The 61,419-nt window shown below is 49.7% G+C and overlaps 2 protein-coding genes across 2 annotated transcripts; one reads left to right on the forward strand and one right to left on the reverse strand.

The window, feature by feature from the left end:
* Positions 1–10,300: 10,300 nt before the first annotated feature.
* On the forward strand, positions 10,301–12,249 carry GP9 (glycoprotein IX platelet). Its single transcript, XM_004738622.3, has 3 exons — positions 10,301–10,639; positions 11,369–11,496; positions 11,597–12,249. The coding sequence occupies exon 3, from the start codon at positions 11,608–11,610 to the stop codon at positions 12,139–12,141; it is 534 nt and encodes a 177-aa protein (XP_004738679.1). The 5' UTR covers positions 10,301–10,639; positions 11,369–11,496; positions 11,597–11,607; the 3' UTR covers positions 12,142–12,249.
* Positions 12,250–23,486: 11,237 nt separating this feature from the next.
* Positions 23,487–58,127, reverse strand: RAB43 (RAB43, member RAS oncogene family). Its single transcript, XM_004738623.3, has 3 exons — positions 57,767–58,127; positions 29,668–29,851; positions 23,487–27,476 (listed from the first exon to the last, which is right to left on the reverse strand). The coding sequence occupies exons 1-3, from the start codon at positions 57,968–57,970 to the stop codon at positions 27,226–27,228; spliced, it is 639 nt and encodes a 212-aa protein (XP_004738680.1). The 5' UTR covers positions 57,971–58,127; the 3' UTR covers positions 23,487–27,225.
* Between the last annotated feature and the right edge of the window lie 3,292 nt (positions 58,128–61,419).

A 61,419-nucleotide genomic window follows, 5' to 3' on the forward strand; every position in this document is an offset into this window, starting at 1 on the left:
ATAGGAGAAAACTTGAGGATTTTACGGCCTTTTAAAATACACCAAAGGCATAATCCCTCCAAGAAGTAACTGATACCCTGGAATTTGTTAAAATTAAAATGTCCTGCTCTGAGAAAGATGATGTCAAGGGAGTGAAAAGAGAAGCCACAGACTGGGGGAAAATATTTGCAAAGGCACATCCGATAAAGGACTGTTATCCAGAAGAGACAAAGAGCTCTTAGAACTCGCTAATAAGAGAGTTAACAACCCGATTTCTTTTTCCAGTGGGCAAAGACCCTGAACAGACAAGTCACCCCAAAGATACAGAGATGGCAACCACATGAGTGAAAAGCCGTTCCCCAACAGACGTCACTGAGGAATCACAGATTAACATAAGGCGATGCTGCTCCACACCTCACAGAATGGCCCAGCTTGGAAAGGCAGACAGCATCAAATGCCGGTGAGGACGTGGAGCAACAGGAACTCTTGTTCTTTGCTGACGGGAATTCCATACGGGGTACGGCCACTTGGGAAGACAGTGTGGCATCTTCTTAAAAACTAAACATGCTCTCACCACATGATCCAGCAGTCATGCGCCTTGGTTTTTACACCAAAGAAGTTGAAATGTACATTCATACAAACGCTTGCACGTGGATGTGTAGAGCAGCGTTATTCACAGTTGTCAAAGCTTGGAAGCAGTCACAGTGTCCTTCGGTGGGGGAAATGGATACAGAAACTGGGGCAGGTCCAGACAAGGAAATACTAGTCAGCACTAAAAAGAAATGAGCTATTAAGCGCCCCCAAAACATGAGGGAAGTGTCAAATGTGTATTACTAAATGAAAGAAACCAGTCTGAAAAGACTATATGCTGTACGAGTCCAGCTAGATCATGTTCTGGAAAACGCAAAACTATGGAGTAAAAATATCTGAGGTTGCCAGAGGTGGGTTGGCAGGGGAGGGATGACGGGGTGGAGCACAGAGGAATCTAGGGAAGAGAAACTATTTTGTATGAGACCCCAGTAGGTGTATTTGTCAAAATCCATAGAACATGCACCCCGACAGTGGACCTTATTGTAAACTGTGGACTTTGGAAGATGATGGTGTGTCCATGTAGGTTTATTAGTTATCATAAATGGACCACCCAGGTTTGGGATGGTGATAGTGGGTATATGCTTACAAGCAGGGGCAGGGAATATAGGGGAACTCTACACTTTCTGCTCAATTTTGCTGTTAAAAAATTAACTCCATTGGTGGGGGAAGGAGAATGGGCACAGAAGGTCTCTCAGCTGTGTTTGCAGTTAGCCCTGGTGTCAGGGGCCTCCTGGCCCCTCACCTTTGCTGATTTGCCCCTCGGCGCCCGGTGAAGCCACTCTCACATTCTCACCCCACAAAATCTGCGGGATAATAGATAAATATGTGTTTTTGCGCCAAGCTGTCCTTTGGGTTGATGATTTGTTACAGAGCAGGAGCTAAGATAGATTTCCTAATTTAAAAAAAAAAAAAAAAGGCTTTATCAGAACACAGGATAATCTGGGTGTTTGGCTCTATTAGTCATCACTGTCATCAGAGGCCTGACAATAATCACTAGCAGGTTGCAAAGACGACAAGGGTTCCCCAGGCCCAGACCTGGCTGACCCAACATTAAAATGCTCACTGGCCCCAGGGGGCAGCAGGAGAGGGTCTGGGGGACCAGTGGGGCAGGGGAGTAGGCAATCAAAAGTCAGGAAGTTGACAGGGAGTGTAGCCTGCGTCAGGCAGGCTCCAAGGCCCCGGGGCATGCTCCATGGAACAAATTCAAAGTTAAGACAATCATGAATTTCAAGGCAGCAGCCACAGAGCATTACACCCCAATCACAGGGCCTTTCTGAGTTCAGCTACACTGGTCACTGGTTGTGTGCCCTGAAGCTGGCGCCAGGTAAGCGGAGAAGCAAGGAGAGCAAGCCTTCTAGAGAGACTTCTTTGGGATTGTTCAAATGGTCTGAAATTCGTTAAGGTTGCTTTTCTGGGGGAAAAATGTTTTTGTAGGAATTTAACACCCTCTCTCACCTTCTGGCAACAAAATTGTTCTGTTGACCTGAAATTGCCCCCACAGGTCCAACTATCCTGTAATTCCATACTCTTGCCACTAGGTGGCGAGAGCACTCATTGAATAGAGGAATAAACAGGTTTCAAAATCACCCCTAGTGCCAGGTCTTGCTAGTCCAGGATTGAACTCATTTGAACACTCCTCCCTGAGATATTCGCTGTATCTTTGCACCAAGTGTGCTATTGCCGCCTCGATATTTTTCTTAGACTCAGCCCACTTTTTAAATTTATGGAAATGATTTTAGGAAGGAAAGTCGACATGCTCTCATTTAATTGAGAAAGCCATCCCACCTGCCATACAGAGAAGGTAACATTGCAGTCAGTTCACAGAAAATACAATGACCTGTTGACTTCCAACCAGACGCATTTTCTGAGCCTGAAGGGACAAGCAACACCTCAGTAGTCAGGGGTGCCAAACTAGACTGTTCGACCCATTCAACCGAACCCTCTGACACCACAGACAGATCCAAGGGCATCAGGCCCACGTTTCATGCCCTGGCGGCATCCAGGCAGATCCTTGCCGGTGGCTGGCTGACCCAGCACAGACGGTGCCAGGCCTCAAGGGCCTCATACTCACTCAGCCTTCACGGCTTCCCAGGGAGGCAGGTTCTTTTATGCCTCCATTTTACAGACGAGGAAAATGAGGCAGAGAGAAGGCAGAGACTATTTCCCAAGATCATGGAGTTAGTAAGCCAGTCGTGCTACTCCACAGCCTGGCCCCTAACAGCTTTCTGGACAGAGATGTGTATCCACAGAGAACCAGCCAGCAGAGTTTCTGGTCCAAGGGGCCCCAGCAGCTGCGGCAGGAAGGACCCATTGACCCCTGGTTGTACACAGGCTAAAAATGCTAAGTAACAGTTTCCACTTCTTACTCTCCTCTGCTTCTCATCAGAAGAAAAAAAAAAATGTTTCAGGGGATATGAAGGATCCTCCCCCCACCCCACGTAAAGGGTTTCTGAGCAGCTTCCTTTGTAATACAATGACCAGACCAAGGCCCCCTCCTTTGGGTCAGGGAATGGGAAAGGAGTGGCTCTGTCCCTTGTGTGTCTCGGTATGTATGTCAGACGCATGTGTACCACCCAAAATCCCTTAAGAGACTCAACTGACCTTCGGTCATTCCTCACTCTGTGAACCTCGTGCGTGGGGTCCCTGAGGAGCAGCTGGGCTGGTGGACAGACAAGCAAACAGCAGGGCCACTAACTCAGCTGGGGTAGCAGGTCAGGAAGGGCCTCCGGGAAGAGGTCATGACCTAGGTGAATCTTAAAGGAAGAGAGAGTGACAGGCAGAACTGTGGGAGTGGGGGTGGGGATGGAGGAGTGGAGGGACTCCCAAAAGAGAAAAGTAAAGAGAAGGAAACCAGCATGTGACAAAGATGACCTACCATGAAGCTTCAGGTCAGTAAGAGATAATGGGGGAGCCTGGAGTGGACAGCCAAGAAGAACTCTGCAGAGGAATTGGATTTCATCCCAAAGACACTGAGGAGCCATGAAAAGATGTTGAGCAGACAAGTGTAAAGGTCAAAGCTTTTATCCAGGAGATAAAAGTCCTGGAAAGATATGGTCAGGCTGAAACCAGAGGAGAGATGGTCAGCAAAACTGACAAATGTGTATTATGCTCAGACTATGTGCTAGGCATAAGTGTGGTTACAAACAGCCGCTAACGGAACATAGACCCTGTCCTCTTGAAGTTCCCTTTCACTGAACACAAACATTTAAGAAATGCATAGAAATTTAGGGGCACCTGGCTGGCTCAGTCAAGCTCAGGGGAGCGTGTGACTCTTGATCTTGGGGTATCGAGATTATGACTTTGAGCCCCACGTTAGATATAGAGATTACTTAAATAAAAACCTTTTAAAAATCATTTTTTTAATGCATAAAAATTTAAAAACAAGATAATCCTAGGTCCTGTTAAGTACTGGGAAGAATTAAATGGAATACTATGGTGAATAATGGAGAATTGTCTTAGCTGGGGGGGGGGTACTTTGAGAAGGAGGTCACTGGCCTGAAACATGAATGATGATCAGGAGGAAGCCATGGTGGAGTTTGGGGGAAGGGTGCCATGGGCAGAGGGACCAGCAAGTGCAAAGACCCTGAGGCAGGAAAATACTGGAGTGACTGAGGGACAGAAAGAAGGTCCCTGTGGCTGTAGATTAGCAAGCAAAGAGGAGAGTGCATTACAAGGTCAAGGCATAAAGGGCCTCATGAAACATGGAGGAGGTAGAGTTCATTGTGGTTGCAACGGGAAGCCAAAGCAGTTAAGAGAAGACTAGGGCAGTGGCAGAACAGGGGGTTAGTTCTGAATATATCTGGGGGGCTGAGACAACAGGAATTGCTGATGGGTTGAGTAGCATGTAGGGTCAAATCTTTGGAGGAGTTTTGTGGTGGAGAGAGGCAGGAAAGGTAGTGGTAACTGGAGGAAAATGCAGAACTAAGAAGGGCTTTTTAAAAGGACAATACTATAGGCCATTTTTAACCTAATGGGAATGATCCAGTAAAGGATAAATTCCATGATGCAGGATAGTGGGTAGCTGTGGGAACAACGTCCTTGAGAAAGTGAAAGAGGCCAACCTTAAAAATAAAACCACCGGTTTCCTTTCCAGCAAAAACGGGTTGATTCGGGAACAGCACAGAACTGCAAGCCACACAACCAAACTACTACAAATCCTTAACAAGTCCATATAGCAGGGGAGAGGAAGGCTCCTTTGTAGAGGAAGCAGTGGGGGGCGGGGCGGGGAGCTGGGAGGGGCTGTTAGAAACAAAAAGTCCATTGGAGTAAACTGGGAGCTCAAAGTGTAGTGGCTTTTCATTGGCTGAGTTGGGATGGTCTCTCATTGGCTGGGCTATTGCCGGGCGGGAGGAGAGGCGGGGGAAGAAACATTCCTTCCACGTGCTGGGACAGTGAAGTAGCGTCCAAGTGCAAGGTCCCTCTCTTCCTATCGGGTCTACCATTGACCAGAGAGGTCGGTGACCAGAGAGGTAGGGCACGAGCGCTCTCCCTGGCGCCCTCCCCACTCCGTTCTACACAAGACTTCCTTTCGTTCGTTTTCACAAAGGGGACAGAAGGCAGAGCCTCAGAGCCGTTTGCCCTCATACTGATTTTCTCTTGCTGCTGTAAGAAATCACCGCACACTTAGAGGCTTACAGTAACACTCATTCCTTATCTCACAGTTTTCCAGGGGCAGAAGTGGGCACAAAGTGGAGGTGGGTTCTCTGCTTGAGGTCTCGCCAGGATGAAATGATGGTGCACCAGCCGGGCCAGGCTCCTTCCCAGAGGATCCGGAGCAGAATCCACTCGCTGGCTTATTGCAGCTGTCAGCACCATCCAGCTCCTGCTTTCTAGAAGCTTCCAAGTGGCAATCATGCATCCAGTCCTTCCTGTCCTTGAAAACCGACCTCTATGCTCGGGAGCCGAATAGGACACGAAGACGAAGTTTGGGAATAAAGAGGAATGACGATTTTATTACTTTGCCTGGCGAAGGAGGCTGCAGCCGGCTGAAACCGCAGACCCACCAGGGGCAAAATGCTGAGAGGGGTTTTATCAGAAAGTCCACGATCTGGGAGGTTTTGCTAGAAATCCGGTGCGTTTGCCCGCCACGCTTGTCACGTCTCCCACGCGGTCTGACACTTGGCGGCAGAGGCCGCGCGAGTCTCGTTCCGAAGTGGCCATACTGGACCAAAGGATCCTCCAGAAACACGAGTGAGGGGAAGCAGGAGGGCAAGAATGCGGAAGAGAGACCCTCGTTCCTTTGAAGTCGAGCTCCCTGCAGCATTAGCGTGCCCGTCTTCATTTCACCTGCCTTCCCGTGGGTGCGGAGCGCCCGTTCTCACGGTCCAGACCTCTCCGACTTCCCTCTCTGTGGCGTCTCTCTCACTTCCTCTTCTGCTAGCGGTCGCAGAGAGTTCTCTGCACTCAAGGGCTCACACATCTAGATCAGGTCCTGCTGGGAAACCGCCCTTTTTAAAGGTCAGCTGAGCCACAGAACACAGCACAGCCACAGCAGGGATGTCTCGTCAGATTCACCAGTCCTGAGGACTAGCGTGAAGGATCTTGGGGGACATTCCTAAGGCCTGTCTCATCGCAGCGGGTCGTTTCTGTGCTGTAGCAGGCGGGAAGGCAGAATATGTGAGGACACGCCTCCACTGCAGGCAGATTGGCGGGTTTGCCCTCAGAGGAAGATGGGGGACAGTAACAGAAACCTGAAGACAGGCTTCACTGAGATAAAATTTTCTCTCTCTCTCCCTGGAAAAGTCCCAAGTAGGCATGCGTGAGCTGGATGGCAGTTCCAGAACCATTAAGGACCCAGGCTCCTTCTATCTTTTTGCTCTGCCACCCACAATTCAGGGCTACGCCCCAAGAACCAAGATGGCTTTCCCAGCCCCCACCTCCTCCGGGGGAAGAACAACTCTCACTTAGTCCTCTTTTCCTATTGGCCTACACCTGATCACATGACTACATCTGAAGGCAAAGAAGGCTGGGAAATGTAGTCTTTAGCTTAAAGGCTTCATGTTCAGCTAAAATTCTATTTGTGTGAAAGAAGGGAAGAGTGGACACTGAAGGACAGTGGTCATCCCTGGGTCAGCTTGTGAGGCCATGCCGTTAAAAGTATAAAAGTACAGTGATAAGGCCACTGGCCCGGAGACCTCAATGAGGCTGGAGAAGGACCAGAGTGGGTAGGCTCAAGGACTTGTACTGGAATGGGGAGGTGTAGTCCAGAGGTGGGGCACTTGTATCAAGACTTCGAGGAGGAGCAGTTGCTGATGATGGCCAGTCTGGGGTAGGACTGTGAGGGTGAGCAGCTGTGGTGGACCTGAGGACAGGAGCACAGCTCCGGGAGAGGTCAACGGACTATGAGGCCAGGGTGACTAAGAGTCATCTGCATGAATGCTGGAATTACAGAGAGGGAGACAATGTTCATGGTGGACAGAAAGCCCAGTGCCCAAAGTGAGAGTCACCTAGAAGAGGAGTGACCAGGATGGGGAACAGCAGGCAGGAGCAGGGGGCCCGGCAGACAACATGCATATCAAAAGAGCTGGGGTTTGAGTGAGGAAGAGAAATCCCAGGAAACAGCAAGAAGAGGCAAGAGGACAGGGTCCTGGGGGAGAGCTGGGTTCCCATTCTAGAAATGGAGGAAGATGTCAGAGGAGGAGTGAGGGGGTGAGGGTTACTTGGGAGGAGTGGAAGACAGGGCCAGAGAAGGGGACATGGAGTGAGTGGAGAACCACCCTGAAGGGGACAAAGTCCACAGATATGCAGATATGCAAAGTCCACAGATATCATGGGATATGGTAGTGGGGAGAGGGAGGACATCCCTAATGGTGCCCCAGGTTTCTGGCTGGGTGACTGGGTGGTTGCAGGTGGCCCTCTCTAAGGTGGAAAACACTGAGGGGGGCTGGCTTTTGGGGGAGAGACACCCAGGTTTAGGCCATGGTGGGTACGAGCCTCCTGTAGAACACTCAGAGGGGATATCCAGGTAGGACAGTATGTGCACGTCTGGACTGGCATTGGAGATGGAAGGACAAGCGGGGGCAGCTAGACTGGAAGCCAAGAGAGAATGTGCATGACTGAGATAGGACTTGGTGCCCTCGGGAAGTAGCAACTGTATCTGGGTTCGTTGTCAACCCAAGGGGCTGAGGGAAGAGAACAGGGAGCATGCTGGGGTGTTCAAAACATGCACACACACACATACACATGTGCACACACACCAGATTTTTCCAGAATAAAGGAGGTCATAAGCATGTTTACAGACTGAGAGGATGGAGGGGGACAGGCAGAGTGGGCTTCCAAATAGGGATTGGGGAGGTGACCTAGTAAGGAGCCTGAAGGGGCAGGAGTGGAGAATGCCTCAGTTTCTCCACAGGATAAATGGCATAGGATACTGGGTCAGCCAACTTGGTCAGCCCTGGAAGAAGGAGCGTCCCCACCTCAGGAAGCCCGAAGAGCTGCCCCCTCCCACCCTCAGCCCCCACAAAGGCCTGTCTGACCAAGATAAGGAGAGTGAGGCACACTCTTCATGCCCAGAAATTCCTTAAATAAAAGTTGCCACGTCCATACAATGGAACTATGGCAAACACTGGTGACATATGTGGGTGTATTCGCAGGTGGAAAAAGGAGGTTCCAGGACAGTGTGGGCCCCAAGTGACCCAATTCAGGGTAAGAAAAGAAATACGCACTGGAAAAAAAAATAATAAAAAGCAGTCTTGCTTGATATTGGAATTGAGAGAAAATTTTACTGTTTTCTTCCTGCTCATCTGAACATTCAATTTTTCCACCACAAAAATGAGTTTTCATGTGTGCTGCTTTTTGTTTGGTCATTTTGGGTTTTTTTTTTTTTTTAAGTTGTATATGCTAAAAAATAAGAGGGAAGTCTCAGAGGTCTAAGAGGAAGAGTGTGTGCCCAACTAGGTCAGGAAACACAACCTGGGGGCTAGGGCGCACCCACTCACCGGGACTCCTTCCTCACATGCTGTAAAGGCATGCAGGAAGATGAAGATGGGACAAGCCCAGGGGTCCACAAGTGGGAGAAGGGAAGGTCTGTGGAGGTTGAGGTTCCTGGTCTGTGGCCCAGGTTCTTCGAGTGGTCACCAAGTACCTGCCAGGTGACCCCAGGGACAGCAGTCATGACTCCAGGGGACCGAATGACACCTTCCCTCCCCACCCTGCTCTGGGCCAGGGATCAGAAGGTTGGGGAGGCTGGCCCTTTGGGCATCACAGGAAGGTCAATGCCTAGCGCCTTCTCCAGAGGGCAGAGCTGGGCCGAGTGGAAAGCGAGAATCCAAGCACCGCCCCGCGGGGCCAGCAGGAGAGACCCCAGCCTTCTGGCCACGGGGGAGGACAGAGGCTAGCCTGAGAGGGGCACACAGTAAGAAATAAGGAGGCCCATGTTCTGAAGTTGTCCTGAGCAAGGACAGTTTATCACAGTTTGTTCTACCAGAATGGGGTATTACTTCATACTCTTGTGCATTTCACTCTTGCCGCTCAACAACACAATGGAAATTCCCCCCAAGAACATGATTCATGCGGTTTTATTTCATTTAGTGTGATGTCTGTCAAATATCCCATGGTGTGCATGACTGGTAACTGTTCCTTTCGTTTCCAGCTTTTTGCTGCCATTAACAATGCTGTAATGCACAGCCTTGGGTACTTAAAACCAAGCCCAAGCCAATCCCAGGTGTCCTAGAAGCAGGCCATGGATGGGGCCATGGGACCACGGGGGCAGGGGAGCCTCTCGGGAAGTCAGGCTTCCCCTATGAGTGGTCTGCCAGCATCTGCACAACGAGGGGTCGGGTTAGAAGATCGGGGTCCTCCTGCTGATAGAAACTTTCAGAGTCAAATCACTGGCTTGCTCCAGCAATCAGCCGGTGCAGACTAAGGAAGGACCTGTGAGGTGCAGGCGCTGACCTCGGCGCGTGGCTTGACCATGGACACAGCCCTCAGGGAGCTGCTGTGCTGTCGGGGAGAAGCAGATGACAGATACACCGATGAACGGGAGCACGCCTTGAAGCGAGCTCCAAGTTGCGAGATGCTAAAAAAATAAAACACCCACACTCTGTGTGAACATGAGGCATGCTCCTGTGGGTCTAGAGTAGTGTGCAAACGGGGTGTTGAAAGCGCCCCTGAGGGGCGCCTGGCTGGCTCAGTCTGCTCAGTGTCTGCCCTCGGTTCAGGTCATGATCTCAGGGTCCTGGGATTGAGCCCCACTCCGGGCTCCCTGCTCAGTGGAGAGTCCGCTTCTCCCTCTGCCCTTCCTTGTGCTCCCTCTTTCTCTGTCTGTCTCAATTAAATAAACAAAATCTTTAAAAATAGATAAATAAACTGAAAATCCACTTATCTTTTAAAGAGAATTCTGTATCACTAACGAAAATGGAAAACTGATGTCACTCCCCTGTAGTGACAGAAATAAATAAAATGCAGATTAAAAAACAATCTTAAATTCTAGCTAGAGACCAATGACTGATAGAGACGGAGCCATGGGCCTGTAGCATCCCATGAAAGAGAAAGATCAGGAGGTTATTAGAAGGTGCTAAAGATGCAGTACACCAAAAAATGACTTTCTCCTTGACCTATTCCGAAGAACCAAAGAAAATCCAAGATGACATTGTTCTCCGGCCATAGGATTCTCTGCCCACAGGAGCTGCCCCAGCCACACCCTGCATATGCAAGCAGGACAGGGATGATTGCTCCCATTTTACAGATAAGGAAATAGGAGATTTGGAGGCCTCCAAGGCCTCATCTTCCTGGAAGCCTTCCCCACCTCCTGAGACCTGATGAGGGGCCTCCTTGGTTCTCCCCCAGGCCCAGCGAGGCACCGGTAGTCCACGGCGATGACCTGTGGGACCCCCTTCTGTAAACAGGGGCTGACCTACCATTTAGGGCCCAACTCCCTGGGACCCCGAGGGCCCGCTGCCTCCGGAGACAGCCCCCCAGTGCTGCACGCGGGGGATAAGCCGGGCTATTTTCATCATTTCCTTCCTCCCACTCAAGCAGCGGCCACCAGCGGCTTTGCATAGAGCTGTTACCTCAGCCTCGACCAGGACAATTCAGGGCACAGAAAGGAGTGCTGGCTGCAGGCCTACAAGTAAGTGGCACTCTTATTACCCAGGACCACCTCCCACAGCGCGCCCCCACACGGACGGGACCGTGGGAGAGGAGGCCAGCCACCGGCCCACCTCTGTCCCTTCAGCTTTCCTCTCCAGAAGATGGGGCAGGGGGAGGGCACCGGCTCTGAGACACTGGCTCCTTGGTTGATTCAACTAATTTTCACAACCTGCTGTGGGCTAGGCCCTGAGGGGAGAGCCTGTCTTAGGAAGGCGAAGCAATTGTAGGCAAGTAGGAGACACAGGCAAGAGCCTGGAGCTCAGGAGGCATGAGTTGGACTCGGTTCTGTGACACAGACCGCCAGGTGACCCTGCATGGGTCGCACTCTGTCTCCAAGGCTCGATTTCCCCAACTCTGAGTGTTAGCCTCGATGCATGGCTTTCCAGAGGGAGCCCCTTTGGGGGCTCCTCCTGGTCCCCATCTCAGTGTCTTCATCCTGCTGTTTTCTACATTGAGTATCACCAAAGAGATCACCGGGCCCCAGGCCAGCTGCAGACATCGATGGCGCAGGGTGCTCTGTGAAGTCTGCAGCATCAGCCTGTCCCTGGGCTTGGGCACGGGGGCTGTGAGCAGCCTGGGGGCCAGGATTTGGGACTGAGAAGCATCTGGCAAGCATTTGCATCCCTCCTCACCCCACTGAGGAGGGGCTGGACCTCCTGGCTCCTTTCCAAGAGCCTTCTAACCCTCATTCCCCGCCCCCACCCCACAGCTACACTCACCATCCTGCCTTCTGAGTGTCCTGGGAGGCTCAGCGAGGCCTGGGTTGGGCACACTTCACCTCCTGCCGTCATAACCACCCCATTCCACAGAGGAGAAGGCTGAGGCCTGAGAAGGAAGGTGAGTTTTCCTTTGTCCCAGGTTGGTCCCACTGGCCGTTGGCTGGCAGGGGGTGCGGGCTGCCAGACTCTCCCTCCCCTCATGGCCACTCTGCCCACAGCCAGCCTGCCAATGCCTGCCTGGGGGGCCCTGTTTCTGCTCTGGGCTGCCGCACAGGCTACCAACGACTGCCCCACCGAGTGCACCTGCCGGGCCCTGGAAACCATGGGGCTGTGGGTGGACTGTCAGGGACAGGGGCTCACGGCCCTGCCTGCGCTGCCTGTCCACACCCGTCACCTCCTGCTGGCTAATAACAACCTGAGCTCTGTGCCCCCTGGTGCCTTCGACCACCTGCCCCAGCTGCAGATCCTCGATGTGACGCAGAACCCCTGGCACTGTGACTGCAGCCTCACCTACCTGCGTCTCTGGCTGGAGGACCACACGCCCGAGGCCTTGCTACATATCCGCTGCGCCAGCCCCGAGCTTGCCACTGCCCGCCCGCTGGGCCAGCTCACGGGCTTTGAGCTGGGGAGCTGCGGCTGGCAGCTCCCAGAGTCCTGGACATACCCAGAGCTCTGGTGGGATGTGCTGCTGATTGTCGTGGCCATGCTGGGCCTGGCTCTCCTGGCCGGCCTCCTGTGCACTGTTACAGAGATCTTTGACTGAGGCCAGGTGCCCAGGGTCACCCTGAGCCCCTCCCCAGACCCCACCAGGCCTGGGCATCAGGGCCACCAGTAACTCAAAATAAACTGGGTGCTCGACCATTTTATCCGAGTTCAGAATTTTGGTTATTTTTCCTTTCAGCACCCAAGTCTGGCTCTTTCTGGAAAACTGGGTCCATTTTGTTATAACCAGATACCAACTGGGGCTTCTCTGTCCCCCAATGCGGGGATTGTCCCATCTCCTCCACTCCAGCTACCCTCCATCCCAGTCTGTGGACATCCCGAGCCCTTCCTCCGGGTCCCAGGCTGTCACAGTCCTCACGCTCTCCTCCATCCCGGCACCTACTTCCTGCATGGGCCACTCCGGAGGGGCCACGCAAATGTCACATCAGCGTTTAGCTCCTCTCTTAATTCCACAGAAAGTGTGCTCTCCCCCGACCATGGCAGCGAGCAGAGCAGGAGGCACAGAAGACCTTGTGTGGGGAGGAGGAGAGCCATTCCCTTCTCTGACAGACATACCTTGAAAGGCACACACAGCACTGTTTCCTTTTGGCCATGAAGACACCTGCTCACTTGGTCCCATCCTTCCTCATCTTCTCTGATGAGCTTTCTCTCCTCTTCCTCCCCTCTAGCCCTCTTCCTCAGAAACAAAACAACAAATTCTTCCCTTTCTCATGGAAACTCCGGCGGCTGACACCAGATAGCCGCAAACTGGAGTCCCACTTCCATCCCCAGCAATGGCCACCAAATTCTTCAAACAAGATACTTCTCTCTCTCAGAGGAATTCTGATGCCAGCAGTTAAGCTAACAATCTTTTCTTCACCATGTGAGAGAATATTGCTGGGTCTGTTCTGGCCACCCCAAACCCTGATATAATTACACTGAGGCCCTTCCCTCAAGGAGACCCCTGCAGTGGACCTGTGGCTCGGAAGGACCCGCAGGGAAGGCCAGGTGGGCACAGAGCCGCCCAGGTGGAGCAGGAGGCCCAAATTTGGGGATGGGGAGGGGCATTAGGGAGAGGTGGAGCCTTTGGCAAACCGGTGAGCGGGTGTTCTACCTAAGGCTCCCTGCAGACTGTGGACTTGAGCAGCAAGTCTTCCCAAGCTTCCAGGGAGGTTTGGAAATCTACATCTGTGTGGGACATCTCGGACTCAAGTGTTAGCAACTAAATCCAAAAACTGTTACGGAGATACCAACAGCACAAATAAAACCCAGTAATCGGCTGGGTGGAGTCCACGGGCTGGGAGTCAGTGATTTCGGCAGTGGGAATCAGCTGCCTCTTGAGAACGGGAAAAGCTGGTGTCTCCTCAAGGGGCACTGAGTATGTGTGCGGCCCCGCATGAAGGACGGGCCGTGGGTCCTTCTTCTTGTACCCCGGGAGGAAGGCACTTTTCCCTCACACTGCCAGAGGACACAGGTCCAGGACCTCTGACAGTCACTTCACAGGCATGATCCCTGACAGCTCCTCTTTCACACCTGAAAAGTGCCGCCTTGAAAGCTTCCTGAGACTAAGGACCTTCAGCCCCCCAGTCTCTGGGCGGGGTGCCCCTAAATTCTGCTCATGCTCCTTCCCAAGCCCAACACCTGCAGCCACAGGTCTGGGCACAATAGCGATCATAAGCCTTGATTCTTCCGGCTGAGCAGCTGGTCCCATGAGAACCTTCCAGGATCCCGAGGAGCACAGTATCCCCAGTGCCAAGGATGAGGTCCCCATGGGCAGTGGGAAGGGAGGGACTGTTGGCAGCTGGGCAGGCATCTCCCACGATGGATGGAGGACTCAGACGAGAATCCCTAGGGAGATAGGTGCACTGGGAGATTCAATTTGCCACCTGCATTGTCCCAGTGGTCTTTGGCCCAGGCCAGCAAAGTGGCCACCACAGAGCCATGTGCACAGTCCCCGCCCGCTCCCCAGCCACCAAACCAGCAACCACAGATCCCACCACCACGACCAACCATCCCCCACTGGCCACCGCTGTCCCCTGCAGGACCTCAGTACCCCACTATTCCTGATGCCAGGAACACCAGCCCCAGCACCGCCACTATTGGCGTCCATGTGGCCTGCCCACAGGCCTCGCACTTGGCTCCCCTCATCATCTCCACCACGGCCCCAGAACATTCGCCGTGGAAGGTGACACTGCCTCCCACCACCACCCCTCTGCTTCCGTCACCACTAGCTCCACCGCATTTTCAAAATCAAGCCACACAGGGAGAATTTGCTGAGGCGACTTTGACCAGCTGCTGCCACCAGTCCCTCCTTGCCAGTCACTGACCCCCTCCACTGACTGCACCAGAGGGGCTGTTCACCAGCAAGCCTTCTGCCCTGCTCCAGACTCCCACTCAGTATGGCTCCCTGGGGCCCACTGGGAGCCCAGTGCTGGTCCTCTGCATTCCTCTGGCCAGTGGGCGGGCAGACAGAGTGAAGGGGGAAAGCACGGATGTTCCTGGCCAGGCCTAGAAGCGGTAGCCATGGCTTTTGCAAGCAGTCATTGTCCGGAACCAGGAACCAGCCCCGCCCTAACCGCAGGGAGGCCTGGCACAGTGCTCTTCCTGGGCGCCCAGCCACGGCAGCAGGTGAGCCTCTGGCCACCGCTCGCCCTAACAGGTCTATGCAAAGCTAATGGCGTTGGATCAGAAGGCGGACCCAGTGTCGAGAGGGTGTCTACAAAGGGTGTGCTCTCTTGGTGGTGGTGGGGGGCACACACTGAGTCCTGGCCCCATGCCGCAGCCATGCCCAGCCGCTGACACAGTGCCAGGGCGCACGTGTTTTGCATATACGCTCAGCTGCACCTCCTGTGCGTGCATGCGTGCAGTCTCTCAGGACCTCCACCATCTCCAGCCCCTGCGGATGACACGTCTAACACTATGACAGCTAATTCCTTGGTAAGCAAAGAAGAATGCACTCCATCTCTTGAAAAGGGCCTGAGAGGGCACCTGGGTGGCTCAGCTGGCTGAGTGACTGCCTTCAGCTCAGGTCATGAGCCTGGAATCACGGGATCGAGGCTTGCATCAGGCTCCCTGCTCGACAGGGAATCTGCTTCTCCCTCTGACCTTACCCCTCTCATACTTTCCTGCTTTCATTCTCTCTCTCTTTCAAATAAATAAATAAATAAAATCTTTAAAAAGAAAGAGAGAAAACAAAACAAAACCTGAGCCCGCCTTTGTGTGTGTGCCCAAGATGGCAGAATATAGAAGACTCTTGTCCCTGCTCAGCTCTGCCCCTGCAAGGAAAGAGTTGAGTCCGTGGCCTGGGGAATCTTTGAAGAACAGCATCCAAATCCAAAGACATCCCCAGACCTCTGATTGGCAGCTTTATAAACAGCTCTGGGGCTGGAATCCTCATTTTCAAACACTACAGGTGGTAGGCGGTGATGTCTTACACTTCAGACTTCGCGAAATGTCTCAAGATCTTGGGAAAGTCTTTTTTTAGCTAGATCTCTAATGAAGAGCGTTAAATTCAGAGAGGAAAGCTAAACTGTATTACCTTCTTAATTTCAAAAAAATTAAAATACCTCAAGGTTGTCAGGGCAACCACACAGAAGGATCCAGATGGAGCCCTTGACAGCCCCAGTGATCCTGTTTCTGTTCAGACTCTTACAGGGACAGAGATAAAAATCCTATTTCTTTCTTTTGGGTCTGTGTATGCCTACTAAGTAGAAAAAAATGTGAGGTTTACAAAGACATCATGAAAGGAGAAGTGGGGCACCGAGGTTCAGCCAACCTGCTGGGTTCCTTATCGAAAGCTTCAGGGTGCCGACCTGTGAGTAAAAACATGAACAGGAATACAGGCATTTGATGCTTTCGGTTCTAAAAGGACTCTACGCACCTGCATCGCAACCTGAATAACTAGCTCTTACTTTGAGTTCAGAAAGTGTGGTTACCTTATAAAGTCTTTTAACTAAGTCTTTGTATATTTATGTAGGATCCTTCAACAAACGTGGATTGTTTTATTCTGTAACTGAAGCCACCCATTCATTTTGTCTTTAAAAAGTCGGAGTCGGGCGTGCCTGGGTGGCTCACTTAGTTGGGCGTTTGTCTTCGGCTCAGGTGGTGATCCTGGAGTCTCGGGATCGAGTCCCACATCAGGCTCCCTGCTGGGCAGGAAGTCTGCTTCTCCCTCTCACCCAACCCCTCCTCATTCTCTCTCTCTCTCAAATAAATAAATAAAATCTTTTTAAAAAAAAAGTTTAAAAAATGTCTGGAGTGGGGACTCGGGGGATGGAGGGAATGGGGAGCTGTTGGACAAGTATGGAGCTTTAGTTTTGCAAGAACTGATTTCAAAGCTCTGGAGATGGATGCTGGTGGTGGTTCCCCAACCACGTGAAAATACTTAACACTACTGAACTGTACACTCAAAAATGCTGAAGACAGCAAATTTTATGTATATTTGATCATAACATATACATAACATAATAATTTACATAAACTATACATAGACTATACATAGTCTAGAGTGATGGTTTTCAAACATTTTTAGCTGTGAGACCTATTTTCCCATGAACCCTTAAGCAGTACCTGGTATATGAAATAAAGTGGCTCATTCTGGTTGGAGGGGGGTCTAACTGCTGCCCTTCCTCCTTCTCCATCTCTGCCCTTTGTGGGCTACTGACAAGCTTTAAGACTCTTAAAAAGCCCATTTATGAAACACCAACCTAGAACTCTAGTGGGATATTAAAATTCAGTTAAAAAAAAAAAAAACAAGTATGACAGGGGTGCTTGGGTGGCTCAGTGGGTTAAGCCTCTGCCTTCAGCCCAGGTCATGATCTCAGGGTCCTGGGATCAAGCCCCACATCGGGCTCTCTGCTCAGAAGGGAGCCTGCTTCCTCCTTTCTCTCTCTCTGCCTGCCTCTCTGCCTACTTGTGATCTCTGTCTGTCAAATAAATAATATCTTAAAAAAAAAAAAGGTATGACAAAGTGTCACCAAGGACACAAGGTCTGAAACATGAAAAGAGGTACCCATTTGTGAACAGCAAGATTCAGTCCTCCCAGATTAGTCTCTAAATCCATTTCATCCCAGTCAAAATGTTGGCCATAGAACCTGACAAATCAGGGATGACACTGAGACCACCTGAACCTCCTTATCGATCTTCATGAGAGAGGTAAGCAGAAAGCCAGATAAAGCCAGAACTGCTGTTTGGAGAGGCGTTGGTGGTGCATACAGAACCTTCCCGAGACTCTGCTTACCCTGGGCATACTGACCACATGGGCCTTTGTGGGCTACTGACAAGCTTAAGACTCTTAAAAAGCCCATTTATGAAACATGAACCTAGAACTCTAGTGGGGTATTAAAATTCAGTCCCTGCTCCCTGCCCTAAGCCTCATTGAAATTACCAGATGATTGTAAAAAAAGGGATAAACCCACAAGGACCAGGTTAATGGAGGAGACAACTGTAGGAAAGTGATGTCCACAAGCTTCTGTAAGATGGAGAGTAGGCAGAGGAACCTCAGCTGTCTGGGCAGGTGAGAAAAGCGCCCCCCACCCCCGCCTGCAGAGAAAGCCCTAGGAGGGGCAGCCCTGTCATCCCCCAGAACCCTCAGGAGGCTTCATGCTCCCTTTATGCAATTGGCATATGACTTTTATTCAGAAAGGAAACCAAAGAATTTTTTAAGGTCTGCAAGATGACACCACTTTACATGATTTTATTTAAGATAACAAAATTCAAATGTAACAAACTGCGCTAATGAGCCATACGACACTCATGACACGATACTCTTTAAAGCAGCAAGGGTGTGCCAAAGCCATCATGTAGATCCTAAAAATATTTCCGGTATGCCTTGTTTACAAGCTCTTGCACCAAAGCAATCGGAATAGTTCACATCCAGGAAAAACACACAGAACCTTTAAAATAGAATTTATCCTTTTATTAAACAACTTTGTAGAAAATGGTATATTAGGAAGTAAAAGTTTTTTGTAGCACCAACCACTTTGTATTTTAAAAAGGTAATAGTTTGCGCAAAGACGAATTTGCTTTTATTTCTAGGTTGCACAGATTTTAAGATCAGATCATGGGGGAGGCTAGGGGCTGAGAACCAAGCGCTGGGTAAAAATCAGGCTCAGAGCATTTGGAACCGGCAGGTGCCCTCTCCATCTTGCACCTCGACATGACCATCATCTTGTCCCAACCCTGCAGGAGAGAGGAGATGTGCTTTCAGAGACACTGAGAAGAGACTCCGGGCCTGGAACCACAGGCAGGACCACCGATCCATGGGAGGAGACAGAGGATGCTTACTGCAAAAACAGAAAGGCCTGGGAGAAAAGATTTCTAGGCACAGACATCTGAGGATCCCTCCCTAGTGGAAAAGCCAGATTGGTCCCAATTATCTTATAGGAAGAAGTCACCCCATCGTGGGACCCACACATTCAGCCATGCTCCCCAGAAGCTTTCAATACAGGGGGATAGTTAGGGGTGACCAGGCTGAGAAAAGCCTCCAACATGATCAAAACAAATGGCAGGAAGAAAAGAACACTGAGCAAAGAACAGGAGAATATTTGAAAACTTGTTTTGGAAACAGCAAAACACCCAGTGGCTCCTTGAAGTAATGAATGACTCTAGGTCTGGGCAGAAAATGCACGATTTAGGTCAGAAAGCAAAGAAGCACTCAAGACCAATGCGCTATGGCAAAGAACTCGGGAGCCTGCTTGAAAGGAGTCTCGGTGTCCAGAGATGGAATAAATAGAGCACTGAAAAGAGCGATGACTTCAGTGGATTAATCCACTGAATGTGTTCCTTCACTGAAACACACACACACAGGGTGCGTGGGTGGCTCAGTGGGTTAAGCGTCTGCCTTCAGCTCAGGTCATGATCTCAGGTTCCTGGGATCGAGCCCCACATAGGACTCTTTGCTCAGCGGGGAGCCTGCTTCCTCCTCTCTCTCTCTCTGCCTACATCTCTGCCTACTTGTGATCTCTGTCAAATAGATAAATAAAATCTTAAAAAAAAAAAATTGTGGTGCCTGGGTGGCTCAGTCAGTTAAGCGGCTGCCTTCGGCTCGGGTCATGATCCCAGGGACCTGGGACCTGAGCCCTGCATCAGGCTCCCTGCTCAGTGGGAAGTCTGCTTTTCTCTCTCCCTCTGCCTGCCGCTCTGCCCATGTGTGCTCTCTCTCTCTCTCTCTCCATCCCTCTGTCACAGAATCTTTAAAAAAAAAAAAAAGTAAGACCAAGGACCAAGGAAATAGTCTCTCTTTCTCCTTTAAAAAAAAAAAAAAAGAAAAAGAAACACCCCCCCCCACACACACACACATTCAGTATATTTTAATTCACTGAAGCCATATCGGCTCAAATAATTCCAGCTAGTGTACATGGAAGGGACGACTTATGGGAAAGTTGAACAGAAAAAGTTAGATGGTGCCATTTTTTAAAAAGATTTTTTAAAGATTTAAAGATGACCTGAGCCGAAGGCAGAGTCTTTAACCCACTGAGCCACACAGGCGCCCCGATGGTGCCATTTTTGCGATCCCCTGATCAGACTGAGTCAGGCAGCGATGGTTAACAGATGGTAAACCATTAGGTGAAAGGCCAACGAGGAACCTTACGAAAAGGCCCGAGTGGGCACCATCTGACCCCCTTGATCAATCCTCAACACATTGAAAGGGGGACACCCTGCCATTACGTGCTTCCTGGCATGATCAAAAGCTCAAATCGCATCACCCCTATTCTTACCAAGAAGCCAACTGAACCACCCATTTCCAGAAAGTACGGGAGAGAGAAAATCATACTAAAGAATCCCACAGGGGTGTAATCCGCCAAATTCAAAACGTGAGAGGGGATGCTACAGGCAAATGACCCAGTTTCACCAACAAGTGAGTGGCATGAAAAAAATAAAAAAGAAGGGAATGCTACTCTAGTTTTAAAAAGACCTAAAAAGAGATACACACCCAAATCTGATAACTAGCAACAACAACCAAAGACAAAATTAGAAGACTTTTTTTTTTTTTTGAGCAATTGGTGAATTTGCATATGGACAGATCCAGGAGGACTTGGAATTATGATTACTTTTGTTGGGTGGGGTAATGGCCTTAAGGTTCTGCTTGTTTGCTTGTTTTTAGATTCACGGTGACCAGATTGGGTGAAATGCATCCCGTCTGTGACTGGCATCACGGTTTCCGAATGTTACGTTGTTTTCATGACTTTTCTGAAGTACACTGTGTCCTTCTATGACAAGTGTAGTTGGTGTCGATCATAGAAGACTGGAAAATGTGGAAAGGCAGAAGGAAGACCCAAGTTCCCCAGTCCTTCGTTGAGATTGTCCTCCACCTCCAACGCTCAGACATATGGTCTAAAATACTCCCCAGCGAGGGGTGGCTGCCTCCCAGTTTCCCCTTGTATAGAAATAAGGCTGTTGTGGATATTCTTATGCATAGAGGTTTTATTGTTCTTAAGATTCATTCCTGGAGATAAATCGCCGTAAGACTTCTATTATTTTCAGAAACGTCCACTCAGAATCGGGTCCCTTTTGTCAAATGCATACCTGTCAGTCCAGCCACAGTCCCACCCCACGGAATCCAAGGGTCCCTCCCAGGACTTCAGGGGATTGAGGCACAATCCTCTGGAGGATGGAAACACACTTCAGGGAGAATTGGCAAGAACCTTCACGCCTTCTTTTCTAGGAAGAACCTTAAAACTTCTGAGACAGGAAGGCCTGCCCAGGGGCACCAGTGGGCAGGCTGTGTAGACCAGCGTTCCTCCAACTCTAACCTCGCGGATCTTACTAATCCAGATTCTGAATCGGGACCTCTGGCATGGACACTGAGATCCTGCCTTTCTAACCAGCTCCTGGAGGACGCCAGGCTACTGGACGACCACATGTCGAGCAGAAGCCTGGAGCATGCTGGCCCCACTCACCCAGCTTCCAGGACCTAACTCACCAGCCCCCTGTCCGCCCTCTCTCCTGACCTCCTCCGCCAGATCCGCATCTCCTGACATCCCCTCAGCACTGCACCAGACCCTCCAGCTCCCTTGTAAGTACTGTTGACCCTGCACTGATGAGTAAGCAGCTCTGAACTGGGAACTGGGAACTGGGAAGCTCCATGTCTGCAGCTTGTTCCCTGGAACCGAACTGAGGCAATGGTCACAGCAGGATGCCAGGTGCAGAGTCCCCACTGGGGACAGAGGCCTGAAGCACAAGGCCCGGGTGTGGGAGGGGTGGGACACATCCCGGGCTCCCTCTCAGGGCAGAGGCTGGGGAGGCCCCCAAGGTGGCCCTGGTCAGAGCACACCACGGATGCCCAGGAAGCAACAGTCAGAGCCAAGGCTGCCCTCTGGGCTGGGTCTGTTTGTTTCCAGTAGAGATGCGACACAGCAGTCTCCAGGGCTGTGTGTGTCGGGGTGTGGGGTGCTCCATGTACTCTGTAGGGATCCTGGGAGGGTCTGGGAGTCAGCATCAGGACTAGGGGGCTGTCCTTTGGGTCTGGGCCCCAACTCAGACTGTGTGTCAAAGGGAGGCCCTGCTTGGGGAAGCCTGTGACACAGGGGGGAGTTGGGCTTTTTGGGTGGGTCTGGGGGTCTGCCCGTCAGGGGAGCAGCGGGGTCAGGGAACAGCAGAGCCCCCTATGGCTGGGGCTGGCCAAGTGTCAGGGGAGAGGCTAGCCAGGCCATGGCCAGCCAGGACAGGTCCCTTGAGGGAGCCTGAAGGCAGCAGGGAGCTACGCAGATCCAAGCAAGGAGCTGAGCTGAGTAGTGTGTGACCTGCCTTCGGAAGGTGCGTGGAGCTGGTTGTGGAGACAGGAGGCCGGAGGCAGGGCAGGCAGAGGCTGGCTGGGGAGGGAATGGCTGCACGGGAAGGGCAATGGAGGGTGAGGAGAGGGGGGGTAACTGGGGTGGGTGCACCTTGCCTCCTGGCTTCCCTCAAGGCAGGGCTGGCTTGTCCCCCCTCAGCTGAGCCCCTGGGTGAATGTGTGCAGAGAGCAGGGGGGAGGCGGGGTTGCAGCTTTGGGAACCCCCAGGGGAGGGAGGGGCAGAGCCAGGCTCAGCTCTGGGACCTAGGCCCCTGGCCATAGTTTCCCTGTTTTAAAGCCTAGGACTTTGTCCCAGGGTCCGGCAGTGCTACGGTGCAGGCAGAGGCAAGCGAGGGCCCTCATCACAGCCTCTTTGGGGTGTGTGGTGGCCGGGCTCAGACCACTCTCTTGGGGATTTTTCTTCCAAAGGGCACATGTAGGCTTGGGGGCTGCCCAGCATTCAAAGACAGCAGGAAATCCAAACTGTAGGCATTTCTTCTCCCTGGAAAAGGGGACTGGAAATGCCTGGAGTGTGACCCCTCTGGAAGGTCCAGGCTCCAGGCCTCCATCCCTCAGTCAGTGGAGTTACCAGGCTTCTAACCCCTGGAACAGAGCCAGACACCAGAGCCCCTGCTCCAGCCCCACTGTGTCCAGAGCCTGTCCAGCTGGGGTCTTACAGTGGCTTGCCAGGATGCAGGCAGTACAGGAATGAGTGTCCCATATCTGAGGAAACTGAGGCCCAAGGCCCAAGGTCACACAACTAGTCACAGCAGACCTGGGATTTGTCTGGAGGTTGGTCTGACCTCCACGATGTCCATCTGTCATAGAGCAGGGCGTGGCAGACTGAGTAGTAACCAAGTACAGTAGGACCCAGCCACAGTGAGCAGCCGTGCCAGGCAATCTTTATCTGGCCCCCATGTCAGCAGAGGCGCCCTTCTGAGAATGACCGGGAACAGACCCCAGAGTACCTGGGTGGGCTAGGAGTTCATGGGCTTCCTGGTGCCAAGAGTCCCAGTGAGGCACCACTCCCTACTATGTGCCGAAACCATTCTCTGCCCTGGGAACATAACAGTGAGCAGAACCAGTCTGGCCCTCGAGGGGGCTCTGCTGACTAGGAATAAAAGTTCTGACTTGTTCCGGCTTCAATGCCAGGGCAAGGAACTCCCAACCCCTGAGCCGGTTGGCTCATCTGCAAAGAACAAGGATAGTAATACCTTCCCACAGGGTTGTGGATCAGAGATCCCAGGCCTGGTGCCCCTGGTTATCGCTCAATCATACGCCTCAATCTGCCTCCACAGCTCAAACCCAGCTGAAGGCACCTGAGGCCCAGAGAAGTGCAGTAACTTGCCCGAGGTCACACAGTTACATCAACTCAAGCTCCTTCCTGCCCCTTAGGCATTCACTGCCTCTCTGCTAAAGGATCCCATATGGGTCTAGGGCAGAGAAGTCTTAACAGGACAACACAAGGCCTGTAGGCAGTGTGTAGGCCCACCCCACCCCACCCCACCCTCACTCTGGGCCTGGAGACTAGTTAGGGAAGCCCACTGGGCCAGTGGAACCATCTGTGGAGACATGGCCACCTGGGCCAGCTCTAGGCTCAGTGGTGGACAGAACCAGTCTTGGGCACCATCAGCTCTTTGCAGAAATCTGTTTAATGGTTTAGGAATGTGTACATTCTGGCTCTGCCGTTTCCATAAAGGCAACTTTTCCATGTTTCAAAAAAAATAGATTTGCTATAAAGATTTATGTATCATAAATAGGAAATGTGAAAAATCCCCCCCAATGCAAACGGCATCCTTGGGCTTAGCGGAGGCCCTCCCCACGGCCCAACGGTCCAGGCCAGCAGGGTGTGGAGGGTCCGAGGCCCCAGCCCTGGCAGCCCTCCTGGGAAAGAGTAACTGAATTCAATATGAATTAGGAGCTTCCTCCAGCTCCGTGCCTTCTGGGGCCTGATGTCCACGAACCCCTCTTCTGGAAGGACAGGGCCCCACCTCTCCGGTTCGGTAATCATGATCCGTGTCCCTTGTCTTCTTGCTCTTCAGCCTGTGTCGCACTGGCTGCACCCCCACAGAGGGTGCTCTCCCCGGGCCTGCTGGCCGCCAGGACACTTCCACGCCCTCTGTCCCCTGCCTCCTCTTCCACACCCTACCCCCTGCCCAGACCTGTTCCTGCTCTTGGGTAATTTATAAACAGAGGAAGAGTTGAAGCTCGCTGGCCCCAGAAGCCCCAGGCCTGCTGCGGGAGGAAACCGAGGTGGGTTGTATTATTTCTCAACACTTCCCCACTTTCTCCTACCCAAGTACAGGTCCCCATGTGACAAAAGATGGAGACCCAGGAGACGGTGAGGCCTCTGGCCAACAGGGCCCTACAGGCAGGCAGCGCAGCCGGTGTGCAGTCAAGGCCACACCAGCGTCGGGCCCTGAGCACGAACGTTTGTATCTGGGCCTGAAGCTTGTAAATGGTCTATTTGAGCCTGTAGGAAATGGTTCCCGCTGAGGCAGAGGGTGACAAAGAACTCAATCTTTGCCAAGGGATACTGTGAGCAAGGGACCAGCTTGGGGTGGGGCCAGTTCTCAGAGGTGTCCAAGTGGGTCATTTGTGGGACTCTAAATGACACAAATAAAGGCTGGATGAGTGGGTGAGTGGATGGGAAGGGGCAGCCTGGACAGAGGGTGCTCCTGGGGGACAGGGTGCTAGGGAGAAGCCAGGGCAGAGCTGTGGAGGCCATGGACATCCAGAGCCTGGACTGTATCCCGAGGGTCCCTGGTACCCCAAAAGGTGAGGGGACAGCATCAGTATGACCTTTTGCTACTGCCACACTGACCGCAGCAGGAGGGTGCCTCGGGCTGCCCAAGCTAGAAGCCCAGGGGCCCAGGAGGTCCATGAGGTGTGCTGGGGAGGCTGGGGCCTGTCCAGAGCAGGGGCAGGGGGCAGAGTGAAAGTGGGATCCTAGCACTGTGCTAGGGTAGGGAGAGAGAGTGAGGAACCTAAGACAACCCCTGGATTTCTAAGCTAAACCCCTGGAGGCCGTGGTGGCAAGACACCCTGGGACTGAGAAAGGCAGGAAAGGGAAGTATTTTCAGTGTTGCTAGGTGAGCTAAAAGCTGCCAGTGGACAGAAACCTCCTTGGTCCTAGATGAGCCGGCTGCTCTCTTCCCTCCTCAACCAAGCCCCTGCAAGGTTTCGGCCTCTAACCCTGGGGTCTAGAGCAGGAGGATGGTTCATAGTCCAAGCCTCTGTCACCAGCCAGCTACCTGTTGCTGTGCCTCCCAAGGGCATCCCTGTGAAGGAGGTGGAATGGAAGGGCCTCCCGTGTTCCCTAGCAATCCAACCCTGAGGCACAGAGACAGCAAGCAAGTAACAAGGGGCAGGGTCCGTATCTGGGCTCAGCAGGAACTGAGGCTGCAAGTCAATCATGGGGGTAGGCCCAGGCCTGCACTCCAAGGCCCCCTGCACCCTTGCCACCAGCCCCCAAAGCAGCAGGTCTTTGCAAGGTCAGGCTTCCTGAGATTTCTCTTCCAGCCTGCACAAACATCACCCCCCCAGCAGAGGTCATAGGGCGGAAGACCTCTGCCCTTGGCCTGAATGTGCATTAGTCACAGACACATTCTACTTTGCAGGTAGAGCCCAGGCACTGCGGTGAAGGGGCATGGCAGACACCAGTTCTTCCTGCCAGCAGCTGGGCTCCAGGCCCCACTCACCCCATCCCACTGGCAAAGCCACTGAAGAAGGAAGCCAGGTGGCCTTCTTACTCTCAGGTGCCACCCCACCCGGCCACCAGTGAGCTGGTTCCCCTCAGTGCAGGCCCCTGCTCAGTAGCTCCTGGTCCAACCAGACCACATCCTTCCTCTCCAGAACCAGGCTCAGCCAATCCCAGGGCTGCCTCCCTGCCTGAAAGGGAGTCACCAGCCCTGCTTGTCTTGGTCTCAGCCAGGGAAGCCTTCCATGCCCGACCCTACTTCACCAGACTGCTGTGGGTCTGGCTGCTGCAGAAGATCTGGCTTCTGGCTCTGCAGTCAGGCCTGCCTGCGAGAGGGGGTGACGCAGGCCAAAGGATGGGAAATGGAAGGCAAGGGAAGTCAGTTGGAGACCTGTGGCCCACCACTGGAGGCCGGGGCTGGGCCCAGGGCGCTGCCTGGGCTCCACATCCACAATGTGGGCTTGTGATATGCCAAATGGCTCTGATGGCAGTGTCCTTCCTGGGGCTCCATAGAGAGGGGTACCTAAGGGACTAAACCGGGCTGACACGGAGGGCCTGGGTGGTACAGGAAGATCACCTGCCTCCCCCAGCTCAGTCTCTGTGATCCTCTGAACTACCCCCAGAGGCTGGTATGCTTCCCAGAGCCCCAGGAGGAGGACATGGCCAGACCCAGAACTGCCAGGGCCTTGCCTTCTTCGTCCCGGAAACCACAAACTAGACTGGGAGCAGTGGGCGAGCTGTCACTCTACGGCTGCACGGGTGGCAGGAAGGGCTTCTGCACAGGTCAGACTAGGCATCCCGAGCATCCCTCTCAGACCTTAGCCTCAGCCTTTTCCCTTAAATGTCCACATTCCTACCTCTTAACCCCCCAAGTTCTGAGAGTCAGTGCTGAAGAATCAGCTGGTTTTGCAACCTGAGAGGCAAAACTTTGGGCCCCAAGTGAGCAGACAGTCCCTGCTTGGCTGCAGGCCCTGACCCCATGCTCATGCCGATGCAAACAAGAAGCTACATGGAAAATGAGAAAACTTGAGAGGTCTTGCTAAGGCAGCAAGCCAAACCCCAAGCTATCTCTGAGCTTAGAGCTGGCAGTGAAGGAAGGAAGAAGGTTCCTTGCCCAGAAAGAGCTAGGGCTTCCCTGGGGCTCAGGAACCAAGTCTGTCGGCCCGGTTTTTCTCGTGCTCTGAGGCTCACGCACAGAGGCCCTGGAATGACTCCGAAGAACCCAACGCACCAGCTGCATCCCTGGAGGCAGCCACCTGCCACCATAGCCGCAGCAAAATGCAAGGAGTGGAATGGTCAGAACCAGTTGGTGCTGAGCAGGGGAGGCACGTCCTGGCCCCTTCTCCTATGGTGGTCCATCCCGGCAGGCCTGGAGCCAATCTTGGACTGTGAAGGATGCAGAGGGGACAGTCCCTGGCTGGTAGAATGGGCCCCACACCTGATACCCGGTATGATACCCGCTTCTTCCTTCCTCGAAGGTAGCCTTCCCATCAAGTACCCAGGCCACGGAATGGATCATTCCAGGACTTTATCTGGCTGCTCTAGAATCACTGGCGCCATGGAGGGCCAGCTCTGGAGGGGGGCCCGGCAGGCCAGAGAGAGAGAGAGAGAGAGAGAGAGAAAGAAAGAGAGAGGAGGTGGGGAGGGCCCTGCCTGCCTGCCCTGTCCCCCGGTCAGCAGCCACAACCCCAGCTCTCCCCGACGTCCTTGCTGTCCAGCTGGATGTGGTCGGTGCCCTTCTCGCTGAGCAGAGGGCCGCCGTGCCTGACGACCAGCTCCGTGGCCACCCTCACGAAGGCCTCCTCCACGTTGCTCGAGTCCTTGGCGGATGTCTCGATGGCACACAGGATGTCATAGTGCTCTGCCAGGCTCTGCGCCTCGGCCAGCGGGACCTCCCGGAGCTCGCCCAGGTCCGACTTGTTCCCTGCAGGGAAAGGCCGGGAGCAGCTAGGTGAGGCCCACAGGTGCCAGCAAGCCCTGTCCCCTCCCTGGCAGGGCCAAGCTGAGAGACCCTGGTGGCCCTGTCCACCACCAACGAATATCGTTTTGTGTGACCATCTCTTTTTTTTTTTTTTTAAGAAAACAAACAAACAAAAAAGACCTTGTTAAATTTTAAAGCACTTATTTCAACCTTCCATCCCTCATTTTTTTTTCTTCTCTCCTTTTTCTTTTTGCCGGAGGCTCACATACTTTATTGCTTCCTCTTAACAAGTAGGAGCAGGAGAGTTTGGTGCACAGAACGTGGTACTTCAGAGATGCGAGGAACTTCGGCTCCCCTTCCCTAGCTGTGTGACCCTCAGGTAAGTCACTCCATTCCTGAGAGTTGGTTTCCCCATCTCTGATGCCACCTTCAGCGAGGGAGGGGGACTGATGGTACACGGAGCAGGAAAACAGCTGGCACTTGCCAGGCACACCCTATGTGGCCATGTTAACAAGGAGATCAAGCATTGCCAGGTCTGTTCTTTGCTAACATTTTGTTATGCTTATTATCTATTCTCTCCTATTTTCCTTTGGAACTCTCTCATTCACTGTAAGATCGTGGTTTTCAATTATTTTGCTTTTCTGCACACCTCTGGCTTCTCCTACAAGCTATCAGATGTTTCATTATGTTCCCCAAAATCTGGTCAACTGCCCCTTGACCCAATTTCTAGAAGAATTCTTTTACATCTCTAAATGGTTGACTTTTGTAATGTGACTATATGGGGAGTACCAAACAAACAAACAAAAATAGAGAACCATCTAGAAAGATCTAAACTTTTTTTTGTAGCCTGAAATGATGCAGTAACCGATTTCAGTGTGGGGAGCTTATCTGGATCCTGCTTTCAATAAACTGAAAAAAACAGTACACGTGATATTTAGGAGCAATGATAAATCTGAATGCCGATCAGCTACTGGATTGTATTATAAAAATATCAATATTTTTCAGACGTGAAAATGGGATTGTTGTCAGGTACTATTTAAGTGTTTGTATCTTATATCGATTCATGCTGGAATATTTACAGGTGAAATAGTTAACGGTGCTGGGATTCGCCCCAAAGCAAGACAAGGGAGGGGAAGAGATAAGGGTAAAGGAGAAACTGGCCATGGAGTTGCGCAGAGCTGAAGCCAGGGGTTGGGTATTCGGGTTTCACTGCACTATTCTATTTTTTATATTTGTATAAAACACCTCTAGGACAGGATGTTTTACTTTAAGTGTTCTGGATAAAAGGGAAGTGTAAGGCCAGGTAAGGAGAACTCCACTCCGGCCTGGGGAGTCCAGCTCGGCCAAGCGCTCCCCCATCCCAGGCCAGGCAGGCTAAGTAGAACCAAGCACCACCCTTTCCCCAGATGGAGTGATGGTGAGGCCCCATCTGAACAACCTCATCTTGGAAGAAATCAGCCTGACAGCTGGAATGAGAATCCCAGGGACCACACAAATGGTCCAAAGCTTCTTGGGCTCAGGTCTGGGAAGGTGATTTAGGAGGGAAAGGGAAAATGGCAGTAAGAGCAACAGTGGTTCTCAAAGTGGGGTCCCTCGGGCACAAACATGGCACCGCCTGGAAACCTATGAGAAATGCACATTCAAGGGCCTGGCATCCATGTTTACACAAACTGCAAAGTGATCAGGAAGCACAGAGATGGTTGAGAAGCCTTGCTCTGCAGCACAGTGTGACCGAATGATGATTGGCAGAGCTCAGTCACCGAATGATGATTGGCAGAGCTGAGGCTGCCTATTCATGAGCTCACAGGCTGCATGGACTGGGATAAATTACTTCACTTTTCTGAGCCTCAGCTCCAGCCCCTGACAAACAAGGAGTTGCCGGGGTTACAGGAACTAAATCCAAGGACACCAGTGAAGCTTTAACCAGTGTTACCCACCGTGGAGATACATGGTAACTGCAAAGCGAACATTAGCTCCCTGTCTTCCTCCAATTCCGATTTTGAATATAAGCATGAGAATTTGGAAGATCACTGTTCAAGTTCTGGCTTCCTTCCTGCCTGGCTGAGTTCAGCCTCTCTCTGTGCTCCATGTGCTCTTTATTTAAAAAGGAGAAAGAGACAAGGACAGACAGAAAGACAAGATCCGCGGTCCTGAGGAACCCTCCTGCACCTGCCTGTTCCCTGCCCCAGCTCACCAATCAGCAGCTGCACGATGTTCGAGCCTGCATACTTCCTCACATCCTCGATCCAGTGAGGTACTGACAGAAAGGAGCTCCTCTTGGTAATGTCGTAAGCAAGGATGGCCCCATTGGCACTGCGGTAGTAGCTCTGGGTGATGGTGCGGAATCGCTCCTGGCCAGCTGTGTCCCAGATCTGCAGCTAAAGAAACAGGGGGAGTCCCGTGAACCTGGTGGTGTGACCACACACAGGGGATAGGGAGGGCACTTCCTACAGACCCATGCCCAAAGCGCTGGACCCACACCTTGGCAGGAACCATGCAAGAGGGGCTAGAAGGTGGACAGAGAGAGAAGGGACTTCTGAGCCCTTAGGAAACAACCCAGTGGCCCAACTTTTGGGGGACACAAGGATGCAGAGGGAAGGTGGGGAGCCCTCATCTCTGCTCTCTAGAGTCCCCAGGGAGAGGTAGTAAGGGGACATTCTGCACTGTAGTAGGAAGTACATATAACCCAGGGTCCTCTGTGTGCCTTTCTCCCCTATACACCGGGCTCACTACTGGGAACAATGAACCTGAGGAGCTCCATGGAACATGGTTCCTTCCAGGTGGGCTATGATGCTGGCTGAGTGTGCACATCCTGTGCCTTCCCCTCTCTGAGCCTGTAAATGCACCACTATACCCAGCCGTGTGGAAAGTTCCTCCAACATTAGGGTTCTCTACTCCTGCCTCAGTGATGCCCACGAAGATGGCTCACAACCTGGTGGTTGAGGGGGCCGGGACTGTGGCAGTGAGGGCCCAGGGGGAAGCAGTGGATAGTGTCCTCCTACTGGGCCTTGACTACCTGCTGGCCCAGCTTGGCCAAAGGCAAGAAACTTAGGGTCTTTCCTTGCCATGTCTTCACTTAGCAAACATCCATTGGTGCCCATTGCCAAGCCCTCCTGGACACTGGCCATGGAGGAGAGGTGCCCATAGTAGGAACTCCCCTGGTTTCTGCAGAAGCAGCAGCCTGGCATGACAGACGCCAAATAGGGTAGGGGCAGGGGATGCAAGTGGAGCAGACCTGGACCTCCACTGTGCCCGGGCTGGGTGGAGATCATCAGCTCTATGCCCAGAAGAGATGGGCTGTTGGGGGCCATCAGAGTGGGCAGATGCCAGGGCCCTTGGGTGCTCAGGGTTTGTCTTCTCTGCTCCACAAATCACAGGTTCTTGGGGCTCTCTGAAGGTGAACACGAGCCTTTGATCTCCACCGAGCCATGGGTCCATCCATCCTCCTTCACGGGCACAGGCACTGTAGGGGCCTCTTTATCTAGTTCACAAGGTGTGGGAGGCCTCCTCATCTGTCCAGGATAGGGAAAAAACCAGAGGCCTCAGACAGTTCCTGAGGCCAGGGCTGTGGAGGGGACTGCCTCTTCCCTAGGCACCACCGACAGAAGTTTAAGAGTTAACAAACTCTGGGCCACAACATGCCCAGTGGAACCCTCCTGTCCTGAGAGCTCCTATTTACTCCTCAACTATAAAAGGCTCCAAGGAAACCAGGTGTCTGCTAGCTCACGCATGGGGTGAAACCTGGAATCCAGATGACCAAGAAACCCATCTCCACACCCCAGAGGAGAGCACGTAAGAGAGGCCAAACAAACACAGAAGAAAAGTGACTTGGACCAAATAAAAACTACACTGAGGCCAAGTTTTGTTTACCAAAGACAAACACCAGTATTTTTAGAGATAGGAAAAGATCGTAAAACAATAACAGAATACTATTTCTTAAAAACAACAACAACAACAAAACAGTTGAGGGAGTGTTCAGAAAAAGAAACAGAGGGGCATCTGGCTGGCTCAGTTTGAAGAGCATGCAACTCTTGATCTTAGGTTGTGGGTTCAAGTCCCATAGGGATGTAGAAATTACTTAAAGATACAATCTTAAAAAACAACAAAAAAAGAGCTTTTGATAATTCAAAATAGAACATCAATGGAAAATGCAACCTAAGAGTTGGAACATAAAGTTGAAGAAATCCTGCCAAAATAAAGAAATACAAAGAGATGGAACAGAGAGGGGAAAAAAATTGTAGAGCCAGCCTAGGAGGTCCAATATGGGAATAGTAAGCATTTCAAAAGAAAAGAATGGTAAAATCAAGGGGAGGAAATCAAAGAGAAACCTTGAGAAAACTTCCTCTGGGTTGAAAGAGCCCACAAAGCACCCACACAATGGAGGAAAACAAACCTCACAAAACACACCATATGGGAATTCCACAACAGTGGGGAAGGGGAAAAGGTCCTAAAAGCTTCCAGAGAGGAAAAGAATAAGAAAAAAACAGGTTTTAACATTAAAGTTTGATAAAATCCACATGGCATTAGATACTCAATGAAAAAAATGCCTCAAATTAGGAGAGAAAATGATTTCCAACCTAGAATTCTCTACCCAATTAATCATCAGTCAAGTGTAATGGTTTACTAAACAACATTTTCAGATATAGGGGCCTCAAAAAATTTATCTTCCTGCCACACTTTCTCAGGAAGCCACTGACAGTTCCTCTAACTAAAGAAATCAACTGAAAAGAAGAAGATGTGGGATTCCCCAAAACAGAGAATTCAACTCAAAGGAGAGGCATAGGGAACCCCAGGATGGTGGTTGAGGGAGATCCCAAGATAAGAGCCGAGCAGCAAGCCTGGACATCAACCCGTCTGCAGCAGGCCACCGGGCTCCAGGCACAGCTCTCAGCTCTGGCAGAGTAATTACTGGCAGCTGAGCCCTCCCTCCACAAACAACCACTAGACTGAGAAAAATATGGGAGGTTGCTGTTTTCAAAATGTAAACAACAAGCAGCAGGAGACAATAATCCTGAAAGATGCAAAACTTTTAAATTGCGTCTCCCATCACCATGACTCTCTACCCGGGGATGGCTTCCTGACTGCCAGACAGTGGGCTAGAATCCAAGCAAAGCAGCCTGGTCCCACGTGGCCAGGAGGCAAACAGATTCTGGAGCAGCTGATGGGACTGGAATGAGAAGCGAAGCAGGAGTGGGAAAGCCGAAAGTCTGGGTGTGGTGTGGGAGTCTTTGGTGAGTCCTTCCCTGAGGGATCCATGCACACGGTGGGACTACCAGAATTTTACCAGAGAGTGACTCCTGCCAGATTGAGAAAAGACCAGAGATAGAAGCTAAGCAGTGCTAAGGGAATGCTGGTTCTAATCCAGTCATGATGAAGAGGCTTCCCTAGCACCTTGATCAAAGTAACCCAGGTAGTAACCGGAGACATCAGAAAGGCTTTCACCTATGAGTGAAGACCATGACCAGACAAAGGCCTCCAGATACCTGCCCTAACAAAGCCTAAAACCAAGCACCAACACGAGTTTCAGGTTTGGAGGCTGACTTCTGTCAAGACAAAGAGGCTAGAGAAACATCCTTGGACTTCTACCTATCTGCCCTAACAAAACATAAAAGCAAGGCTACACAGGTTCAAGGTGTTTGGACAGCAAACTGAATTGACTATTAGGTCATGAATCAATGGGGGTGCTTGAGTGGCAGATAAATGAAATCATACTACTGCAAGGTGAGCTACACTTGTGAGGTGTCAGAGGTGAAGTGAGAAATGATAAGTGTTAAGAGTCAGTTGTAACATATGAAGTTATACAAAACTGATTCTAAAGAGACTTTGTAAGTTAGTCCTATCAGCTAATAAGAGAAATAGAAGGTCAATAGAGGATACAGTAGCATTCTTAAAATAAATAAATAAATCAATCAACTAAACCAAAAGGAAGGAGGAAAGGAATAAAGGAATAAGAAATAGAAGAGGGAAAGAGAAAAGGAAGAGCAAATGGTAGATTTAAACTCAAACAGATCAGTAATTACATTAAATATAAATGGATTAAACACTCCAAATAAAAGCCACAGCTTGTCAGACTGGAAAAAAGGCAAGACTACATGCCATCTCCCTTAAATATAAGGACACAAATAGGTAGCCCCCCCCCCAAAAAAATATATATATACACACACAAAGTACATGTTAAAAATAAGCATAAGAAAGTATGACTCAAGTTATAGGAATATGAAAATAGGCTTCCGAACAAAGAATTACAAGAGATAAAGAGAATTTTGTAATGTAAGAGGCAATTATCAGAAAAGACATAATGATACCAAATATGTATCTACCTAATTGTAGAGTTTTAAATTTCATGAAGTTAGAACTGACATAACTAAAGGGAGAAACAAATCCATATTCGTAGTTGGAGATTTTATTACCTCTTTCTCAGAAATTGATAGTTGGTAGACCGCCCCCCCCAAAATCAGTGTGGATAAAGAATATCTAAACAACACTATCGCTCAAAATGACATTTCCAAAACATTAAACCCAATACTGCAGAACCGCACATTTTTTTTCAAGTGGATCTAAATATTCAACAAGGTAAACCATACATATGCTGGGCCTCAAAAGTCTCAATAAATTTCAAATGGCTGAATTCTTAGACTATTACTCTAATCACACACCCACACCCCACCCCCAACACACACATGCAAAACTAAAATAGAAATCAATAAAGCTCTGAGAGATTTCTTCAAGAAGACAGAACTGAGAGGTGCCTGAGCCATGGGGGTTTTGAACCAATCAGGCTTACTAACTGACTTTCAGACAGTAAGTGTCTGACTTCGGCTTAGGTCATGATCTCCCGTCCTGGGATCGGGCTGTGTCAGGCTCCCTGCTCAGTGGAGAGTCTACTTCTCTTTCTACCTCTCCCTCTGCCCCTTCCCCCACTCATGGTGTCTCTCTCTCTCAAATAAATAAATAAAATCTTTTAAAAAACCAAAAACAAAAACAGAAGACGGATCTGAGAAAAGGCCATACATTGAGAGGCAAGGTATACAATACACTGGACAGATAAGGAGGAAAGGTGTATCAATTAGGATCCCCCCTAACTGGGGAGATGAATTAATGGTAAATACATAGACACCTAAGCAAAACAAACATGATTACTACTTCCAGGAAAAACTGGTGACCATGAAAAATAATGGCAGTGCACCACATGGCTTAGCAGTGAACAGCACTTACTAATCATAAGGTATTCATTCACCCATTTTGGTAAGAACTTACTAGAAACCTACTATGCATTCCAGATACTGGAGTGGAGATACCAGGGCTGACAAAACAGAGGCAAATTCCTATCCTCAAGCTTATAGTCTGGTGCAGGAGACAAATGCTAAGTAAGATCAGAAGTAATAAGGATCTATAGTTATTAAAAAAACATACATATTTATACCTACATATATAATATAAATTAAAATACTTATTACAAAATAAATAACAAAAATAATAAGTATGCTAGATAGTGAAAAGAGTGGAACAAATGAGCAGGGGAAGAAATTATAAAGCACAGTGAAGAATGAAGATTTAGCCAGGACAGCCACAGAAGGCCTCATTGAGATAATCATTGGTAATGATCTGGAAAGGGGTGCCTGGTTGGCTCAGTCGGTGGTGTGTGAGTCTTGACCTTGGGGTCATAGGTTCAAGCCCCAGGCTGGGTGTAGAAATTACTTAAAAATAAAATCTTAAAAAAAAAAAATAAATATACAGGGGCGCCTGGCTGGCACTGTCAGGAGAGTGTGCAACATTCGATCTCCGGGTGGTAAGATGGAGCCCTGTGCTGGGTGTAGAGATTACTAAAAAATAAACTTTAAAGAAATTCTCTTTTAAAAAAATAGGGGTGCTTGGGTGGCTCAGTTATTAGGTGTCTGTCTTCGGCTCAGGTCATGATCCCAGAGTCCTGGGATTGAGCCCCTCATTGGGCTCCCTGCTCAGTGGGAAGCCTGCTTCTCCCTCTCCCACTTCCCCTCCTTGTGTTCCCTCTCCCTCTCTTGCTGTGTCTCTCTCTGTCAAATAAATAAATTAAATCTTCAAATAAATAAATATAAATAAATATGTAGAGGAAGTTAGCTAACTATGCAGATGTCTGGGAGACAAGCATTCCAGGAATAGAGTAGAACAAGTGCAAAGGCCCTGAGGCAGAGACAAAGCAAGCAAGAAGATTGGTGTGTTTGGAGCAGAGTACAAAGGGAAAGAATAATAAGGGATGACAGAGAAATATCAAGAGGCCCAGATCACACAGCACCTTCTAGACCACAGTAAGAACTCTGGACTTTACTCTGAGTCAAAGTGGGAAGCCATGGGGGTTTTGAACCAATCAGGCTTACTTTTTAACAGAATCTCTCTGGTTGCTGTACTGAGAAGAGATCAAAAGAGTTCAAAGACGGGGCGCCTGGGTGGCTCAGTGGGTTAAGCCGCTGCCTTTGGCTCAGGTCATGATCTCAGCGTCCTGGGATCGAGTCCCGCATCGGGCTCTCTGCTCAGCAGGGAGCCTGTTTCCCTTCCTCTCTCTCTACCTGCCTCTCCGTCTACTTGTGATTTCTCTCTGTCAAATAAATAAATAAAATCTTTAAAAAAAAAAAAAAGAGTTCAAAGACAGAAATAAACCAATTAGGAGGCAATGGCCATAATCTGGGTAAAAGACAGTGGCTGGACCAGGGTGACAGGTAACAGTGGAGGAAGGGAGAAGTGAGCAAATTCAGAATACATTCTGGGAAGAGAGCTGAAAGGAATGTAATCATGATCTAATCACTGTTGCCACACAGCTCTACTGGGAGGATGCAAAGTGTGTACGTGTGTGGTGGGGGCTGGGGCAGCACTGAGAGTTAGTTAACCATCACCTTCCAAAGTCAGAAGTCAACAAACTACGCCTTCAACTTGGGGGAAAGGGGGGTGGGTCACAATATAAGCAAAAGAAATGGAAAAATCCCATCAGCTGAAAAAGAACCCGAGGTGATTACCTGCCCTCCTACCGCTCCCCCACCAGGCTGCAGGTGGGGGTACCAGGAGACAGACATTTTTGTAACAAGCCTTGTTGAACCTAATGACTCTTTAAATCACACATACGTGTAACTCTGATAAAAATAAAAACTAAATTAAAAACCAACAAAATAGCTCCAGATTAAGGTATCTAGGTCAAGCAATTGGTGAAATCTGGGCAGCAATGGAGGAGATATTTCTGGAAAGTAGGTCCTTCCCATGACTGGTCATATTCTCATCCTACTCTCCCACATTAGAGAAAGGGAAGGAAAAGAACAGTGTCAGTGCTCCAGGGTCCAACAGGCCTGAGAGCATAAGCCAGCTCCCATCACTTTCCAGCATGGTGTCTCTGAGCTACAACTTAATTGAGTTTCTCATTGGTTTCAAAAAAAAAAAAAAAAAAAGTACAGTAAGGGCCAAATGATAGATTCAGGGTGCATGGTACCTGACAGAGAAGGTGCTAGACAAATACATCCATTTAGGGGCACCTGGGTGGCTCAGTCCGTGTCTGTCTTGAGCTCAGGTCATGATCCTGGGGTCCTGGGATCAACCCCTGCATCAGGCTCCCTACTCAGCGGGGAGCCTGCTTCTCCCTCTTGCTCTGCCTGGCGCTCCCCCTGCTTGTGCTCTTTCTTTCTATCAAATAGTTTTTTTTAAAAAATCCATTTAACAATATTTACTGTGCTATTACAATTTTTGCCTAGTGTTTTAAATATAAGCAAAGGAGCTTTAATGCAAGGTAGAATATATAAAATGCCCAAAGAAAAATATATTGGCTGTGTGCATGGGCCAATTGACTTATTTGTCTGCTATGTACTGCGTTTCTGCCATGGGTCCCTCCTTGTTCCAGGAGCTGGGGAGACTGCAAACAAAACAGAGTTCACATCCCAGCGAAAGAAGACAGCAAGAAGAAAGCAAATAGGATCGTTGCAGAGAAGGATAATGAGCACTCTGCAGAAAAAAAAGATAATAGGGAGAGACTGCCCGGGACAGGGGCCACCTGGGTGGTCCCAGAAGGTGACACTCGAGCTGAGGCCTAAGGATGAGAAGCCAGGCACAGGGACAGTGTTCAGGCAGAGGGAACAGTGTCACAGTGTCCAGAAGGACAAAGCTTGCCGTGTTGGAGATACAGAAAGAGCAGTGTGGCCAGACAGCAGTGAAGCAGGCACATGTTAGGAGATGCAGTCAGGGGCAGCTGAAGCCAGAATATGCAGGAACTTACAGGCCGACGTTGAGGGTGGATTTTATTTTTATGGCAATGGGAAGCCACTGGAGACTGTCCGAAGTGGGAAAATATGTATTAGAGGTCTCTTTTATCCCACCTCACATATCTTAGCAGCCCACCCTGAACTCCAGCCCACTGCAGGTAACAACCAGCCCACACAGTATAACGGCCTCAGTAACTTCGCTGCCTACCTTGGAGCCTCCCCAATTTCAAACCAGGAGACCTGCTGGAAACCACCAAGCATTTGTCCATTTGTGACCCAGAAGTAAGAAGACCTTACCCATTTATGGATCAACCCTTGGCCAACGGGGAACAAGGCATGCCTGGCTGGAACAAGGCATGCCTGGCCAAATCAAGCCCTACTTGCCCATGGGAGGGACCAACTTGAGGATGCAGCCTTGTAGCATTTCCTTCCTCCTCTGTTTACTCTCTCTGGTACCCAGAACAAAGGAGCTGCACATAAGCCCGTGTCTCAGGCTCTTGTTTTCCAGAGGGAACACAGGCTGAGAAAAGAGGTGCTCTGACTGATGCTCATCAAGTGTCACCTGGGGTGCTGGGCAGAGCGGGGGTCCTACTCTGTTCAGTAAAAGAAGCTCAGTCTCCAGGCCCAGATGCCCTGTTCCAGTACAGGTGGGAGAAGCCAAGCCAGGTGAGGGCCTACTTTCCCAGCAGCCAAGCAAAGCTTCCCGTTAGGCAGGGTCCCAAGGGGGTCTGGGTGAAAAGTTTAATGAGTGCGATCAGCCGCCTTAGCTACTCAAGAGACAGGTGAGGACGGCCGCAGGCTCTTTTTCCCAGAAGCCGAAGCAGAAGCCACCTCATGGATGCTGTGGGGTCCTGAGGCAGCAGGCTGGGTCCCCATCGGAGCCTGCAGGCAGAGACCACCAGCCCAGTGCACATAGCAGAAGGGCAGACTCCCACCATGCCGTGACTGGCCAAGGCATCAGAGCCTCATGCTAAGCCCACGCCCATCTGTCTATATGTCTGTCTGCCTACTTCCCTGCTCCCCTTCTGTCCTCAGCAGGGGCCTGGGTGAGCAGCAATCATGGGCACCAAGTACTTTGCTGCTCCTTCCCCTCCACACCGGCTGTCACTGAGCCTCACACCACAACCGCCACTGCAGCCAGCCACAACCCTGCCCCAGGCTTCCGCCCACGCTGCGGTCCACTCTCCACATAGCAGCCTAGGTGAAGCCCCGAAAAACAGTGTTTTAAGTAGGATCTTGTTGCTCCTCAGAGCTCCACCCCGGAAAGGCCTAAATTTAGGACCTGCACAACCTGGACTTTATCTGCCTTCACATAACTTCTCTTCAGCTGTACTTGCTCCTGGCCAGTCCCCTGAGCCCTCAGGGGTCTCTCTATAAAGACCCCCACCCTTGACATTCCCCTTCCTGAAGTGTTCTACTCCCAGATCAGCACATGATGGCTGCCTCCCTTCACTCCACCTGCTTTCAAGCACCAAGGGCACACACGGGTCTTTTGTGATCCTCCTTTCTTAAAAGAGCAGCCCATCCTGTCCCCTCATCCTGACTTACTTTTCTCCTGGGGCAGCCCTCACACACATGCACTTTTTTAAATGTTGCCAGCCCTTGGCCGCCTGGGTGGCTCAGTCGTTAAGCATCTGCCTTCCACTCAGGTTGTGATCCCAGGGTCCTGGGATTGAGCCCCATGTCGGGCTCCCTGCTCAGCGGCAAGCCTTCTTCTCTGTCTCCCACTCCCCCTGCTTGTGTTCTCTCTCTGGCTCTTTTTCTCTCTGCCAAATAAATAAAGAAAGAAATATTGCCTGCTCTCTTTCATAGGAGTTTCACGATGGCAGGGCCTGACTAGCTGGCTTTCCACATATGCCCAGTACCCAGCATAGTGCCTGGCATGTTGAAACTGCTCGATTAATGCAGGCTAAACAGGTGAGTACCCTTCTTGCCCTTAGAGCCTGTCCCCCTGCTCTGCCGGGTTTCCATCTAGCAGCTCGGGCTGCAGGCCTTGGCTTAGGAAAGCAAACCATCCAGTGTCTGCAGTCTAACAAGACTGAGTATCTGACATCAGCCTGAAACCAATGACAGCATCTGCCAGGTGGAAACCGCCACCTCACCCACCAGAAGTCCTCGGCCAGCATGCTCACTTGACAAATAGGCAGGGACTTTGGACTATGGGCTATACCCCAGTCGGCCCTCCCCAACTCTCCCACTTGCCACCTGGCACGCCACCAGCCTCTCCTACCTTCCCCAAGCCAGGCCTTCTTATCTTACATTGGACGTCAGGGGAAATTTTCAGGGCTTCTGATGTCTGTAGTAAAGTTCAGAAGCATCTGCCGGGTATGGAAGGTAGGAGCATCTCCGGGTATGGAGAAGGGCTCCTAGAACATTTATTTACACTCAGAAGAGGGGAGCTGCAGAGGTCAGTCAGGTAGGTTCAAATGGGTGGGGGCAGGGGTGGCTCCCCTCTTCTGTGGGCATTTCTAAGCTGTAAGGTCCTGGGTTTCGTTTGGGTCCTTCCTCTGCCCTGGTGATGGAAGGGCTTGGGCCCATGGATTGTTGCCTCAGTCTGAGAAGTATGATCTCAGGGTAAGAGATGAGGCCTGTTTTGTCTTCTAAGCCCCACAGTCAATGACTCCTTGTTTACACTGTCCCTCCGAGTCCCTAAACCCGTGATGGCATATTCTTGTCTTTATCTTCCTTTCCTAGGAGAGATTGCATTCATCTTGATCTTTCGTGAACTCCTACCTAACCTTCAAGACCCTAGTTCAAAAGTCACCTGGTCAGGAGAACTTTCCCTGACACACAGGCCCAAGCCTCGCCCAGGGCAGAATTCACTTCTTGCCCTCCTGCTCCCTAGCATCTGTGTTCTTTCCTCTGTAACAGCACACACTGCAGAGTATGCTCAACATTTAACTCAAGTGTCCCAAACTGAGGTGCCTTTGGGGGCCAGGCAAGGAACATAAAATGCAGCAAGACAACAGAAAAGCTTATACGACCTAAAGCAAATCCAATTAAAAACAAAGCTGCAAATGACCATTCTGCAACGACCAAAAAAGAGGTTTTTTTTTTTTTAGTGGGACTGGCCTAAGACTGTCTTCTTGGTTTGTAAGTCTCTCTTGCTCTCAAGAATGGGCTCTTGAGGGGAGAGACCCCATCTTACTCCTTTATGCCACCAGCAACCAGGCACAGACCAGGTACTCAATAAAGGAACCCCTTCTGAAGGCAGAGCCTGGTAGTCAGGCCAGTGAGAGGGAACAAGACGGGGACAAGAGGTATGATGAGGCTAAAGCTGCTTTCCAGGGATTTGTGCCTGCTTGGCCCTAAGGAGTGACTTCCCATGTGCCCCAGTGGGAAATCAAGTCTGCTCGTTAGCTTAAAAGCGCCGCTAGCAGGGTGGTTGCATGGCTCGGTCAATAAAGTGTCTGAGTCTTGATTTCGGCTCAGGTCATGATCTCAGGGTCATGAGATCGAGCCCCCTGTCCACCCACACTCAGTGCAGAGTCTGCTTGGGATTCCGTCCCTCTCCTTCTGCCCCTCCCACTAGTGCTCTCTTTCTCTCTCAGATAGATAAATAAATCTTAATAATAACAAGCATGATTAGTGGTTCAGTTCCCAAAACCTACATCCAGCACCGTCTCCCCTGGTGGAAACAGAAGAGGATTTTACTCAGTCTTTCTCCTGCATGATGAAACAGACAGTGGAAAGTTCCTTGCTTCTTCATAGTAGGAAAAGACCTTGGAAAATTTAGTTCTGAGGACAAAACTCTGAAAACTGGTCAGACTGACCCAAATACGAGTTTCTGAGCTATTTTTCATTATGTCTTGGGATGTGGTGTGAACCAGGAGGTGGAGTCTGCAGGCCACTTCTCTGGCCAGCCACTGTCACTTCTCCTATGTCAGTCCTCTAAGGAAGAGCCTGGCCTGGGACGTGGGGTGACAGACCCAGGGTGCATTCTTAGGAGCAATAGCGAGAAGCTGCCAAACATCTGGTATGTTAGCTGAAGACACACAGGCAGGTGGGCAGAGGCCGAGGGAGGGAGAGCAGGGTAAAAACAGGCTGGGCTAGTGATACAGGGAGGGGCAAATGACACGGTCCTGAACACAGCCAGCTCCTCTGCAGTGGGCAGTAAGGGTTACATGCGTCCTTCTGAGCTCAAAACACCTCCTGCCCCCTCAACACAGCTGCTCAAGGTCCCAGTATCACAGATGTTTCTTTGTCCCTTGTTACAAGGCAGCCCTCCTTGGCAGGTTATCCACAGCTGGAAGGGAACAAGCAATCGGGAATCTCGGGTTCCCGTTCTACTCCTTCAGCACAGGCATCAAGGACAGTCCCAGTAGCTTCCTGGGGTCTGGCATTTCCTCACCGGGAACTTGGGAACAGTGGTGGCTGGTCCCACTCCACAGGGCTGGCGGGAGCATGGGGTACAGGAGGGGTTCTAACGTCCTTCGAGAACCTCTGGGTGCTACCTGTGTTAGTGTTCCCCTCTGCCAGCCAGTTACTTTCTGCATGAGGGGTCTCAGGGAAGCAGCAGCAGCAGAACTTTGTCGGACTCTAAAACCCCATGCCCTCTACTATGTACACAATTTCCTCTAGAAACCTTAAACTCTTTTGTTTTGTTTTGTTCTGTTTCTTCTGTGAAACCTCAGTGATGATTCATACCTCCTGCAGGAATCCGTCAAACCCCTTCCCGAACAGTCTTGGTGGAGAAAAGACAAGACGTGGGAAATGGACCAAAGCCTCTCACCAAGGAGTCTTGCCTTGGTGGCTCGCAAAGGGCCACTGGCTCCCCAGGGATGCCCCTTCTCCCTCTCACAGGGAAGCTGAGACCATCAGGCACAACCCAAGCCCCTTCCTCTGTGGCCCCCTTCCCTGCTGCCACTAAACTGCACTCAAAGGCCCTCTTCAGCACTACAGGGAAACAGAGAGCGATCAGACTGAAGCAGGGAGCCAGAAGCCCCTTCACCCCTGATGCAGTGGTCAGGCAGGCCTTTGAGGCTGGGAAGAGCCTGTAAAAAAGAGGTGGACTGCCAACTCCTCGTGGCAACAACCTATGCCCACCAGGAGAAGCTGAGAGCAAGTGATGGCATTTCCAAGACCATGGCCACCGGCTCCAACTTCCTGGGTAAATGGTGTCATGGAGCCCTCACTACTTCCACACTAATTCCCTTATACCCACCTGCCTCTCTTTTTCCAAAGCTCCTCTGAAGCAAGGACCTAACCTAGAGAGGAGTCAGATGCCCTATGTCCCAAAACGAGCTCTGCCTTCCCTCGAACTGTCCCTCCTGCGCCCCTGCCCCTAGGGTTCATGGACAGTGTGCCAGGCCGGGAATCTTGCTCAGCCTTGACCCCTTGGTGCCCCTCTGCTCAGTCACAGCTGATAGTGCCTCCAGCCAGCATCAAACTTCCGGACAAACAGTGGGTCTCCCACACACAGCTTCCCACGGCCCTCAGGACACAGTTGACGCACCTTTCATCATCAGAAGTCTGGTGCTGAGCCCCATCCCTAGTCTCATCTCCCCGACACTCTAGCTCCGCTTGACTTGGACAAACACCCACACTTCCTCTCCCACACTTCCATGGCTTTGCACATAGATGGCTGTGGTAGCAAAGCCCCTTCTATCTTTCCTCCCTGGGAAATTCACATATCTTTCAGTAGCTTGAAACTCACTGCCCCCGTCACCCTGGGGAGGGCAGATTGCTGCCTCCTCTGTGCCTCTGTGGCACTCATAAGACATCCCTGTGATGGCCATGGCAACCACAGGGCCCTGCTTTGCAGGAACAGCCCTAATTTTCAATATTCAGTCTTGCTGTTGCCAAAATAAACATACACATACTTGTCAGGCCATGTGTTTCCGACTCCTGGTTCAGAAACTGGGCAACGCATTAACAGCACTGCACGCTAGCTATCTGTTTATGCGTCTGTTCCCCCCAGTTAAAAGCTCCTGAAGAATGGGGACTATCTCTTATTCACCTTTTTGACTTGAGCTTAGAAGAATGCCCGGGAAAGGAGGTAATTCTCAACGGACAGACCAACTGTCCACTATTTGCCATTTAATGATCTCCCCAATACACAGTTTATGTCTCAGGGTATCAGATGGTCACATCTACCAACAACTATAATTAGGCTGGACAAAAAAACACTTTTGAAGTTTCAGGCATTTTGCCCTTTGAATTCAATTGCATCCTGCTCTAGGCAGAAAAGGCCAGCTCAAGTTATGATTTTTGAGTGATACCTCAAGGAACAAAGTTAACAGAGCAAAAAGGCATCTTTTAACAATAAATGCAAATAGATAAATCTGGTAGATGCTACCAAGTGATCAAACCAAGGCATCATCAGTACCAAAGCAGGAACCTGGCATTGTGTGCCACCTGTCACAGCAGCAAAGGGCAGCACACAATGTTACTTGTGATTCATTCTCACCAAAACTGTCCCACCCAAGTCGAATCTGGCCTCTAACTCAACCTCCAGCTACAGGAAACTCAGGAGACAAAGGAGCAAGTGCAAAGACACCACAAGGGAACCATGAGACAAATCCAGGAACTGAATCTTAAAAAATCAGTATCATTAACAACACCACCAACAAAAAGTCATTAAAAAAAAAAAAAGCAAGGTGTTGTTCTGGACCGAACTATACTGGACAATGGTTCAAAGAGGAAAAACGGGGGCGCCTGGGTGGCTCAGTGGGTTAAGCCGCTGCCTTCGGCTCAGGTCATGATCTCAGGGTCCTGGGATCGAGTCCCGCATCGGGCTCTCTGCTCAGCAGGGAACCTGCTTCCCCCTCTCTCTCTGCCTGCCTCTCCATCTACTTGCGATTTCTCTCTGTCAAATAAATAAAATCTTAAAAAAAAAAATCCACATAGAAGTGTACCCAGTTGTTCGAGGTGTACTGATTTACTTAGGCATGTTAAAAGAATTGTTCTTACTCTTATTGGGGAAATAAAAATCAAAACCACAATGAGATGTCACCACCTGTCACCTGTCCCAATGTCACCCGAAATCTGTCAGAATGACTAAAATCAAAAAGACCAGAAATAGGAAGTGTTGGGGCACCTGGATGGCTCAATCGGTTAAGCATCTGCCTTTGGCTTGGTCATGATCCCAGGGTCCTGGGACTGAACCCCACGTCAGGCTCTTCACTCAGAGGGGAGTCTGTCCCTATCCCCTGCTCACTCTTTCTCTTATTCGCTCTCTCAAGCAAATAAATAAAATCTTAAGAAAGAGAGAGAGAGGAAAGGAGGGAGGGAGGGAGAAAAGAAGGAAGGAAGGAAGGAGGGAAGGAAAAGGGAGTGTTAGCAAGGATGTGGAGGAAAATAAAGCCTTGCACACACCATTGGTAGGAATGCAAACTGGTGCAGCCACTGTGGGAAAAAGTATGGAGGCACCTCAAAATATTAAAAACAGAACTACCCTATGATCCAATAATTCCACTCCTGGGTATTTACCTAAAGAAAATGAAAACACTAGTTCTAAAAGCTATAGACACTGAAGCATTATTTACAATAGCTAAGACATGGAAGAGACCCAACTACCCAACCACAGATGAATGGATAAAGACAATGTGGTAAATTATTCAATGGAGTATTACTCAGTCATAAAAAAAATTATGGGACCTTGGCATTTGCAACATGGACAGATCTAGAGGGTATAATGCTAAGTGAAGTAAGTCAGACAGAGAAAGACAAATCACTCATATGTGCAATTTAAGAAACAAAACAAAACAAAAAAGAAAACAAATGAGCAAACAAACGAAAAGAGACAAACAAAAAACAGCCTCTTAAATACAGAGAATAAGCTGGTGGTGGCCAGAAATGGGAGCGGAGATGGATGAAATAGATAAAGGGGGTTAAGAGCACACTACTCAAGGGGCGCCTGGGTGGTTCAGTGGTTAAGTGTCTGCCTTCGGCTTAGGTCCTGGAATTGAGTCCCACATCATCAGGCTCCCTGCTCAGTGGGGAGCCTGCTTCTCCCACTCCCTCTGTCACTGCCCCTGCTTGTGTGCTCACTCTCTCTTTCTGCAAATTAGTAAGTAAAATTTAAAAAGTAAAAGAGGGGCCCCTGGGTGGCTCAGTGGGTTAAAGCCTCTGCCTTCGGCTCAGGTCATGATCTCAGTGTCCTGGGATTGAGCCACCACATTGGGCTCTCTGCTCAGCAGGGAGCCTGCTTCCTCCTCCCTCTCTCTCTGCCTGCCTCTCTGCCTCTCTGCCTACTATCTGTCAAATAAAATAAATAAAATCTTAAAAAAAAAAAAAAAGTAAAAGAGTACCCTTAACTTGAAGAGCACTGAGCAATGTACAGAACTGTTATGCTGTACACCTGAAACTAACATAACACTGTATGCTAACTACACTGGAGTTTAAAGAATATTAAAAAAAAATGCCGATTCTTAAAAGTTGTATTTAAGCTATGGGTGATAGATCATGTTATCTGCAACCCACTTTCAGGTGAAAAAAAAAAGATATTACATCTACGGAATACAAAGCAAACAGAGCAAAACAGGAACAATCTAGGTGGAGGATAGGTTTGGGGTTTACTGTGCTCTTCTTTCAAGCATATTCAGCTTTTCTATATGCTTGAAAGTTTTCATAATAAAAAGTCAGGTGGGGCACCTGGGTGGTTCAGTGGGTTAAGCCTCTGCCTTCAGCTCAGGTCATGATCTCAGGGTCCTGGGATTGAGCCCTGCAGCATCGGGCTCTCTGCTCAGCAGGGAGCCTCCTTCCTCCTCTCTCTCTGCCTGCCTCTCTGCCTACTTGAGATCTCTCTCTTGCTGTCAAATAAATATATAAAATCTTAAAGAAAAATGAGAGAAAGTCAGGAAAAAATAAGAGTATTAATACCCGCAGAATGAAAATATTACTGATATGAAAAAGAACCAAGTAGAGATCTTGGAAACTAAAACTGTAATTGTCAAAATAAAGAAAACAAGAGATGGAATGAATGATCAGAACAGATACAGCTGAGGGACACCTGCGTGGCATAGCTGGTTAAAGTGCACAGCTCTCGATTTGGGCTCAGGTCACAATCTAGGGATGGAGCCTGGGGTCAGGCTCTGTGCCCAACACAGAATCGGCTTGAGAATCTCCCTCCCTCTCGTCTTCCCCTCCCACTCATGCTCTCTCTCTCTCTCTCTTAAATAGATAAATCTTAAAAAAAAAAAAAAAAAAAAAAAAAAAAAAGAACAGACACAGTGGAAAAGGAAATCAGCAGGGTGCTGGAAGGCAAAGCCCAGGGTTTGTCCAGAACATAGCACAATACAACACTATGTTATTAAGATGGAAAAGGTAAGAGATGTGGAGAACAGACCCTAAATTCCAGCTCCCGACCCCTGCAAGCTCCAGAGGGAAGAAGAGAAGCTAATCAAAGACATCTTTTAAAAATTCCTTAGACCTATAGGGATGCCTGAGTGGTGCAGACAGCTAAGCATCCAACTCTTGCTTTTGGCTCGGGTGATCTCAGGGTCCTGAGATTGAGCCCCATGTCTACTCCGTGCTCAGTGTAGAGTCTGCTTGGGTGGGTTTCTCTCTCTCTCTCCTTTTGCTCTTCTCTGCCCCATGCTTGCTGGCATGTGCGCGTGCTCTCTTTCTCTCTCTCAAATAAATACATAAATCTTTTCAAAAAATCCTTAAGACTTTTAGAAATACAGGAATTTTCACTCTGATTATACCTACTGACTTCAGAGCAGGGTGAATGAAAAAAATATCCCACAACCTAGACACACTATGGTAAGATTTCAGAACATTAGAAATCAAGGGTCACTTGATTTCAAGAGTCCCTTAGGGATTCTTTCTGAAAGAATCACTTAAGGAACAATTCAGGCAAAATCCAAATGAACTAAAGTAATAGAAAAAAACATTAAGCCAAAAATAAATCAATAAAACTTGGAATTAAAGTCTAAAATAACTGTTGATGCAAAATGTCAAAAAAAAAAATCAATAATGATCTGGCCTAACCCCAGATGATTTCAACGAGGAAAGTGGGGGTGGGAGGCAATGAGGAGGGAGGAAAAGTGCCTCACAGTTCTTGTCCTCTTAGGGTCAAAGAAATAAACACTAATTCTAGACCCCAGGTAGGAAAATATAAATTTGAATATATGGGATGAATTTCCAAATTACTAAGAGGGTGGCATGGGGGGAGAGATCTAACAGAAGCCAAGAGTACTTTGTGATGTGGAAAAATTCAGTCACTGAACAATGAGGGCAGAAATGTTCATTAGTTAATTCAGCAACAACAGAGAGGGTGCGATGTTGAGTGCTGGGACACAGCAGAGCTCACACTCCCTCACCGGCATGGGAACAAACAAGTGAGCAAGACAAGGGTTGGGAGTAAGTGCTAGGAAGAAAAACACAGAGCAAGGCAAGTAAGGGAGATAACTCAGACTTCAAAAAAAATTTTGCTTGGTGAAAGAACCCAGATGCAGGAAAACCCGCAATATTGTAGGATTCTATTTATATGGAACGTCTAGAACAGGCAACTTTATAGAGACAAAGTAAACCAGTAGTTGCCAGGGGCTCTGGGGAGGCAGGAAAATATCTGAAAAATGATTGTGGTGATGGTTATACAACTCTGTTAGTATACAACACCACACTGAACTGAGTTCTACGGCATATGGATTATATCTCAATAGATTTTTTTTTTTTAAGGAACTTGGTAGAGTGCTACTTTAGACAAAACAGTCAAGTAGGGGGCACCTGGGCGGCTCAGTCAATTGAGCATCTGACTCTTAATTCTGGCTCAGGTCATGATCTTGGGGTTGTGGGATTGAGCCCCATGTCGGCTTCTGCACTCAGCGCAGCATCTGCTTGGGATTCTCTTCTCCTTCCGTCCCTTCCCCCAACTCACACTCTCGCTAAAATAAATTTTAAAAATCTTTCTAAAAAAAGATACTCAAAACCATAAGAGACTCTTAATCTCACAAAACAAATTGAGGGTTGCCGGGGGGAGGGGGTACAGAGAGGGTGGTTAGGTTATGGACACTGGGGAGTGTATGTGCTATGGTGAGTGCTGTGAAGTGTGCAAACCTGGTGATTCACAGAACTGTACCCCTGGGGCTAATAATACATTATATGTTAATTAAAAAATTAAAAAAAATTTTAAAAGTTAGTCAAATAAGGCCAACTCATGTAAAGCAAAACAACAATCTATTGATGTGTGTACACATGTATACACACAGAGCAAACTGCCCCCAAACATCTTAATACACAACTTAACTTCTATCCATTATCACTGCTCAGAGGCAGGGGAATCCCTGAGTGGTAAAAAGAAGAATCCAGCTAGAATTCTGTAACTTGGAGTCCTTTTAATACTTAATGAGTTTTTCATGCTAGGCTTGAAAACACCAATCTTGACCATTTTGCCTCAAATTGGCAAAACTTTGCCAGTTAAATTTTAAGAGATTAAGCTTTTTAACAAACCAGTCTACAAAAATTTCCCCCACCAACTTGCGCTATGGTGATCCTGTTTCTCAAAAGTCGTAAAACCAAACCGAATAAAACCAAACCCCCGAGTTCCTATAACGTCTCCCATTTTCACCTGACACTTCTCTCTCCTTGCTGGCTGGAAGCCCTTCAGCTCCTGCGTGAACCCAACCCTTCAAGCAGAGGTTCACTGATACCGTTTCTTGCTTAGAAGGCTCTCTTTTCTCTCCCTCCCTTCCTCTCTCTCCCTGTGTCTCTCTTTCACTACTTGCTAGTTCATTCGGCCAACACTTACCAAAGGCTTATTCTGGGGAGAATAACCCCAAGAAAACACTAGAGTTAGAGTCTACACTGAGGTATTAACCTTGTAATTTCAATAATAAAATAGATTTTTCTCTATGTATTTCAAAGAATTTTCCCATATTTTATAAAACTGATCTTTTTCTATGTAATTATCTATAATGTAAACATGGCAGATATTAACAATTCATAGCTAGTGAACTAAACTTTCTTCTGACAGCTAAGATCTATTTTTTCATCACAAAATCTTTCACTATTTGTGTACTCATGAGAGTTAAAACCCAAAAATAAAAAACAAGTTAAACGAAAAAAAAAAAAAACCCCACAAAGTTTTTCATTAGAAAATGTAAACAGAACATTTTGAATTTTTTTTTTTTTAGATTTTTTTTTTTTTTTGGAAATTTATTTCTTTAAGAGAGAGAGCGTAACACAAGTTGGGGGAGGAGCAAAAAGATAAGGAGAATTCCAAGCAGACTCTGTGGTGAGCATGGAGCCTGACACGGGGCTTGATCTCACAACCCCAAAATCATGACCTGAGCCAAAATCAAGAGTTGGATGCTAACCCAACTGAGTCAATCAGGTGCCCCAAGATATTTTTCATTTTCAAAATACCTAATTTTTACCCTTCTCAGGCATCAAAATGGCAGGAGTGGGGATTTCCTGGCTTCAAATTGGAAGAATTTCTTTTTTTCAGAGAGGGATGGGATCCTTCAGTGATGAAATGGTCCAACACCATCAGCATGAGCTAACCTAACCCACTAACCATAAGCTGTGAGCTGCAAGTCAACCTTTCAGACCTCTCGCATCAAGATGAACAGCGTCTCCTTCAAAAACAGTCACCTCAAGAGAGGACACACTCTAGTGACCTGTCACTGCCCAACACACATTGCAATTGCTGTCAGGGCCCTTGGACAAGCCCCCTGGCCTGACGTGAACCAGGATTCTGACTTTCTGGTTAGACCTCCCTTTGGAACAAAGAACGATACCACTATGGAATGTTTTCCAATACACCCCTGAAGGACCTGCCAGGAGGAAGAGCTGCAGGCTCTGAAGAATGTAAATAAGGATCATCACAGGATGCCTGGGTGACTCAGTGGGTTAAGCCTCTGTCTTCAGCTCAGGTCATGGTCTCAAGGTCCTGGGATCGAGGCCCACATCTGGCACTCTGCTCAGGAGGGAGCCTGCTTCCCCCTCTCTCTCTGCCTGCCTCTCTGCCTATTTGTGATCTCTCTTTCTCTCTGTCAAATAAATAAATAAAATCTTAAAAAAAAAAAAAAGTATCACCACAGCTGATCAAACACCTGGGAAATCCGTGCACAATTTCTCAAGGAGACTATCCTGAAAGTGGGGAGCACCCAGGAACACATCGAGTCACAAATTTTTTTTTTAAACAAATCAGTCTCATTACATCTTAGTCACACTCCAAATCTGGGACGATGTCACCTCAAACATGGACAAACAGGTGCGAAAACCTCGAAGAACTCACGATGTTTACACACCTCATGGAGGACTAAGTTCCTGTTTTTCCAGTCGAAGAAAGGGAGGCTCACAAGGCAGAGGAGTACAAGTCAGATCAGAGGAGTCCACATACATCACAGTATAGACATAGAAGCTATTAATGAGAAACGGTCCTTGCTTATCAATTTATCACAGCAGCTTGGAGAGATCCTCTCTCTAACAGCAGTGGCTTGGGTTCTGCGGCTCCATGTTCAACAGAACAGCATTTTGTAAGCCGTTCTAGAAGATGGGCTTTTTCTTTTGTTCACAATAGCCATATGCACCAATTCACCCAATGCATCTGAATTAATAAGGATTTGTTTGTTTAACAAGCACTGGGCATTAGGATGCTGATACAGTATTGTATCAAAACACCAAAAAACATAAAATGCAAGTGATATACAATGGCCCAGATATTAAACTCATCCCCCACATTTCCGTACGTGTATGTGTGGTGTTTATGCACGTACTACCAGTGGGTGATCTGGAACACAGGCCTCCATGTCCTGCTCTGTAAGATGGGGATCCTTCTCACAGGGTGACAGTGAGAAAACCCTGTGTGAGTAGGTGAGATAGGGATTCTCTCTGCAGCTCACTGACCGAGAAACAGATCACTGAAATGACTTGTACAGGTCAGCTGGGCACCCAAACTGAGAAGCCGAGCTTCTGGACTCCCCATGCCATGCTCTCTTCCAGGTAATTTCCATACCAACATCAGTCCCCATTTACTGATGATCTGCAATGGGCCAGGTCGCTGAAGCTAAGAGGGCTCCAAGAGAAGCAGATCAGGAGTGGTGATGTCATGTGCCTGGAGCACTACATGCGAAGTCAAGATTTTAAGGTGGTGCCTCATGGGTCTAACACTGACCCTCCTTCCACTGTCTTTCCATGACATGTGCTATGTCAGGGCTGTCAGAAAGCTCAGGAGGCAAGGTTTATTTGGCAACAGGATAGCTGTCATTGGCCTCAAGAGCAGATTTCAGACAACCAGTATGACCCAGAACTTCTTTCTTATCTAGCAGTTCTTTTGCTATTTCTTTTTTTTTTTTTTTGAAAGATTTTATTTATTTGATAGAGAGATCACAAGTAGGCAGAGAGGCAGGCAGAGAGAGAAGGGGAAGCAGGCTCCCTGCTGAGCAGAGAGTCCGATGATGATGCTGCGGGGCTTGATCCCAGGACCCTGAGATCATGACCTGAGCCCAGTAAAGGCAGAGGCTTAACCCACTGAGCCACCCAGGCGCCCTCCTTTTGCTATTTCTGATCAAAACTGAAAAAGTCAGGGCGCCTGGATGGCTCAGTGGGTTAAGCCTCTGCCTTCGGCTCGGGTCATGATCCCAGGGTCCTGGAATAGAGTCTTGCATCCGGTTTTCTGCTCAGCAGGAAACGTGCTTCCCCCTCTCTCTCTCTGCCTGCCTCTCTGCCTACTTGTGATCTCTGTCAAGTAAATAAATAAAATCTTTTCTAAAAATTAAAAAACAAAAAACTGAAAAAGTCAAATCAATAACATCCATATAAGGAAGGCACCTGATCCAAATAGCAAAATCAGACCCCTGATTGGAAGGACCAAAGAAGCAAACTTTAAAAACAAGGCAGTTCCTATTTCCTTGGCCGCCCCCTCCTTTGGAAGCCACTACAAAAACAAAGGTGATTTGTAGGGCCTAGAGAAGCTTCAGTGCCAAGGCCCAAGGCCATACACTTTACCTCTGTGAGAGATCTGGCAACATCCCCAACAAGGGGAAAGTGAACCTGACAGAGAGTCGAATAAAGGGGGTACAATTCGACAAGGCTAACCTCTGTGTGTGGACTTGAGGCCTGTGTCCCCAGTGATCTGTAAAATGAGTTTACATAACAGGCCTTTGTGTTGTCCCAGATAAGAGAGAGTAGAGGAGTGGTCAGAATGTTTTAAGGATTTAGAACCAGCTGAGATTTCCTGGGGGACAGTGAGGTTGGGGGTGGCAGGGAGCAGGGGTGGAGCCAAGGATGGGGGAAGGGTGAGTTAAGAAATCATGTCTGATCTAAGGAGGAAAAAGGTTAACAACGACCACAATAATTTAAGTCCTCCTTTGTACTTCCTTGGTTTTATTAGCATTAGCACTTTCAGGATAGACAAGAAACCAGTAACACTGATTTCCTCTTCTTAGAAGGCAGTGTGGAGTTAGGGGATGAAGGTGGAAGGGAGCTGTTGTTTGTTTTTGTTTTTACTGTATGCCCTTTTACACTTTTGAAATTTTGAAATTCTGGACCATGTATTTGGATTATCTATTCAGAAATATATAAAGTGAATTTTTTTTAAGATTTTATTTATTTATTTGACAGGGAAAGATCACAAGTAGGCAGAGAGGCAGGCAGAGAGAAAGAGGAGGAAGCAGGCTCCCTGCTGAGCAGAGAGTCCGATGAGGGGCTCAATCCCAGGACCCTGAGATCATGACCTGAGCCGAAGGCAGCGGCTTAACCCACTGAGCCACCCAGGCGCCCAATAAAGTGAATTTTTATACTAGTTTAAGCATGTCCATAGTTTTCCAGCAACCCTAAGAAGCAAGCAGAGCAAAGATCATTAGTCCCAACTCCCAAATGAGGAAGCTGTGGGGTCTAAGAACTAAGAAGGGAAAAAGAATTTCTAACATAGGGTAGGAGAAGAATCAATGAAACAAGATGGGATTGGGAGGGAGACAAACCATAAGTGACTCTTAATCTCACAAAACAAACTGAGGGTTGCTGGGGGGAGGGGGGCTGGGAGAAGGAGGGTGGGGTTATGGACACTGGAGAGGGTATGTGCTATGGTGAGTGCTGTGAAGTGTGTAAACCTGGCGATTCACAGACCTGTACCCCAGCGGATAAAAATATGTTTATTAAACAATTTAAAAAAAAGAAACATGCATATAAATAAATTTTTTTAAAAAAGGATTTCTAACATAACACAATTTTAAAAAAAGAAGGAAAGAATTGGGCCACAGTTGTGGTGAGACTGGAAATAAGACTCGGACCTTCCAAATCCTAAGCCAACGCTCTCTTTCAGAGACCCCACAGTTTGAAAGATGCAGCCCACCCCCGCATTCGCTCTTAAAGTTCAACCTGCATAGCTAGAGCTGTGGGAATCCACATGGGGTATGGCACAGGAACCCATCACCCTATATGGAGCCTTACTAACCAGCACAGCAGGCTAGGTGAGCTGTTCAGAGCTGGCTAGATGTTTTGGGAGCAAACATCCTGAAACTTGCTAGAGTTTCAACCTTTATTACTGAAAAATCTATCAAATGCCCAAGTCCACGTTGCTTCTCAAAGTACAGTGGCTGCAACTGCATTTTTACTAGATTCATTAACTTCCAGGCTCTTGGGGTCATCATTTTGAACTCAGAGGGACTTAGACAGGTGATCAAATGTAAAAATGAGCACTGGGCTTAGAACCCAGGCAGACCCTGGGTTCAAGTTCTGATTTTGCACCTGATTTGGGTGTGACCTTAGATATGCTGGTCACTTCCTTTATTTTGGCCTCAGCTTCCCCTCTATTAATAAAAATCAATTCACAGACATGTACTGTGCACCGTGTGTCTAACACTGCTGCGGGTGCGGGGCCTCACAGGCCCACAGAGCAGACTAGATCCCCGCACTTTCAAGGAGTGGACAGACCCTGTACAGGAGGAGATCAACACATGGGGTCATTTCCAGTCTGATGAGCTATGAATTTACCCCCTGAACTCACCCTGTAATGTGGAGAGAGGGTCCACATTTGCAGTGGGAGCCAAATGAAGAAGCAGGAGGGGGATGTAGGGACATAATATGACAGGCAGGGGGACAGATACAAAGAGCCCAAAGCAGGCATGTCTGAAGGACAGAAAGGGCTAGTGAGGCTAGAGAGCAGCAAGTGAGGGCAGAGGGAAGGAGATAAGACAGCCAAGGCAGACAGGGGGCCCACAGCTTCAGGTGAGGAGTCTGGATGCCATTCTAGTTGCAACAGGAAGTAATTACAGAAATAAAGAGGTTTAATTAGATCTGTGATGTTGCAAACTTTCTTATTTTGTAGCAGCAGAACTTTTCAGTCAAATAAAAACAAGTGGAACCTCAATGTAGAACTGGATAAAAGTGGTTTTGCTTGGGCTGGGTGAGAAGCTAATTAAGGCCCTTCTGAACTTGTGGCCTCTTGGCCTTTCCCCTTTACCCCTGCGGCAGCTCCCAAGCACTGGAGCTCAGAGGAGCTGCAAAAACACCAGGTGATCTACCTCTGGGTTCTTCAAGCTCTAACAAAATCTGGCATTACAGGGAGAGGAGGCATGGGGAATCATGCTGGATCCTAGCTGGGCCCCTGACAGCCCCTGGAAAGGTTTTAAATCCCTGAAGTGCAGGAACAATAACAATAAAATCTGGCTCATCAAAGGTTCCAGTTAAAGTGACATTGCTGAAACTATAGGGACAGAAAACAGATCGGTGGTTGCCAGGGGCTAGGGTGAAGGGAGGACACTGACACAATGGGAGGGACACAGGGGAACTTTCTGGGTTGCTGGAAGTATTGTATACTGTGACTATGCTGGTGATTATGGGACTCTATACGTTTCATCAGAATTCACAGAACTGTACACCTAAAATGGGTGAAGCTTAAGGAGCATAAATTTAACTTGAACAAACCTGATGTTTAAAAAAAAAAAAAACAAAATACAAAGACACCTCCGAGGTATTTTATGGATGGAGAAACAGACTTGGAGAGCAAAAATGACTTGCTCCTGCTGAGTCAGAAGAGCCCCCAAATGGCTGATTGAAGGGCTACCTCCACCCCCACGCCACCGCTCCTCAGTTTCAATCCCAAGCCTCTTTAGTACCTAGCCTCAGGTTTCTCTGACTTGCAAACTGAGGAGGTAGATACTTGCCAAAGACTTTCCCACTCCAAACAATCAGATTCTAAGAAGCAGGCTGGTGTAGGGGAAAGACCTCAATGTCAGAAACACTGGAAGAAAAATGCCCACTTGTGTCAGTTACGAGCTGGGTGCCCTGGGGCCAGCCTGTCCTATGCCAGGATAGGGTTAATAAGAACAATCTGTACATCAGCTGGCACACAGCAGCCTCCAAGAGGGGCAGCCATTATCACCCTTCTACCCCGACCGGATCCCAGTCCCTATCCCACCAGGCTGCTTCCTAAGAACAACGTGGAGGTAACCATAGGGAACAGAAATCGCCAACTCCCTGCCCTGCGTTGCATAACCTGTGCTCGGGTACACAGTACACCCTGGGCTCCACTGGGGCACAGGCTGTTATCTCGCCAGGTAAACAGGAACACCCCGCCCCCTCCTTGACCACCGTCAGCACCCAGCCACCACAAACACTCGGGGGCAGGAGAAGGCCGGCAGCGCGCAGGAACACCACTGCTCTTTATGCCTATATTTTGGGCACTCCACTTTCCCTGTGGCTGCTGGCATCATCGCAGGGCACAAACTCATCCACAGACACACTCCACCCATCCTACAGCCCTTCCCTCACCACCTGTTCCAAAGGGGTGTTCCCAAATAATGACTCAAAGCTGCCGGCCCCACCTTGCTTTTTTTTTTTTTTTTTTTTTTCTCTCCAATGTAAGGCAACCAAAAACACAGAAACCCAAAAGATTCTTTAAGACAAAACAAAACAAAAGCCTTCAGGCAAAGAGATTCTGCTTCCGCTGGCACATCAAATCATGTAAAGTTTGTTGGCTTACTATTTCTCCACGGAGGAAGAGGGGGTAGGCAACACCCAGAAATTATACCAATTTTGCAGAAACAAAGAGCTAAGTACCCTGGAAGGCAAACATGAGCGGGGCTACAGCAGCCCAGGGACGCAAAGCCCCAGAGCATCAGGTCTCAAGGGACTCCCCCATACCTTGGCTCAACTTCTAGAAAACACAGAGATAACAGGAGATAACCCTTGTCCTGTGCTGCCCCTGCCCAGTGCTCTTAAGGACTGTCATGGAGATCATGTGAACTGAAAATCGTGAGAGAATGGAAACGATTTCTGCAGAGCTCAGTTAAGTTACTGAGCAAAAACGATGCTTTGCCCCAGCCACGGTCTCCTCACTCTATGAGGGAGGGCTGGTAGCCAGGTTAAGAAACTGATTCATTAATCACAAATATTATTTATCAAACCACTGCCAGGACATTGTGGCAACTACATCCTGCTGTTTCTCTTCAGAGTCATTGCCAAAGTTGGGTCCTCTCCCCCACCTTCCGGTATCAGTGAACTTTTCAGTTTCTATCAAACTCCAGCTGGGGGAGGGGACCCAGGGCTGGCCCTCGTCGAGTAAAGTTCCACCACCAGGTCCACAAAGAGACTGCAGGGAGGCGTGGCCAGGCCGGAAATTCTGACAAAAAGTTTTGGCCCTCGGGTCCTAGAAACAACTACTTCCCGATCCTTCCTAGGCTTGGGGCGGTGTAGTTCTCAGGCCGGGTTCCCCCCACCAGGGCCGAGCTGGGGGCTTCAATCGGGGGGGGAGGGTCAGGCCAGCCTGGCGGCCTTCTGTCCCCCGCACCTCGAGCCGCTCTGCTGCCTTCCACTGGCTAAGTTATTTTGGAGCAAAAGCGCCCCCAGGGTGTGAGCTCCGGAGGGCAGGGCCTCCTCCCCCGCAGCATCCCCCAAACACACACACACACAAACACCCCAAGGCCGGCGTTCTGAGGACTGAACCCGACCCAGACCCCAAGGCCCAGGCCTGCTCCGACAGGAGGAAGGGAAAGGGGGAATCGAAAGGGATTTGCCAGAAACCTGAGGACAATCCGGGGCGCTCGCAGCGGCCTGGTGCCGCCTCCGCTAAGGGAGCGCTTTCTAGGGGCCCCGGTCAACCCCCGGTGCCCGTCGGAGAACGGGCTGCGCGGCAGTCAGAGAGGGCCAGGCCACCCCCGCCCGGCGACCCCAGGCTGGGCCTCCCACCTTGACCCGCTTGCCCTGGATCTCCAGCGTCTTCATGGTGAAGTCGACGCCGATGGTGCTGCCCTGGCGCTCCGAGAAAGCGCCGGTCTTGAAGCGCTGCACCACGCACGTCTTGCCCACGCTCGCGTCGCCCACCAGCACCAGCTTGAACAGGAAATCGTACTGCTCGTCCGGGTCCCCCGGGCCCGGGCCCGGCCCCGCCATGGCCGCGCGGGAGCCGAAGGGCCGGCGCTCCGGACGCTGAGGGAAGCCTGGGCTCACGGAAGCCGCGGACCGCTTGGCGACGTGGAACCACCGCAACACCTGAAGAAGGGGCGCCGCCGTCTGCCGGTCCCGGCCCGGACCCGCCCCGGACCCGCCCCGGCCGGCCCCCCGCCCCGCCCCCGGCCAGCCCGGAGCCCCGCGGGCCTAGGCTCAGCCAGGGACTCGCCTAGTCCCGCCTCCGCAAAGCTCGCGGCCGGCCCTCTGCTCCTTCCGGGCCAGTCCGGTCCTCGCGCTCTGCCTCAGCCCCGCCCCGGCCCCACTCTACCCTGAGCGCATCGCGCCCGCCCCATCCCCCGCTCCAACCTCAGCCCTTCGCGGGACAGACTCCGCCCTCAGCCACACCCCCAGTTAGACCCCGCCCCCGGCCCCCCAGGACCGCCCTGGCCGGGCTCCGCCCCCAGCGTCGCTCTAGGCCCCGCCCCCAGCCCGACTCGCTGCCCTCGGCCGGCGGACAGTCAGCTTCTCAGCTCCTCCCCTAAACCCGCCCACAATCCAACTCCGCCCAGGGCACTGCCAGCACTCGCCACGCCCCCCACCGCCGCGGGCTAGGCTGCCTCACTGGAGCAATCAGGACCCGCCTCGAGGGTACGGTGGAGTCCCTGGGGCTGCAGGCCTGGGGGCCCATTAACCCAAACCTTGAACCAGGAACGGCCTCCTCTAGAATGGATCACTGGTAAGGGGACAAGCGGTGGCAGAATCCCTGCAACAGAGGATGTCTGTGTCTCCGACACAGACGGGAAAGGCGAAGGAACGAGAAGGCTTCAGTGAGGCCAGAAATTAAGCCGGCTACAAAACTGGGGTGAAGACCAGAATCCTGGTTGGGAAAGGGACCCGAAGGCTGCCCGCTCAAGGTGACGCCCCCTTCAGGACTCTCGAGAGAAGGGAACTAGAGAGCCCATTTGGTGGATGGCAAGGCGGGAAGGAGGAGTTGGGAGATCACAACCCCCAAAGGCCTAGGGGTTGTTGAAGCAGCTGTCCTAATGGCTCAGGGTGGGCTGGCTCAGTTGGGGTTATGGGTCCATTTGGGGGAACTGACCCAGCCAAACAGCACCAGTGCTTGGGCTGAGCAGAGGAGCATGGGAAGTTTGTGGGGAATTCTGTGGAAGGTCAGAAAAGCTTTTGCCAAGATAATCCATAAACCAAGAGTCCTTGAAGAGGGCACCTGGGTGGCTCAGTGGGTTAAGCCGCTGCCTTTGGCTCAGGTCATGATCTCAGGGTCCTGGGATCAAGTCCCCTGTCAGGCTCTCTGCTCAGCAGGGAGCTTGCTTCCCTATCTCTCTCTCTGCTTGCCTCTCTACTTGTGCTCTCTGTCAAATAAATAAATACAATCTTTTAAAAAATAATAAAATAAAATGTCATAGTATCTTAAAAAAAAAAGAGAGAATCCTTGGAGAAATGGAACGGAGCTAAGCTTAAAATAGATCCAAATGGAACCTATCCCCAAAAAGGGCTTCCCAACTACCCAGCAGGGAGGGCATTGAGGACACTCCTGCCCTCTTCAGACTCCAGGTCTACTTGGTTCAATAAATTGTTATTAATGCCTACTTAGACCCTTGGAACACATCAGTGAACAAAGCGAGCAAAAATCCATACCCTCCCCAGCAGAAAAGGGAAGAGGGCTTTCCCATAGCTTAAGGAGACCACGGAGGGCAAGTCCACCAGGACCAGTAGTAGTACCCTGAGGATCCCCGACCTACCTTACTGGCTAAGTGGGGAAGAGACTGGATTAGGAGGCAAAGACAGACCCATGGAGAAGATGGAGCAGCAATCTGTTCTGGAACCATGGAAGCTCTTCTCCCATGGGAAGTGCCCAACAGTGTTAGACAGAAACCCCCAAAGTGCTATGGAAAAACAATTCGGGGAGCCCAGCTTTATTATATCAGACTGAAGGGGCAGGAAATAGCTTCCCATTCTGAAGTAGTAGGAGACAGAAGGACATGGGGTGGAAGACTTCCACAGGCTGGGGTTGGCTCTGGGGCATGTCAAAGCTCAGAACCCCAGAAAATAACTTCTGTTCCAGCCCAGAGTGGCTCCTCACAGCCACTGGTGGAAAGAAGAAAGGAAAAGGTGAGCCCGGGGGCTGAGATGAGCCAAGACTCAGCTACTGGAAGCATGGGGAAAGGAACAAAGAGAATAGACATTCACAGGGTGGGGTGGACATGTGGCTGAATAACTGAACTGGCCTTTACGTTTGCCTTGCCTGGAATTGGTTTAGGGTAGGGTGAAGGCCCATTGGGCTGGCTATGGATCTTGCCAGAAAGTCCAGCTACCACTTGTCTTTGTGGGTGATGGAAATGTTCTAAACCTAGACTGTTGGGGCACTTGGGTGGTTCCATTGGTTAAGTGTCTGCCTTTGGCTCAGGTCATTATCTCAGGGCCCTGGGATCAAGCCTTGCATTGGGCTCCCTGCTCAGTAGAGGACTCTGCTTCTCCCTCTGCCCCTTAGCACTACCCCCCACCTCCTACAAGCATGCCCTCTCTCTCTCCCTCAAATAAATAAATAAAATCTTTAAAAAAAAAATAAAACAAAACTAGACTGTCATAAGGGCTGCATGACACAGGAAATGTATTAAAATTCTTAAATTGTACACTTACAATGGGTAAAATTGATGGTGAGTAAATTATACCTCAATAAAGCTATTAAAAAATATCTGCATTACCTCTTTTGGTGGTAAGTTTCTACGTAGCACAATGGCATTTTATCTGAAATCAAATTATGCTCATTTGAAACAGAGTGATTCAAATCCAAAAATGTTTATATCTCACTTAATGCCCCAGTTTTGAAACAATGCATATCCCAAAATTTTTAAATGTGCCAAGAATTTAACATTCTTGGGGCACTTGGGCACCTGGGTGGCTCTGATGGTTAACCAGCTGCCTTTGGGTCAGGTTGTGATCCCAGGGTTCTGAGATTGAGCCCCAGGTCTGGCTTCCTGCTCATCAAGGAGACTGCTTTTCCCTCTGCCTCTGCCTGCCACTCCTCCTGCTTGTGCTCTCTCTCTCTCTTTCAAATAAATAAAATCTTTTTTCAAATTTTAAATTCCTTTTTTAAAGATTTTATTTATTTATTTGACAGAGAGACACAGTGAGAGAGGGAACACAAGCAGGAGGAGTGGGAGAGGGAGAAGCAGGCTTCCTGATGCAGGACTCAATCCCAGGACTCTGGGATCATGACCTGAGCAGAGGGCAGATGCTCAACAACTGAGCCACCCAGGGGCCCCACAATTTAACATTCTTAAAGCTAGTGGTGGGTAGGCTGACTTTTAACTGTCTTTGTACTGTTGCTACATGGGAGCACACCATCCCAGTTGATAAGCCAAAGCGCCCGTGGTCACCCCAACAGTCTGTGGATCAGAACTCCAATGCCATCTTTCTTGCCCTTCCTTGGA

This window comes from Mustela putorius, unplaced genomic scaffold, assembly GCF_011764305.1.
Source record: "Mustela putorius furo isolate JIRA1106 unplaced genomic scaffold, ASM1176430v1.1 tig00003850_pilon_pilon_pilon, whole genome shotgun sequence".
Classification (NCBI taxonomy): domain Eukaryota; kingdom Metazoa; phylum Chordata; class Mammalia; order Carnivora; family Mustelidae; genus Mustela; species Mustela putorius.

Excerpts from the sequence above, each read along its gene's own strand:
- GP9 (XM_004738622.3), top strand. The coding sequence starts at position 11,608 with ATGCCTGCCTGGGGGGCCCTGTTTCTGCTCTGGGCTGCCGCACAGGCT.
- RAB43 (XM_004738623.3), bottom strand. The coding sequence starts at position 57,970 with ATGGCGGGGCCGGGCCCGGGCCCGGGGGACCCGGACGAGCAGTACGAT. Across the intron at positions 29,852-57,766 it reads TCCAGGGCAAGCGGGTCAAG|CTGCAGATCTGGGACACAGC; the intron begins GTGGGAGGCCCA and ends CTGTTTCTTTAG. Across the intron at positions 27,477-29,667 it reads CATCGTGCAGCTGCTGATTG|GGAACAAGTCGGACCTGGGC; the intron begins GTGAGCTGGGGC and ends CTTTCCCTGCAG.